The sequence below is a fragment of the Eumetopias jubatus genome, unplaced genomic scaffold (genome assembly GCF_037043125.1).
Source record: "Eumetopias jubatus isolate StellerSeaLion01/CBP00866 unplaced genomic scaffold, mEumJub1_p1.0 scaffold_3, whole genome shotgun sequence".
NCBI lineage: Eukaryota > Metazoa > Chordata > Mammalia > Carnivora > Otariidae > Eumetopias > Eumetopias jubatus.
In genome coordinates, this window is record NW_028274809.1 from 138196872 (window position 1) to 138268960 (window position 72089).

At 39.4% G+C, this 72089-nt stretch overlaps 1 protein-coding gene and 1 pseudogene across 1 annotated transcript; both read right to left on the minus strand.

Moving 5' to 3' along the window:
• Positions 1-10814: 10814 nt before the first annotated feature.
• On the minus strand, positions 10815-54490 carry LRRC63 (leucine rich repeat containing 63). Its single transcript, XM_028105929.2, is given in 9 exon segments — positions 10815-11058; positions 15658-15897; positions 21104-21187; positions 23976-24112; positions 24349-24447; positions 41325-41482; positions 44513-44581; positions 45061-45744; positions 54406-54490. Coding segments are annotated over 9 exon segments (1800 nt in total).
• On the minus strand, positions 34741-35620 carry LOC114211384 (peflin pseudogene; annotated as a pseudogene).
• Positions 54491-72089: the final 17599 nt, after the last annotated feature.

A 72089-nucleotide genomic window follows, 5' to 3' on the forward strand; every position in this document is an offset into this window, starting at 1 on the left:
GAAGGCAGTAAAGATGGTGTGCCCCAGGAACTCACAGAGAATAGAGAAGAGAGAGCTCTAGTGGTTATGGGATGGAGACCCAGTGACTTGGGCCCTGAGCAAGAGAGAGTGGTCAGAATGGGGAGGAGAGACTGTCAGGGGAGTGAGAGGAAGGTCCGGAGGTGTAGACTGGTAGGCCTGTGCAAGGTCCCTCGCGTGCACCCAGAAGCCACCTTCAATGGTGTCTTCATCACTGACCACCCAGCCTTCGCCCATATGGAGACCACTATCCCCTCCATCTCCGAGCTGCATGCAGGAGAAAGCTGGCTGCCCCTGCCCCTGTGCCTTGCCAGCTGCCGGACTAACAGGGGCGACCCCTAGCAGTGACACAGGCTTGCTTCTGTCCCTGTGCAGACACCTCCCCACAACTTCCCAGGATACCTGGAAACCCAAAAGGAGCGTCAGGGGAGCTCTCTGTCCTGTGCTTGGGCAGGAGTCCTGCCAGACTGAGGAAGATCTAGACCCTCAGGCTGAGATAGTGCTTAATGGCATCCCTGTTACCTTTATAAAATAATATTATTTTCCTAGTTCTTTTAAGCTTGTTTGTCTTTGCATAGGAAATACTATCCACTCAGTGTCCACTGAGAACTACTAACAGCTGTAATTCTACTTGCTCAGTCAAAGGCCGGGGGCGGAGGGGGGGGGTCAGGCAAGGAGCTAGATCTAATAGTCATGATAACAAACACCCTCTATTTTCCTAATGGAATGAAGGCAGTTGGAATCCAAATACAGGGACATTTGAGGGCTCCTTGAGCTTCACCAAAAGGAATAGAGTAGATCATTTTGGCATATTGCCAAATAGAAGGGGACATGAAATTGGAAAGTTCCAGTTAAGGCGATTCTTTCTATGATGTATGATGTTACAAAGAAATGCCCTTGTTTTAAGGACTGTCTATTATGCTTTCTGGGCCAAGAGAATCCTCGGTTAAGGTCAATTGGAAATCTGGTGTCCGAGCAGATATTTCCCAATTAGATAATGACTTCTTGTAAACTGTCTCTGTATCTGTCCTAGGCCTTATGGAGACTATTGATCTGGTTGTTGAGCCAAATTTTGCATTACTATAAATGACTTGGGTAATTCTTACTTTTTAGTGCCTCACTTTTCAAATTGAAAGTGTATGACAGAAGCAAGAGTGACTCAGGGATCAATCAAATGAGATTAATGTGCATCTCTTTTTAGTACAAAAATGTATACAACCCCTAAGCTATGTGAAACTGAGCTACAAAAAAGTAAAGGAAGATCATCAAGCTGTTATTTCTGCAGTTCTAAGTAAGCCCATTGTTCTCACCAAACTTTAAAAAATTATAAGTGCCTTGGCTGAGTTCCTGAGGAATATGCCCATTTCCCCCATAAAAGATCAACCTAAGAGAAATCTAGTCATAATCCTATTCTGCACATATCCGTGGCTTCTGCAGAATTTCTAAACATCAGCTTTCTGTATTTGAAACATATTGAAAATGTAACTGGTTCAGATTTTCACAGTGATGAAACATCCAGCAAGTTGCCGTGGAAATGTTGAGGAGGGTCAGACATTTCAAACTTGATGTGACACTTTGAGGACGCTGACCCCTCTTCTTCTCATGCTCCAGGTGTCAGGAAACATCCTTTCCAATTTTCAGGAGCAGCTAGGATAGAAATTCTCTCCAAAGGGACAGGTAGTTCCAGTGCCCTGGACTTGAGCATTGCCTATGGCCACGAGGGACCGAGGGGCCGGATGGTGAAGCTGGTGTGGCTGCTTTTCTGAGCAAGGAGACCTGGCGAAGGGTGGAGGCAGCTGGGGGCGGCATGGAGTAACTTGACCCTTTCTTTCCTGGGCCCTTTATAACCCCTTCCAAGGACTGGTTCTTTCCTGCCTCTGCATGAAATCTCTGGTAGATGCTGGAAGTCCTTCCTGCCCTTTTGGGTCAGAAGAGCTTTGCAGCAGAAGTAGTTGATTTCTTCTTTGCCCATAGGGCATATAGACCAGTGTCTGATGAGGTTGAGTGTCTAACTCTTGGTTTTGGGGTCCTTAGATGAAGCCCACATCGGGCTCCGCACTCCATTAGGAGTCTGCTTAAGACTCTCCCTCCTTCTCCCTCCTGCCCCTCCCCCCTCTAAAATAAAGAAATAGATCTTAAAAAAAAAGAAGCTAAGAGCATCTTGAAAGAAAAAGAAATGAGCTAAAAACACGTTACTCTAGTAGAGGGAATATATGAGTCTTTCCTAAGGCAGTTGATTGGAGTGTATTACAAGCTGTATTTGTTAAGATTAAGTTTGGCTGGAGATAACATAAAAGCCCAAAATATTGGTGGTTGGTGGCTAAAACAAGATAGAAATTGGGTTCTTTTCATGTACAAGGTGGGCATACAGGTCTGATATTGTGGCTTATGGTGTCATGAAGGACCTAGGCTCCTACTCTCTATTTTCAAGGTCACCTCATGGCCCAGAATGGCTACTGGAACTCCAGCTCTCCTGTCTGCATTCTAGCCTGGAGGAAAGGGGAGAGATCAAAGGGTAAAAAGGGTCTTCTCTCAAATCAACCTGTTCCCTTTAACCAGCCTTCCTGGTATCCTCCCATTGCTTTCACTGACACTGCATTGCCCTACGTTAGTGACTGGATCTAGCTTCAAGGGAGCCTGGGAAACATAGTATTTTTATACTGGGAGGCAGTTGTGTCTAGTTAAAAAAGCAGGATTCTATTCCAAAGGAGGAAAAGGAAAAAGGAAATGTGGTGGGTAATCCATCTTCCATGACACACAGGTAATAACTAAAAACACGATGGCTTTAAAAATCCCTCCTTTCCTTTGGTATATGAAAGTGCTTGGCAGGTTATAAAATATTTAGACAATGTAATCTGCTTTACAATGAATAGTATGTAAGAGTCTGAAGTGATGCCAAGACATTTCACCATTTGATGAGAGATTAAGTGAGCAAATTAGGAGTATTCAAATCCTAGTGTCTTTTTCTCCTGATAAATAACTTAGGGCGCCTGGGTGGCTCAGTCAGTTAAGCGACTGCCTTTGGCTCAGGTCATGATCCTGGAGTCCCTGGATGGAGTCCCACATCGGGCTCCCCGCTCAGCGGGGAGTCTGCTTCTCCCTCCGACCCTCCCCCCTCCCATGTGCTCTCTCTCTCTCTCTCTCTCATTCTCGCTCTCTCAAATAAATAAAAATAAAAATCTTTAAAAAACTAACTTAAAGATTGTGAGCAAATATCTGAATTAGTTTTTAAATGAGAATATATAGTCTGGCATCTCATCTGAGTCTGACAATAGATCAGAATATTTAAAATTGTGAAGTCATTTATGCAAGATATTATGAGAGTCACTTTCTGTTTTGTGAAGAATTTATTCAAATGAATAAATATATAGAAAGTCCCTGCCATGTGCCAGGCACCATGCCAGAAAATACCTTAAAAACCAGCAAAAGGGAAAATAACATACCCTATTTTTTAAAAAGAAAAAAAGGGACAATTTATTAGAATGCAAATTCCATGAGGACAGGAACTTTTGTCTGTTTCATTCACTGCTATTGTTGGAGTGTCTAGGACAGTATCTGGCATACAATAAGAACTCAAAAAATATTTGTGAACTGAATGAATGAATAAATAAATCAATAAATAAATGACTAAATTCATCCGAGAAAATATTGACCTGCCACTTACTCTAAAACAAACAAACAAAAACAAAAACTATCTTGGAAAAAAAACCCACAAATCAACTCAAAAGTATGTATATGTCTGTTTTTATAAAAGAGGTATATTTCTGGGGAGCAGAATATTAAATTATATTTAGAGCTGACTATTTATTTTTAAAGATTTTATTTATTTGAGAGAGAGAGGGAGAGCACAAGTGGAGGCATGGAGTAGCATGGGGCGGGGTGGGGTGGAGGCAGAGGGAGAAGCAGGCTTCCCACTGAGCAGGGAGCCCAACTCCTGGCTCCATCCCAGGACCCTGAGATCATGACCTGAGCCGAAGGCAGACGCTTAACCAACTGAGCTACACAGGCGCCCCTAGAGCTCACAATTTAGAGGTGTCATATAAAGATTTATTTTATGAAACAAAGAATCATTTTACAAAGAGAATAATCACCCTTGTTTTGTTGGACAGAAGTGACATTTGTCTAAAGTAGCTTCAATTCCACTTTAGTGTCCAGAAGAGAACAGAATATGAATTAAAACCAATATGCAGTTTTGAAACATCATATCGGGTCTATAGAACTGTTTTGTTTTGTTTTGTTTTGTTTTTGTATGACACAGTTATAGGCTTGGTGAACTGAGTGAAGTTAAGATTTTTTTCAGACTTCTTCCTCCCATGAAACAGAAATCAAGGGAATCATTCCAGGGGCTCCCCTTCTCCTTCATTCCCAACATCCTTTCTGCCAATTTTACATTCTAAATATTTCTGGAAAATTTTCCTCCCTACTACTACTGTCAGGCCTGGTGGGAAACCCAGCACCTTCTCTGAATTTTCCGATCTATTTAAAATACACATTTGATCATGTTATTCTTCCGTTAAAATCTTCAATGACTCCTTAGCAGCTAATGACATTTCTTAGCGCATCATGTGAGAGCCTCATGACCCACCCTGTTTATTTCTCTAGCCTTAAGCCTCGTCTCCCAAAATTCTCTGCTGTAAACTTTACAACATTAACCCTGTTCACTTGGCTTGACAAATATTCCCTCAGGAAATCTTCCTTGAATCTCTATAATTGACTCTGTGATACTTCACCGTGCTCCTACCATGCTGGGCACACCTCTATCAAAGAACATTCCACATGATACTTTATCCAAAGAGCCTATATTTCATGGCTCCTGGCATCTAGTAGGTGCTCAATAAATCACTGGTGACTAGAACTCCATTGGGGAAAAAAAAAAGATCTCCAGGGAACACTAGTTTGAAAGTTTTATTCAAATAATGCTAATGTGATTATTATTTTTCTTTCTTCCACTACAAAACAAAGCTTCTTCAGGTCTCCCCAGAGGTATGCAGCAGAAGGGCCCTTTGGCTTCCCACACATATGTCCTCCAACTACCATTTTCTGATCAAACATATAGCATTTCTTATTGGTGAAAAACAGGAATTCCTGATATGTTAGAAAAGAGTGGCTAGATCGTCAAATGGGTTGGCATTCTTGATTTGTGCAGTTATGGATTTCTGAGATTAATTGTCTCTGGAACATTTGCGTTGTTTTCTAGCCAAAGGAATGCTATTTAAAGATTAGAAGTGCTTAACTAAGCACAACTTGGGGAAAATAGAAAAAAAGAATCAATTTTTGCCATTAATCTCTACATCCTCCCCCTCCCTTAAATGCAACACAAACAACAAATAAAAAAAAAAATTCAGAGATCTTCAATTGACATTCAATCCATTGGAAATGTCTTTCTGCTGATAATTTAAAAATAGAAGAAATTGGAGAAATCTGTGTTTAAAATCTATATAAAAAGACAAACCATAACACCCTTGAAGGCAGCCATCATGGTATAGGAGAAGGGAGAATTGGGTTGAGTCTGGGAAAATACACATTCTGACATTAAAGATATGAGCTATCCTTTTCAGAGCACCTGCTCTGGGCCAAGTCCTGCACTAGGTACCTTGTTAGTCAGTCCTGTAATGCACCGAGGAGCCTCAGCCACGTCACTCCTTCTCTGCTTTCCTTGACCTTATTGGAAGTAAGGACCCTGAGTCTGGGAGTTTGGTAGGGATGGAGAATTACCAAAGAGTGGTTGGCCTATAAAGGGCCCAGTCACCACTTTGAAACAGGACACTCCTTCGGCTTCCTGAGCAATCAACTCTGGGGCCTCAGGCCCTTGACCCCGCGGAGCCTGCAGGAGGTGCAGGCCCCAAGTGGTACAACCTGGAAGGCTCACTGCAGCTGCACCAGCCTGGGCTGGAGAATGCTCTTAGCTGCCTTGGTTGAGGACCGGTGCTTCCCCATTTCCACCTCTGGTATCTCTGGCAGACAGTGACACCGTGGAATCCTTCAAATTGTCACGGTGTGTTGCTGGAAGGGCGGTTTATGGGAGACAGACTTGCTAAGCTTAACAATATAAGACAAAAACATAAGGGAATAGATTAATTTTGACCAACATCTGCCCATTTTCCCTAAACCCCAGCCCCCGGTAACCACTATTCTACTCCCTAATTCTGTGACTTCGACTTTTTTAGACCCTGCATATATGAGAGATCAGACAGTATTTTCCATTCAGTGTCTGGCTTATTTCACTTAGCATAACATCCTCCAGGCTCATCCATGATTTTGCAACCTAAAATTTAAAATCTTCATGTCAAAAAACTCCCCACTTTGAATAAAAATTAAAGGCCGGTAGTAAATGGAGAAAAAAAAACTTTCACCATACATGACAGAAGGTTAATATTCTCAACGTATACAAAGCATTACAAACCAACAAGATGAACATATCAATAGAAACATCAGAAAAAGATGTAAAGAAAAAAATCACAAAAGATGATAGACTCATAACTATTTAGCATGGAACCCAAATCAACTTTATTAGTAATAAAAGAAAGTAAATTAATCGTATACGTTTTCTGTTACTTTTCTATACAGGAAAAAAAAAAAAGCAATGAATATAGTTAATTAGTTAACTAAAATCAATGACGTTGTGGGTTTGGGGAAAAGGGCATCTGACACACTGCTGGGGAAAAGCTAAACTGATATGAGGGTAACAATTTCATCCTAAGAATAAAAAGCTTAAACCTCTGCCAAAGTCTGTCTAGCAATCTTAGTGTCAGAAATTTTTATTAAAACCAAACCAAAAACAAATCTAGATTTTGGCAAAGGTTTAGCTTTAGTTTTTATTATATTTGTTAAATCCTGTTGTTGTTTACAATAGATAAACACTGAAGATAGTTTATTGAACAAGAGAATTTTAGATAGTCAAGTTAAGGCACTCCCATGATGACTTAACAATATTGGATATAAATAACCTCAAAAAATGTTTGCAATATATGATCAAGGTAAGAAAGATGGAAAGAAAATTTCACCATTACATGATCCCATTAAAAATGAAAATATTTTTATGTTTGTTAGAATAATGCATAATTAAACTGCAATTCAAACAAACAAGTGGAAACAGTCACGGAGTAGAAAGTACAAGGCCTTATTCCCAGCCCCCAGATTCTGATTCCCAGAGGTAACCACAAACCCATTGTTTATCATGGGTATATCATCCGTACCGCTTCTCCAGCCCTCTTCTATGTATGCACGGATATATGCTCACACACGCACTTGCTGTTATAGGATGATTTAGGATTATCTTGAGTATTTACAGGCAAACTACTTCAGTGATCCCTGGTCCTCCTTCATGTGTCAATTGAATTAAGCACTCTCTACATCAGGAATGAAAACAGGGAAAAACAGAGGCCCAGAGAAAACAATGAAAGGAGGGAGGGTAGGGGAATGGAAGAAGAAATGGAAGGCAAGGCAAGTGAAGGAAAGCAGAGGGACCAGCACCTGCTTATTGAGGTGTTTTGGACAAGGATAATGAACACCTAGAGAGAGAAACATTCACCTGTCTCTGTTCTCCTGCCTCTGGTGCTCATGGAGTTCTGGATGTCCAGTGGCTTACACTGATCAATTTTTGAATGTTAAGCTCATCCTGGGATAACATTCCTGGATTATTTTTATAGGATGAGATCTCAAGGATGACAGTTTATGGCTGAGACTAAATGAGAAGACAATAAAGTGCATTACACCAAAACCTGCATCTTTTCTTTCTCTGACATCTTGGTGTGTCTTCTGACCTCTGGAGACCAGAGAATCTGAATGTTAGTGAGTGACAGAATCATCTGGAGAGAGTGATTGTGAAGATTCCTGGATACCATCCCCAGAAATTCTGATCTAGTACGTTTGGGGTGGATCTGAGATTCTGCATTTCCAAGAAGCTTACAAATGAAGTTAATATTGCTGCTATAGAAAATGATGCAAAACATTTCTTTTAAAAACCTACTAGAGTAAGGAAGTTTCTTCTATATACAGGTCTGTGCTTCTATGGGCTTAAAATTTCCCTAGAGGCAAACATAAGAAGCTGGTAGCAATGTTTGCCTCTGAGAAGAACTGGCATCTGGAGGAAATTAATATGAAATAGACTTACTTTTCACTCTGTCCGAAATTTTATTTGAACTGGGTACAATATGTTAGTATTACCTATTCAAAAGTGAATACAGGAAATATATATTCCCCCCAACCCCCACTTAAATATAAATGCACATGCCTTTTGACCCAGCAACTTCGCCTTTAAGGATTTATCCCACAAATATATTTAAACGTGCAAATGACGAGGTTATTCATTGCAACAGTTTTTTTCATAGCAAGAGGTTATGAAAAGTTGGAAGTTCATTTGTACTGAACTGGTAAAATAAAGTACATATGTTTCTTGGTTGCATATTATTCCTAATATGCAATCATAAAAAATATTATAGGGTAATAATGGACTGATGTGGAACCACCTCTGTGACATCATATTAAATGCAAAGGTCTAGAAAGGAGTGTATCTATTTGTTAATATTGTATAAATAGTAGGAAAGAAATATATTTACTTATTAGCTTACAGATATATAAAATATCCTGGAAGAATACAAAAGACTTGATATCACTGATTGCCTTTGAGACGGGAAATAGATGGCAGAGCATTGGGCTTAAAGAATTTTTAAGGTCTACTGTAACCTTTTGAATTTTGAATTATGTGATTATATTATCTAATAAATATTTTGCTAAAAATACTTGGAAATATTTTTCCACATCAGGGAAAACAGAACTATCTAATTTTTTAAATGGCTGAATGATATTACTTGTTGGATTTACCATATTTAACCAACTCTCTACTGATGGAAACGTAGAATGTTTCCAATTTTTCACTATTACAAACATCCTTGGGTATATTTTTGTACACAAAGGCAAGTATTCTTCAGCAATAAATTCTTATAATGATTATGATGTAAATATATGTATATTTAATTTTGTCACAACTATTTAAAGATTTAGTTCATCTTTTTGTTATTTTTTTTAAGATTTTATTTATATATCAGAGAAAGAGCGAGAGAGTGTGCTTGCGTATGAGGTGGGATGAGAAGCAGAGGCAGAGGGAGATGCAGGCTCCCCTGCTGAGCAAGGAGCGCAATGCAGGACTCCATCCCAAGACCCTGGGATCATGACCTGAGCCAAAGGCAGACATGTAACCAAATGTCAAGATGGCTATCTCTGGTTTTCACTGAGTGGCATTACAAGGGGAACTTTGTTTTCTTCTTAGGTTTAGTTCTATTTTCAAATGTTTGTGTAATAAGTATGTCTTAGATCACTTAGATTCAAGGTTTACACTAACCATGAGGAAATAATGAGATTGGGCTCTAAATGTATTTTGTATTTGTTCAAATGTCTAGGTATATTCATTTTCTGCAGCATCTCTAAGATATTGTAATTTCCCTTGAAACCTGTTCTTTCTTCCCTATCTCAATTTATTTTATTCCCGATCTCAATATGACATCACCTTGTTACTCAAAGCATTAAATCAACATTTTTTAAATTAAAAAACAAATGTACTTCTTCCTCCAAGAATCATTTCAGGGACAAAGGTGAGTATTAATAGGCTATATGCCACTTGGATTTAATCTTATTTTTTATCTTGTTTTATAGTATGGATATATTACATTTTAATACATGTATTTGTTATTATGCTATAAATATCCCCTTCTGGATTACATGTGTGATATGGTAGTTACTTCTGTATAAATAATTTCATTCTTTTGCTGGTGAATATGGTGTATACCTCTCAAGCAATGTTTTATTTCTGCTTAAAATCAAACTGCATCTCAAAGAGAAGAATACAAGTATTCTAATTTATTGAAATCAGTAACCAGAAAAAATATTTGCCTGGTTTATTTTATCTTTGATTTAAATATTACTAAATGAAACACACACACCTGGCATAATGTGTATTTTCTGATATTCTCTAAAGATAAGATACCTGTATAAATTTCAATCATTTGTTTTTATCAAGTTTTGTCATTCGCAATGACATTTTGGATTTAAGTGCACATAAAAAATACGCCAAATATGAAACAATTCTATGCCGCTCTAAAATTTCATTGTTTGTATATCAAAATGCTTTTACCTTTCTCTTACCAAACACAAATTCTTAAAGCCTCAAGTCCTACTGTATTCGTATGTTGCTTTGCAATGTAATTTTGTAAGTTTTACTTTATTTTCTTGCCAGGCTCTCATTGAAGGCTCATTGAATGCTGGCACTGGTCTATGGAATCAGGCTTTGTAAGATGAAGGTCAGGATAACTGAGAGATTGTACCAGTTTTCTAAGAGCCTGGGTAATGAATTCAAACAACTAAATATAGGACTGGAATGAATCTTTTATTCCCTAAAACAATCCACAATTGAGACGGTTGGCACTGGATGGATTTCCATAGAAATTCACAAAGAGAACTTGACTTTGAACCCATCTGAGCCCATCTGAGACACAAACCCCACTGATGACTTTGAAATGCTATCACATCACTTGGAATGGATGCACCAAAATGCAAGTTTTAAGATAAATCCTTTTTTGCAAAATTTTCCATCATTGCTCATTTTACAGCAAACATGCTCTAAAAGAAATTTTCTAGATTTTTGCTGAAATCCAAAGACCTTTACTAATCCTTCTGAAGTAATCATTCTGCAACAATTCCCTAACAGTCACAGACTTTCATAAGGAGCTGGGATTACAAAGAGGAGTCACAGAAGAAAGAAACTGCACTCTCGAAGAAATCCATTACTATAGACATAAACTCTAATTGCTTTTAAAGTGGGACTCCTAAATCATTGCATGACTTACCAAGTCAGAATTTAGAGTTACTTTTTTACTAGGAATGCTCTCTGAAATAAAACTGCTTTCCTTTACTTTTCTATAGCAGGAAGAAGAACAGACAAGAAACAAAACAGGAAGGTGTGTTGCTCCAAAAATGTCACAGGACTGGATGACTCGAAAACCTTCACCAAACTTGGGACCCTGACACCATTCACATCTAGATGCACTGCAATGAAAGACACATCAAGTCAATATTTAGGAAATCTCTACTGAAGAAAAGACATTGTGCTTGATGCTATGTGAGACTCACAGTAGTATAAAATATGGCCTTTGTCATTTTTGATCTTACCATCTAATTGAGCTAAAACATACACAAGTAAAAATTAAATGCTAAAAAATAAAGTAGATAAATGTATATATAGCAATTCTAGTTTTCTAAAACAAAAAAGTATAGATGCATAGCAAGAAACACTCTAAGCATAGATTCCAAGTAGAAAATAGTAATTATTCTTGGCCAATGTGATCACAAGAAATTTTATATACCTTTATAATCTTTTTCTGCATTTTCCAAATTTTCTATAATAAATATGCATTATTTTTATAATTCAAAATAAATATATTGTTTTTTAAATAAAGAGACTATATTGTAGCCTCATAGAGGATTAGTGTCTGTATATATTTTTAAATGCTCCCAAATCAGTTAAAAAAAAAAAAAGACATCAACCCCTTAGTCCATTGACATTAGCACGTGAACAGACTATTCACAGAAGAAGAAACTTGAATGTCTAGAAAACATTGAGAAGTGGAGCTTGCCAATCTTATTAGTAATCAGAGAAGCCAGATACCATTTCATAATCATCAGATGGGCAAAATGGAAAAGTCTGACCGTACGAAGTTTGGTGAGGATAAGAACCACCAGGGACACTCATACTTTCTTGGTGGTGTAGAAATTGGTATAATTTACCAATTTTAGATTTAAAAAATAAAAATTTAATATAAAAAATGTATACATGTTAAATTCTATGTATAAAATCTCAAAAGAGAGATTTAGCAAAATGTCTTGGACACCTTTTTATTGCAATACATTTTGTTTCACTTCATATTAATAGCATCATAATATTCCATAATATGGATACACCATGATATATTTTACCACTTTTTAATTGATGCACATTGAGGCTGCAGTTATCATCCTTATATCTAACTTTGTGTTCACTTTTAACTATTTCTATGAGACAGATTCTGAAGATTTACATTTCTATTTCAAGGGGTAAATAGGATACTGTCCAATTGCCTTCCACAAAGCTTTCACCAATTTACAGCACTACTACTGGTATATGATAATCCAGTTTTGGGGTATCCAACGGCAGCATTTATGTCAATCTTTTTAATCTTAATAAAACAGGTAAACAAAAAATCTGTTGCTATTTGGTATCACAGTTCCTTGATTATTAGTAAGATTTAACACACGTCATGTTTATCGGCTATCTGTGTCATCATCCATGAATTGCATATTCCTAACATTTATACACTTTTTATTGGTTATATCTTTTCTTTGATTTGAAGGAGACATATATATATGTGTCAACAGCTATACCCATTGCAATATCTTCTTAGTGGCTCGTCTCTTAATTTCATTGACAGTGTCATATTACATGGAATGATTCTACTTTTGTCAAATAATGAAACTTGGCTCTACTGTTTATATATATATTTTAAAGATTTTATTTATTTACCTATTTATTTGACAGAGAGAGGGAGCACAAGCAGGGGGAGCAGCAGAGGGAGAGGGAGAAGCAGGCTCCCCGCTGAGCAGGGATCCTGATTCAGGGCTCGAACCCAGGTCCCTGGAATCATGACCTGAGCTGAAGGCAGATGCTTAACCGACTGAGCCACCCAGGAGCCCCTAGTGTTTATATTTTTTGTTTTGCTTAAAGTATCTTTCCCTGTCATGAAGTCATACAGATTAGTCTCCTATACTTGCTTGTAAAGGCTTTAAAGTTTTGCTTTTCATATTTAAATCATTAATCCAACTGGAAATGATTTTATATGTAATAGTGACAAACAGCAGGAATCTAACTGTACATTTTTCCCCTATAGGTGACCAAAGATCTCAGTGTCATTTATTGAAAAGTCTCTCCTTTCCCTACTGATCCACAGTGCTATTTTGTCGGATACCAAGTTTCCACATATGCATGAGAATGTAACTAGACTATGAGTTCCCTCCCACTGGTTAATTTGTCTTTCCTTGCATGTAATACCACCTGTATTACTTTCTCTCACTTGATAATAAGTCTTTATATCTGGTCAGCAAGTCCCTCAAATGTTAGGCTTCTTTCTCAGGCTTATCTTGGCCATTTTGGAGTCTCTGCTTTTCCATACATTTTATAATCAGCTTACCAAGTTTTTCAGAAGACTCTGTTGAGGTTTTGACCAGAACTACATTGAATATACAGCTCTTTTTGGGGAGAACTGATATATTTTGGCATTGAATCTTATTATACCTGAATATGTATTTTTCTCATTTAATTCAAACTTCTTTACCTTTTTGTCAAGCTTTAAGTTTTCTCTCCATAAATACAGAATATATTTCTTTCTGCTATTACAAAAAGTATCATTTAAATATCACGATTAAATATCACACATTAAATATCTCTTTTTTTTTGAGAGAGAGAGAGTGTGTGCACATATACGAGCATGTGGGGGAGAGGCAAAGGGAGAGGAAGAGAGAGAATCTTAGGCAGACTCCCTGCTGAGCACAGATTCCCAATGTGGGGCTGGGTTTCACAACCCTGAGATCATGACCTGAGCCGAAACCAGGAGTCAGACGCTTAACTGACTGAGCCACGCAGGCGCCCCATATCTCTCATTTTTTGATGTCTGGTTTTAGTTAGACCTTCTTTTTAACACCACACCATAGGCATTGTTGTTACTATTTCATAGATCATAGAGATCATGTTTGTTTATCCACATATTTCTAATATATTTTCCTTCCATTTCTTCTTACATCCCAGGACCTGCTCCTGGAGTCCTGATGCACCGCCTTTACAAATTCCTTTAGTGAAAATCTAGGGCGAGTGAATTATCTGCTTTCTTTTTTCTGAAATGACATTCTTCCTCCCTTGTTCTTGCAGGTTAGTTGTGCTGGGCAGAATCACAGGTCTTCAGTTACCGTCCCACGGTTTCTGGCAGCGGGCTTGTTATTCTTTGTAAGTGGCTTTTTTGTCCCTAGATGATTTTAAGTCTTTGCCCTTGTCTGTGGTGTCCTTCAGTTTTACCACCAGGTGGTAAATAACAGCTTGTGTAGAGCTTTCAGCATCTGAATTCACATCTTCCATTACTTCTGAGAATTTACAGAATTCTCAGGGAATATACGTCTATGTGAGAGTATGTATCTCTTTACCTCCTGTCTGCAGAGACACAAGACTGTCTTCAGTTCCCTCTGCATGTGTGTATAATTGTCTGTTTAATCCATGCACCAAGTTAATTTCAACTGTTAACACTTACTTTCTTGAATTGAATTTCATTTAAAATTTCTTGTTCATATTTGCCCGGCCATATTCGATAGTCTTTTATTTCTTAACCACTTTTGAAATTAAAATTATATTTTATTACTTTAAACACATAAAATAGGTATTTCATGTTCTGTAAAATTCTAATATCTTAGATCCTTGGAGATGTGTACCTGTTGATTGGTTTTGCTGACTTTTACTCTTGGTGGCTTATTTCCTCATGTATTTGGAAATTTCTTTAAATTGTGAGATAATATTCATTTGAACTTAATTTCCTGGAATCTCCAAAGTCTAAATTGAGGATGTGTCTTTTGAAAACATTTGTTTAACTGGAAAAAAGGTATTCACTGCTTGAGGACACTTAGCCCATTCTTGGGTACAGATTTGAGGAATGTCAGGTTCAGCTTTCCCTACTTTGTGTGAATTCAAATCATTTTGTCCCATATCTGTTTACCACTCACTAGTTAGGTTTTCCTTCTTTATACAACTTTTTGGCCTTCGAGATTTTTCTTAGTTTTTCATGTGCATTCGAATCTCATGAGCACTGACATCTCATTGCATTAAAATTGAAAACTTCGGGTCCTGGTCCCTTTTTTATTGGTAGATTATTAATCACCTTTTTCAATTTCTTTGATGATTACTAGTCTGTTTAGGCTTCCTGCCTTTTATGGAGTCAACATTGGTAATTTATATACTCCTGGGAAATTTACTTAGGCATACGGCAAATATTTGTTAAATTAGTAATATAAGCACTGATGAGTATAAAAATAGTTTTATACCATCTGAAGGAAATATGAGATAAGCTGAGTGGACTCCTAATACATGGGGCTTGAAAACCCTGGTCCTGAGATTAGGGAATGATTCTCATGCTGGCCATTAATCCCTGAGGAGGAGAAATTGCTCTAAATAAAGCTGCTCTCTTCTTGGTCCCTAGGAAGTTAGAATATAAAGCATCTCCCTGCATAGTATGCCTGGGACTAAAGAACGCTTTTTTGGAAGAAACCACTTCTAGTCCTTAGTAATTCATAGCAAAGATTAATATCACAATGGTATAGATGTTGCCAGCTATGCCTCAGCAACTTGTAACTCACACTGGAATGAAGTAGTGACTTGAGAATATTGGTAAACGGGCTGAATTTAGACTATATTATTACGTTGGAAGAGCCAGAAGGAGAAATTTAAAGAATTCTATGTATGTTCAAGGCTGTGGTGTGGGTATGTTAATAGTAAAACTGTCACCTGGCCTCTAATGAATAACATATTAAATGCTTAAAAAGTGTATTTTCATTAAAAGGGCTTTAGAATTTGCTCACCATTTTAGTAGCTTTTGAATTTCCACTGGGATCACATCATAATATTCATGTAGATTATTTTTTAAAAAGAAAAAAGAAGTAATCTGAGTAAGAGACGGTGGGCTATTCAAAGAATTCTCTTTCCAAAAAGCAGGATGCGTGAAAGTATTCTCAAACAGGATTTTTTTCAGGTTAAGCTTCAAAATTGCAGATGGAAAAGTCATCAGTTCATTCCCATCAACATTCAGTTTTTCAAGTAATCTGCAAATAAGGGAAACCAAATTTAAAAGGTATTTATGCAATTTATAATACCGAAGTAAATTTTTTTCCCAGTGTTCCTGCAAATTGGCATCAAACATAGTAGCAATAAAATACAAGTATTTAAGTATTTCCTTAGAATCAGAGAATTATAAAGCAAATGAAACAGTTTATTATTATACAGATGAGTGCATTTCTGTGACTAGTAGAGTTACAGCATGTACTCTGGGTCTTTGCAACATGTCATTATGAAAAAAGAAAAAATATAGTATAGTATAATGATACAAAGAATGAATCTATTTTCATAGACAAATTGAACGCCGGCACATATTTTTTTCCTTCAAGCCTAATCAAAACAGTGAAATTAACACTATCAAAATGTATCATGTGCTATGTTGCAACTTTGATTTTTCATCACCTGAATCCTCTTGGTTTTTACTGTGTCAGTTGCTTCTGATAATAGTGATTCCTTTGTTCAAAGAGAACCAACATTACTGATTTTCTCATTTTATACTACTTGTGTCTATGGTGTTTTGTTTGTTTGTTTGTCTGTTTTTACAGTCACTCATCTCCTTTCTACTTAGTGCTGAGGACAGGCAGAAAAGTATCTGTTTATGAGGGACACATAAATACAAATCAAAGGCTAGCCCGACTTGTCAAAGGTGCTAGGAGTGAAGTGGATGACATGAGGGCTGGAGGCCATAGGTTGCTGGGAACTCTAGATTCTCATGTGCAGTGTAGTTTCTTCCTCACACAATTTAAATTCTTTGGTTCTGACTCCTGCTGACAATACTAAAACACGGTCAAGAAGGGATTTGAAACAATGAGGCTAGGAAGATGGCACCTCAGCTGTCTTCATCCCTCAGCCACAGACTGACTACTGCACTTGTCAGTTTGGAAAAAGTGAGCAAGATCCCAGGCTTTACTTTGGTCCCAAAGGAGAGAGATGGCATGGCCACTTTCCTCCCTCAACACCAAACACAAGCCTAAGGGCCAGCAGCAGAGAGCCCAGTGGAAAACCAGAATAAGTGTTATGGACTCTAGGGAGATGCCAGTGAGGGTCCCCAAATGCCTTGGGGGAGGCTGCCCCCGCCGGAGTCGCTTTATCTTAGAGGCTTCAGCAGTCTGGGCTCATCTTTCCTCTCGATGAGTTCTGTGGAGTTTGATAGGCTAAACAATCTTTAAAGCTGGAAGAGCTCCACACTGAGACAGCCTTAGCAGCTGAGCATCCTAGGGAGCAGAGAAACTTCCTCCTGTCACACCACTGACACTCTCTGAACGGTGCTCGAAGACTGCCTTTGGTCCTGAGCAGAAGACAGTGTAGCCAGAAGAGAAAAACTGACAAACACACAGAACAGTGCTCCTGGGGCAATCACACTCTGTGGAGGCAGAGAAGTTGGGGTGGGGAGCAGGAGAAACACTTAATAAAATTCACTTAATAACACACACACACACACACACACACACACACACACACACACACACACACCTTTCTTGAACCCAAATACATGATTTGTAAAACTAAAGAATTAAGTGGATGAGCTGAAGAACATGGTCTTCATACAGATTAGAGGCAAAGACAAAGAAGAAATAACTCAAACAGAGGGCGCCTGGGTGGCTCAGTCATTAAGTGTCTGCCTTCAGCTCAGGTCATGATCCCAGGGTCCTGGGATCGAGCCCCGCATCGGGCTCCCTGCTCAGCAGGAAGCCTGCTTCTCCCCCTCCCACTCTCCCTGCTTGTGTTCCCTCTCTCGCTATGTCTCTGTCAAATAAATAAATAAAATCTTTAAAAACTCAAAAAAAAAAAAGAAATAACTCAAACAGAGCAAAAACATAAAGAAAAAGTACAAGAAAAAAACCATATAGATGCCACGGAAGATAGGTCCAACAGCCCTAACATATAAATAATAGGTGTTTCCGGAAGAGAAAATAGATGGAGAAGCGGTGATGGTAAACATATTTCCTTGACTAAAAACAAAAAAGTTTAAGCTGGTGATTAAAAGAGTTCCTTGAATTCCCTGAAAGACAGATGTGATATTGTAACTTACAAGAAATATATATTTGGACTTCGTCCACAGTTCCCGGATCACAGCTCCCAAAACCCTTGAAATTTCCTGAGCAGTAAGAGCAAGGGGAGCATCTTTTGTTATGTTTTGTCTCTTGTTCTCAGTTCTTGAATTCACTTCAGAGCCATAAAGGTGAAATGGATGTCTTATTTTCATAACAAGCTCCTTTCCACCATAACTGGGTTTCTGTTAATGAGGTGACTTGGGGAAAGCACCTAAAGATGAGGCTGGTTTTCAGGGAACCGTTCCAACCATGAACAGCCATGACTTCCAGGGAGGGCAGAGGGTCCAGAGGTTAAATCAATCGCCAATGGCCACTGGTTTAATTAATCATGCCTATGTAATGAAATCTCCACAAAAAAAAAAAAAGAGAGAGAGAGAGAGAGAGAGAGATGGGTCAGAGACTTTCCAGGTTGATGAATCAGAACACTTCAATATGCCAGTGGGTCAGGTCCTAAACTTCATGAGGACAGAAGCTCCTTTATTTGGGATTTTGCTTGATGTATCTCTTCATCTGGCTGTTGATTTGTATCCTCTAATATATATCCTTTATAATAAACAGGTAACCCAGGGAGTCAACAGATTTCCTGACTTCTATGAGCCAGTCTAGCAAATTAATGGAACCCGAAGAGGGAGTCATGGGAACCTCCAACCTGTAGCTGGTTGGTAAGAAGCACAGGTCTCTACCTGTAGCTGAAGTGGGGGGTGGGGGGATGGGCTGCCTTATGGAACTGAGCCCTCAATCGGTGAAATCTGATGCCATCTCCAGGTGGATAGTGTCAGAATTGAGTTGAATTGTAGGACACCCAGCACATGTCCTAGAATTGCTTATTGGTGTGGGGAACATCAGTTTCCCTTAGCCCTGGTAGAATTAGGTGCAGAACAGTTTTAACAGGTTAAAAAAAAAAAGACACACTCTTAAGCATAATCCAATAAAATTCCTGAAGACCCAGGATTATGAGAAAATCATAATATTTCCAGATAAAAGTAAGAACCACTTAAAAGGAAGAAGAAATCAAACCGGCATCAGGCACCTTGTGTACAACACTGGAATCTGGGGGAGGCTGGGGTGCTGGGGACCTCTCATGGAAGGGGCTGCAGTGCACAACCACCCACCTACTGGAGCCACCAATTATCTGTTAGGATTAAAGATTCAGAGGAAAAAATGGCCCACAAACTCCATCTGAGGAAAGTAAATAAGAGAAAACTCTAAATAGACAATGAATCAAAGGAGGTATCTCCAGGTTCCAGATGAGACGAAAGAAGGGCAGTAAGCTATGGGTCTTGAAATACATAGAGAAATATAAATGGAGAATGACTGCAAATGCTCATGAGACCTCAGCACTAAATAAACATTCTTTAAATAAAAAGAGATGTAATGAAGAGAAAAATACTAATGAGAATATGAAACCGAAGTTTCTACACCATCTCAGCAACACCTAGAATCAAATAAGGCGTAAGTGAATTTGGAGGAAAAGCAGGAAGATAAAAGAATTCTCAAGGTCTCAACTATCGGTGGAAGGCAGCAGAGGGGGATGGACCATCATAGAGGGGGAAGTAGCTTTTATCTTGATTTTATAAAATATTAAAGAAAAATGTGTTTGTGTGTTTGGAGGGAAAAAAAGATAGCCATTAATAGCCTGGGAAAGTACAGAAGAGTTCCAAAATTAATGAGGGAGGAAAAAAAGAGAACAAATAGCATCCTGAAAAAAAATCACACACACACACACACACACACACACAGACACACACACACACAGACACACACACACACAGACACACACACAGAAGGCAAATAGGAAAAGAAAAAAGTAAATAAATAATAAATACACAGTAAAATGGAAGGAAAAAAATTGAATATATCAGCTATCAACCATAACAAATGTGAGCAGGTTGAATTCTCCTGTTAAAATATAAAGATTGTCACATGGGTATTTAAATAATTGGTACAAATATTAGAAAAGCAGAGAGAAAAATATCTCGCTTTACTGAAGATAAGACTATGCTCCTAGAAAACCAAAGAAAATCTAGTAAAACTGAACCAGAATGAAGATAATTTTGGTTATATAGCTTGATTTTAAATTCATGTAAGGAAGGACATAGCTTTTCTCTATTCTGTACTGGCAATAGCTAGAAATAAAAATTAGAGAAAATGTTACATTCATGGTAGCAACACGATTATAGAATACTTAGAGAAGGTTAGTAATAAAGATAAAGGATTTATGTGAAATGAGTCATAAATTTTTAAAAAGATTTTATTTATTTTAGAGAGAGAGAGCGTGGGGAGGGAGAGAGGGAGGGAGAGGGAGAGGGAAAGAATCTCAAGCAGGCTCTGTGCAGAGCCTGATGCGGGTCTGGTGGTGGGGCTCAATCTCACAACCCTGAAATCATGACCTGAGCTGAAACCAAGAGTTGGCCCCTCAGCCAACGGAGCCACCCAGGTACCGCAAATCATAAATTCTTATGAAGGACATAAAACAAGATCTGAACAAATGAAAAAATATACTATGTTTTAGGATGAAAAGATTTATTAACATCAGAAATGTAAATTCTTCAAAATTTATATGTAAACTCAAGACAATTCCAATCAAAACCTCAGTTTTGTGTTTATGTTTTTTTGTGGTGGAGGGGCTTCGAATTATATTAAATGATCTAAAGAGAAAAGTTAAAATAATATTATTGAAAAATAATCTCCCTACTAATTATTAAAAATTATTCTAAAGTCATAATCAAAATAGTATGGTACTGACCTAGGAGGACATAGATGAACTTCAGAGACTTTTTAAAAATCAATGTGAGAAAGAATCAGAGCTTCGTATTAGGCTTACACTGTATATATGTATTTCCTTACCCCAAATAAATAAAACTGATAAGAACTAGAGGTGTACACACAGAAAAATGGACAAAATGAAGCAAGTCATTCTATTAAGAAGCCATCGGTACAGCTTTTAAATAATTACTGAAAATGTTACGTCTTAAAAATGCCAATCATTCAAATTATGTTTTTGTAAATGTGATGTTTTCATATATTATATTTTGTGGCTATGAAATATATGGAAGAACTCAATTTTCTCCAACACAGCCATCACTAAATATATCCTTACAGGGCATATGACTTTGTGTACTTACGACTTCCAAAATACCTGAGTTTCTGGATTTCATTTGGAATGGAAACAATACTATTGTAAGAAATATCAAGTTCCTCAAGATGGGACAAAAAAAATAACCTTAGATAGAAAGAGAAAATGAAATTAAAAATGATTACATGTTTGTCATTACGAGGTATGAATAAAGAATTAAATACTTGAGCAAACAGAAGTATAGAGAAACTACATTTTTCTACGATCTTGAAATTTATGGACTTTTTTTCATTGTAGGTGGTTTAATGACAACCAAAGTTCCTAAAAGGATTCATCTATCCTTTAAGACTGCTTTGAAATGTTTGGAGTGGATAAAGCCCCATACAGATAAAGCCACCTGAGAAATTTCTAACACATTTAGAGATAGTCTTTTCTTGGTTGCTGTATTAGTTTCCTAGGGCTGACCTAACAAATGACCACAAAGCCAGGTGGCTCAGAGCAACGGACACATTCTCTCACAGTTCTGGAGGCGGGAAGTCCGAAGTCAAGATGTTAGCGGAGTGGGTTCTTTCTGGAGGCTGTGAGGGCCTTCCAGTTAGGCTTTGGGATGGAAAAAGACAAGAAACAGAAAAGAAAGGGGAAAACAAAACAAAACAAAACAAAACAAGGATAGGAGAGAGACACATCCTGGTGATGTCATTACCCCTTAAATGAACAAAATATCTCAAATATTTCATGAACAAATGCTATCTCAAAGCTTTGGGAAAAAGAAAAAACCTTTTGGATTTTTGAAATGATCTATTGTCTTTATTTTACAAGAAAACTAAATAGGCAAATCACAGACCTTTTCGTGGTTACAAAACTTCCAACATTTAATCTGAGAGAGTTGATTATACATTTCCATAGTATAATCAAGGGCATAACTGTAACTGTAGAGGGCCTACCTGTAAGGGACATAGCTAGGATGAGAACCCAGTTCTTTGTGCCTAAGGAATCCGGGCTTTCCTATCTGCATTTGCTTTATACTCTATGCCCCAAGCAGGTCAAAGCAAAAATAGTAGCAACAAAAATTTAGGCCTTGGTGAATTTGTGCTGTCGGTCTCCCCTTGATATGCATACATAACCTATGTTATTTAATAAAAAAATATACTGTTTTAGGGGTGCCTGGGTGGCTCAGTTGGTTGAGCGTCTGCCTCTGATTCAGGGCGTGGTCTCAGGGTTCTGGGGTCGAGCCCCGCATCGGGCTCCCTGCTCAACGGGGAGCCTGCTTCTCCCTCTCCCTCTGCCACTCCCCCTGCCTGTGCTCTCTCTCTGTCAAGTAAATAAATAAAATCTTAAATATATATATATGTATATATATATATACTGATTTATTTTAGAAACACTAATATTTTTGAGAAATAGCTCCTTAAAACTTTTTGAGTATAACCAATAGTTAACCAATAGTTCAAACTAATTTGCTTAATCTCTAAATAGTGAACAATGTTGACCCTGTAGTTATGAACAAGTCGTAGTTGCTTTAGGAATTTTTACATTTTGTTTAAATGACAATTACGGTTATTAAAGTTTATAATTACAATTTTATAGATTATTAAATATAAATTTTATTTAGATGCACATATACGTATATATAAGTGTCTCTATATGCACATATATATGTATTTGTGTGTGTGTGCATATATGTGTATATATACATGCAGGGTTACGTGTGTGTGTGTATATATACACAAATATATATATACACACACAGAAATAATTATAGATATGTGTGTACACACAGATTAGTATATGTACGTATATTACTTAGCTCTGTTCCCAGGGAGTGTCTAGAAGCAATGTCGTCCCAATAGCATTGGGACACCTAGTACCCAGATTTCAGTTTTAAATACCATCTTCCAATAAAAAGGAAGCAGGGTTTGCTTAGAGAAATAGCTGCTTCTAGTATCAAGGCAGGGAAAATACAATTTACATTACTGTTGAAAAATATAGATGATTTAAAAGAAATAAAATACACACAATGCAATATTCTTACTTTCAGTGTTGATTTCTTATACATATTATGTGTGATGTGAAATGCATATATATATATTTATTTATACAGACATGGCATAACTTCTACATGCTTTTTTGTTCTTTTAAATGACTGAATAGTTTTACAGTTTATGAATGTAGAATTTGTTGGATTGATAAATATAAACAATGCTGGGTGAACAACTTTATAAGTGAATTTTGATGCATTTCCTTAATTACTATGAGAATCTTCTTTACAAAATGTTGTTCAACTATTTAAGAGTCCCTGTCCCTTTGCCCTTAACCCACATTCAATTTGTTAAACTCTAACCTGAAAGATGTATCTTGTTTTGCATTTGGCTAAGGTTTTGGTTTAGGAATTAAAAATAATTACCAGTCCATATGTCTGGAAAAATTCCATCTCTTTTAAAACCAAATATCAACATTCCTATTAAAGGATGTTATGTATCATACTGGTTAATTTCTTGATTTATAGATTAGGAAATTGAGACCAAGAAGGTTAAGTGACTCTCCAGACAAAAGAGATCATTATCAATTTTGAAGATAAAAGTCTAGATTTCCTAATTCCACATGCAGTGTCCTTTCCATATATATAAAGGCTGTCAAGGGATCAGTGCAAGTTTCTCACTTGAGCCTCCTTCTGTGATTTGTGTTCATTTAATCCATACTCAAATAATGAATCTCTAGATGAGCATTCACTAGCCCCGCATTAGTTGCCATCTATGTAGCTGCTAGGATTACTTTTTAACACAATGATAAGAAGCAAATCAGCTAATCGGAAGAGAATGGGAATCATTCAATGGCTAAAAAAGTTGCTAGCCCGTTTTCAAAAGGGAAATTGATCTCTTTCTAAATTATAAGCTCTTTGTTTTCTGTGCTCATAATCTCAGGCTATGGACCTTACCCAGGTGGAAGAGTAGTAATCAAATTAAAGGCAATGCTGAAAACTCTAAGGAGCTTAAGTTGTTGAATTTCAGAAGAGATTTCTTTGATAGGATTATTTCTCAGTAATAGTATTTGTAAATTTTTAAGACAAAGTATCTGAGGAACAGCAAAGAGAAACAAACATGAGTAGAATGATAAAGTACCACAGATCTCTATTTGGTACATTTTATAAACCATTTGAACTAATGCAGTAGAATCAGCAAAGGAACATTGATCAGCTGTATCATCTATCTCTTTTTTTACTCTTTTCCAGGGTATCATAAGTGTCTATTTTTTATAATTATTATTAATAAGAAATTAGTGCAATATTCACATGATAAAAATGGACTCACTTCTGTGGGAAAGTAACTGATGTCATTAAAGGATAAGTTAAGATATATCAATTGGGAAGCCAAAATCATTAAGTCTGGACATTTCGTGATAAAAAAGCCCTAAAAGAAAGTGACAAGAGATAAGAGGTTAGTTAACAATGCACAAAATATTTTATACAAAAGTAAAAAAAAAATGAGCACATAACTGAGTGACAGTGCTTGACACAATACACTAGCAAACCTATACTCACCTTCCATTCATTTATGTTACTCTGCCATAATAATAATTCCTTAAATATGGAAAGGATAGAAACAAAATAGAAACACTGCTAAGTATTCATGTATATAATAAGTTTAGTGTTAGATGTGTGACAGGAATTATTTTGATTAACCACAAGCAAACATTTATGGAATGTCCCTTGCATGCTGAAATGTAAGTAAATATATTTTATATTTAATTATCTCTTTTATCTTATTTTTTTCATGTTTCTACTTCTATTTCTGTTATCTTTATATTAATCTAATATCTATCTAAAACTTCTTGCTTAAATATGCCGATTCTGATTGAGGAGAATTATGCCCTGATATGAACTAAATGTTTGCACTGCCCACAAACCTTTATGTTGAAGCCCCACACCCCAATGTGATGGCATCTAGAGGTGAGGCCTTTGTGAGGTAATTAGGGTTAGATGAAGTCTTAAGAGTGGAGCGCTTATAATGGGATTAGTGCCCTTATAAGAAGAGGAGGGGACCAGAGCTCTTTCTTTCCACCAGGTGAGGATACAGGAAGAAAGTAGGTGTGAGTAAGAGACCTCTAAGCAGGAAACAAATCAGCTGACACCCACCTCTGCCAGAACTGTGAGAAATTAATGGTATTTTGTCAGAGCAGTCAGAACTGATTAAGACCTGTCTGGTGCCCCCAGTATCTTTAATATTCCAGGAAAACTGAAACATTTGTTTCTTAAGGGTCATAGGATCAGTAGTGGTCAAGTGAATGGACCAAGGCCCTCCACTGTTGGAGAATCAGACAGACCTTGGCTTGCAGAGAAGGGGGACATAGTTGCAGGAGCATTAGGCTATGCCGCCTACCATATAAGAACGAAAGGCTCATGGCTAAAGAACCGTGAAGTTGATAGTACTGGTTTCAAGACTGACCTTTTATTAAAGTATTACTGTTTCTAAATGTGTATGTAGACAAAGGTAGGCATTCTTTTTTCCTATCATAAACACTTCTCTGCAGAACTAGTGCTGCACTTACATAGTAGAAATGTGTCTGTCATAGTCTCTATTCTTTCCACTTAGTGCACTCAGGGAGCTAGCGCCTTTACATTTCCTTCTGCCTGCAAAGTTCTTTCCTCATCTCGTCCCATGAACTATACAGTCTCACCTCATCAGTGGCCTACATAGAGTCAACCTATGACAAATAGCAACCTCTCAAACCAGCGCTCCAGTGATGATTGCCTGTCCCGTCACTTGCTTTATTTTTCTTCATAGTTCTTATAATCACAGGACAGACTGTGTACAAATATATGTATGGTCTCACCCCACTAAGGTATAATAAGCTCCATGAAATAGGTATTCTCTTCTGTTTTGCACACTGCTATATAGTAAGATACATAGTTTCCATTGGCACATGGTGGGTTCTTAATAAATATTGGCTGAATGAGTATCCAGAACCTTGATGTTGCCTCATGTAATCCCAGGGACCTTCACTAGGAGGCTGGCCCACCACAGGTACCCCGGATCTCTCTTTTACCATCCCATCATAAAACCTGTTTGCTGTGGTTATCATGTAAAGGCTGTGTAGAACTAAGCACTAAGAGGAGTGTGGTCCAAGATGGCAGAGGAGTAGGAGACCTAAATTTCATCTGGTCCCAGGAATTCAGCTAGATAGCTATCAAACCACTCTGAATACCTACAAACTCAAGAGGAGATTGAAGAAAAGAATAGCAGCAACTCTCTGAACAGAAAAGCGACCACTTACTGGAAGGTAGGACGTGCGGAGAAGTGAATCCGAGGCGATATTCGGGAGGATAGACGGCGGGGGAGGGGGCCTCCTTGGGCCACTTCTGGCAAGTGCTAGAGCCGCGGAGCACAAAATCGGAACTTTTAGAAGTCGGCTCCTCTGAGGGACGTCGTTCCGGTGGCTAAGCGGGGGGTGGAACCCTCGCGGACAGTGTGGACTCAGGACCCTCGGGGTCACAGAAAGACCGGGGGTGCCTGAGTGCGGCAGAGCTCCCAGGTATCGGAGCGGGGAAGCCAGCTGCAGAGACGGAGCCAAGGCGCGGGCTCTCAGCTTGGGGTTGCCATAAACTGTGATCTGCGGCCCAGTCAGGCCACTGCTCCTCCAGCAGGGACCCAACAAGCGGCAGATCCGGGGAGACTCCCCTTTCTCCCCCGGGAGGAGCGGTGCGGGAGCGCACCGCAGGGCTCTGCTGGGTTTGGAGACTCCACACGGGGTCGGGTGCCAGAGGCCGGGTGAGCACGGAGTGCAGCTGGAGACCGGGGAGACAGGAGTGACTTACTGCCTTTCTCTGGGGGAGCACTGAGGAGTGGGGCCCTGAGTTCTCGGCTCCTCTGGGATGGAGATTGGGAGGCTGCCATTTTCACTCTCGTCCTCCAAAGCTGTACGGAAAGCTTGCAGGGAACAAAAGCTCCTGAGAGCAAACCCGAGCAGCTTGCTTAGCCCGGGCCAGAAAGGGCAGGGCAATTCCGCCTCCGGCAAAGACATTTGGGAACCACGGCAACAGGCCCCTCCCCCAGAAGATCAGCACAAACAGCCAGCCAAGACCAAGTTTACCGATCAATGAAAACAGAACTCCAGGGCTAGGGGAATACTGCACATAGAATTCATGGCTTTTTCCCCCATGATTCTTTTTTTTTTAATTATTTTTTAAAAAAGACTTTTATTTATTTGAGAGAAGGTATAGGGGGAGGGAGAGAGAGAGGGAGAAGCAGATTCTCCGCTGAGCAGGGAGCCCGATGTGGGGCTGGATCCCAGGACCCTGAGATCAGGACCTGAGCCAAAGGCAGACAGACGCTTCAGGATTGAGCCACCTAGGCACCCCAGCTTTCTTGTTTCTTTATTCTTTCAACTTTAATTTTAAAAATTTTCTTTATCTTTTTCTTTTTGAATTTTTCTTCTTTCTTTTTTCAACCAACTTCTTATTTTATCAATTCCTTTTTCAAAATCTTTTTTAGTTTTCATTTTTACAGTCATATTCTATCCCTTCATTGTATTTAACGTTATTTTGTGTGTGTATATATGTTTTTCTTTCTTTAAAATTTTGGGATGCAGTTTCTTCTAACTGACCAAAATACACCCCAAATCTAGTGTATGGCTCTGTTCTATTCAACAGCCTGATCATATATATATTTTTTTCATTCCCCCCTGGTTTTAGGTCTCTTCTGATTGTTTAGTGTGTATTTCTCTGGGGTTGTTGTTACCATTTTAGCATTTTGTTCTCGTTCGTCTGTTCTTCTCTGGACAAATTGACAAAATGGAAAAACTCACCTAAAAAAAAAAAGAATAAGAGGCAGTACCAACTTCCAGTGACCTAGTCAATATGGAGATTAGTAAGATGTCTGAACTAGAGTTCAGAAAAATGATTATAAAGATACTAGCTAGGCTTGAAAAAAACCATAGAAGATACTAGAGAATCCCTTTCTGGAGAAATAAAATCTAACCAAGTCAAAATCAAAAAGGCTATTAATGAGGTGCAATAAAAAATGGAGGCTCTAGGGGCGCCTGGGTGGCTCAGATGGTTAAGCGTCTGCCTTCAGCTCAGGTCATGCTCTCCGGGTCCTGGGATCAAGCCCCACATTGGGCTCCCTGCTCAGCGGAAGCCTGCTTCTCCCTCTCCCTCTGCCTGCTGCTTACCCTCCTTGTACACTCTCTCCCTCTCCCACTGTGTCTCTCTCTATCAAATGAATAAAATCTTAAAAATAAATTAATTAATTAAATAAATAAATAAAATCTCTTTTTTTTTTTTTAAAGGAGGCTCTAACTCCTAGGATAAATGAGGCAGAAGAGAGAATTAGTGATATAGAAGACCAAATGACAGAGAATAAAGAAGCTGAAAAAGAGATAAACAACTGGATCATGAGGGGAAAATTCGAGAGATAAGTGATACCATAAAGTGAAACAATATTAGAATAATTGGGGATCCCAGAAGAAGAAGAGAGAGAGGGGCAGAAGGTATATTTGAGCAAATTATAGCAGAGAACTTCCCTAATTTGGGGAAGGAAACAGGCATCAAAATCCAGAAGGCACAGAGAGCCCCCCTCAAAATCAATAAAAATAGCTCAACACCCCAACATCTACTAGTAAAACTCACAAATCTCAGAGACAAAGAGAAAATCCTGAAAGCAGCTCAGGACAAGAGGTCTGTAACCTACAATGGTAGAAACGTTAGATTGGCAGCTGACCTATCCACAGAGACCTGGCAGGCTAGAAAGGACTGGCATGATATATTCAGGTACTAAATGAAAAAAATATGCAGCCAAGAATACTTTATCCAGCTAGGCTCTCATTGAAAATAGATAAAAAGCTTCCAAGACAAACAGAAACTAAAAGAATTTGTGATCACCAAACCAGCCCTATAAGAAATATTGAAAGCGTTCCTCTAAGCAAAGAGAGAACCCAAAAGTAACATAGAACAGAAAGGAACAGAGACCATATACAGTAACAGTCATCTTACAGGCAATGCAATGGCACTAAATTCATATCTTTCAATAGTTACCCTGAACGTAAATGGGCTAAATGCCCCAATCAAAAGACACAGGGTATCGGATTGGATAAAAAAGCAGGACGCATCTATATGCTGTCTGCAAGAGACTCATTTTAGACCCAAAGACACCTCCAGACCTAAAGTGAGGGGGTGGAAAACCATTTACAATGCTAATGGACATCAAAAGAAAGCTGGGGTGGCCATCCTTATATCAGACAAATTAGATTTTAAACCAACAACTATAATAAGAGATGAGGAAGGACACTAGATATCATACTTAAAGGGCCTATCCAACAAGAAGATCTAACAATTTTAAATATTTATGCTCCTAACATGGGAGCAGCCAATTATATAAGCCAATTAATAACAAAATCAAGGGGCGCCTGGGTGGCTCAGTTGGTTAAGCGACAGCCTTCGGCTCAGGTCATGATCCTGGAGTCCCGGGATCGAGTCCCACATCGGGCTCCCTGCTCAGCGGGGAGTCCGCTTCCCACTCTGACCCTCCCCCCTCTCATGCTCTCTCTCTATCTCATTCTCTCTCTCAAATAAATAAAATCTAAAAAAAAAAAAATAACAAAATCAAACACGTCAACAATAATACAGTAATAGTAGGGGACTTTAACACCCCCCTCACTGAAATTGACAGATCATTTAAGCAAAAGATCAACAAGGAAATAAGGGCTTTAAATGACACACTGGACCAGATGGACTTCATAGATATATTCAGAACATTCCATCCCAAAACTACAGAATACACATTCTTCTCTAGGGCACATGGAATATTCTCCAGGATAGATCACATCCTGGGTCACAAATCAGGTCTCAACCACAAGATTGGGATCATTCCCTGCATATTTTCGGACCACAGTGCTTTGAAATTTGAACTCAATCACAAGAGGAAAGTTGGAAAGAACTCAAATACATGGAGGTTAAAGAGCACCTTACTAAAGAATGAATGGGTCAACCAGGAAATTAAAAAAGAATTAAAAAAAAAATTCATGGAAACAAATGAAAATGAAAATACAACTGTTCAGAATCTTTGGGATGCAGCAAAGGCAGTCCTAAAAGGGAAGTATAAAGCAATAGAAGCCTTTCTCCAGAAACAAGAAAGTTCTCAAATAAACAACCTAACCCTACACCTAAAGGAGCTGGAGAAAGAACGGCAAATAAAGCCTAAACCCAGCAGGAGAAGAGAAATAATAATCAGAGCAGAAATCAATTAAATATAAACCAAAAAAACAGTAGAACAGATCAATGAAACTAGGAGCTGTTTCTTTGAAAGAATTAATAAGATTGAGAAGCCCCTGGCCAGACTTATCAAAAAGAAAAGAGAAAGAACCCAAATAAAATGATGAATGAAAGAGGAGAGATCACAACCAACGCGGAATAAATACAAACAATTATAAAAACATATTATGAGCAACTATATGCCAACAAATTAGACAATGTGGAAGAAATTGATGCATTCCTAGAGACATATAAACTACCAAAACTGAACCAGGAAGAAATTGAAAACCTGAACAGACCCATAACCAGCAAGGAAATTAAAGCAATAATCAAAAATCTCCCAACAAACAAGAGCCCAGGCCAGATGGCTTCCCAGGGGAATTCTACCAGACATTTAAAGAAGAATTAATACCTGGGTGCCTGGGTGGCTCAGTTGGTTAAGTGAATGCCTTCGACTCAGGTCATGATCCTGAAGTCCCAGGATTGGGTCCCGCATCAGGCTCCCTGATCAGCAGGGAGTCTGCTTCTCCCTCTGGCCCTCTTCCCTCTCGTGCTCTCTATCTCTCATTCTCTCTCTCTCAAATAAATAAATAAAATTTTTTTTAAAAAAAGAATTAATACCTATTCTGAAACTGTTCCAAAAAATAGAAATGGAAGGAAAACTTCCAAACTCATTTTATGAGGCCAGCATTACCTTGATCCCAAAACCAGACAAAGACCCCACCAAAAAGGAGAATTACAGACCAATATCCCTGATGAACATGGATGGAAAAATTCTCACCAAAATACTAGCCAATAGGATCCAACAGTGTATTAAAAGGATTATTCACCACAACCAAGTGGGATTTATTCCTGGGCTGCAAGTTCAGTTCAACATCCACAAATCAACCAATGTGATACACTACATTAATAAAAGAAAGGATAAGATCCATATGATCCTCTCAGCAGATGCAGAAAAAGCATTTGACAAAGTACAACATCCTTTCTTGATTAAAACTCTTAACAGTGTAGAGACAGAGAGTACATACCTAGGTATCATAAAAGCCATCTATGATAAACCCACAGCGAATATCATTCTTAATGGGGAAAAACTGAGAGCTTTTCCCCTAAGGTCAGGAACACGGCAGGGATGTCCACTATCACCACTGCTATTCAACATAGTTCTAGAAGTCCTAGCCTCAGCAGTCAGACAACAAAAAGAAATAAAAGGCATCTGAATCGGCAAAGAAGAAGTCAAACCCTCACTCTTTGCAGATGATATGATACTTTATGTAGAAAATCCAAACGACTCCACCCCAAAACTGCTAGAACTCATACAGGAATTCAATAAAGTGGCAGGATATAAAATCAGTGCACAGAAATCAGGGGCATTCCTATACACCAACAACAAGACAGAAGAAAGAGAAATGAAGGAGTCGATCCCATTTACAATTGCACCCAAAACCATAAGATACCTAGGAATAAATCTAACCAAAGAGGCAAAGAATCTGTACTCAGAAAACTATAGAATACTCATGAAAGAAATTGAGGAAGACATAAAGAAATGGAAAAAGTTTCCATGCTCATGGACTGGAAGAACAAATATTGTTAAAATGTCTATGCTACCTAGAGCAATCTACACATTTAATGCAATCCCTATCAACATATCATCAACTTTTTTCACAGAAATGGAACAAATAATCCTAAAATATATATGGAACCAGAAAAGACCCCGAATAGCCAGAGGAATGTTGAAAAAGAAAAGCAAAGCTGGTGGCATCACAATTCCGGACTTCAAGATTTATTACAAAGCTGTAATCATCAAGACAGTATGGTACTGGCACAGACATAGACATATAGATCAATGGAATAGAATAGAGAACTTAGAAATTGACCCTCAACTCTATGGTCAACTAATTTTTGACAAAGCAGGAAAGAATATCCAATGGAAAAAAGGCAGTCTCTTCAACAGTGTTGGGAAAATTGGACAGTCACATGCAGAAGAATGAAACTGGACCATTTCCTTACACCATACACAAAAATAGACTCAAAATGGCTGAAAGACCTAAATGTGAGACAGGAATCCATCAAAATCCTTGAGGAGAACACAGGCAGCAACCTCTTCGACCTCAGCTTCAGCAACTTCTTCCTAGACACATTGCCAAAGGGAGGGAAGCAAGGGCAAAAATGAACTCTTGGGACTTCATCAAGATAGAAAGCTTTTGCACAGCAAAGGACATAGTCAATGAAACCAAAAGACAACCAACAGAATGGGAGATGATATTTGCAAATGACCTATCAGTTAAAGGGCTAGGATCCAAAATCTATAAAGAACTTATCAAACTCAACACCCAAGGAACAAATAATCCAATCAAGAAATGGGCAGAAGACATGAACAGACATTTCTGCAAGGAAGAGATCCAAATGGCCAACAGACACATGAAAAAATGCTCCACATCACTCAGCATCAGGGAAATATAAATCAAAACCACAATGAGATATCACCTCACAACAGTCAGAATGGCTAAAATTAACAAGTCAGGGAACGACAGATGTTGGCAAGGATGCGGAGAAAGGGGAACCCTCTTACACCGTTGGTGGGAATGCATGCTGGTGTAGCCACTCTGGAAAACAGTATGGAGGTTCCTCAAAAAGTTGAAAATAGAGCTACCATATGGCCCAACAATTGCACTACAAGGTATTTACCCCAAAGATACAAATGTAGTGATCTGAAGGGGCAACTGCACCCCAATGCTTATAGCAGCAATGTCCACAATAGCCAAACTATGGAAAGAGCCCAGATGTCCATCAACAGATGAATGGATAAAGAAGATGTGGTGTATATGTACACAATGGAATATTATGCAGCCATCAAAAAAGTGAAATCTTGCCATTTGCAATGACACGGATGGAACTAGAGGGTATTATGCTAAGCAAAATAAGTCAATCAGAGAAACAATTATCATATGATCTCACTGATGTGTGGAATTTGAGAAATAAGGCAGAGGATCATAGGGGAAGAGATGAAAAAATGAAACAAGATAAGACCAGAGAGGGAGACAAACCCTAAGAGACTCTTAATCTCAGAAAACAAACTGAGGGTTGCTGGAGTGGAGGGGGGTGGGGGGATGGGGTGGCTGGGTGATGGAAATTGGGGAGGGTATGTGCTATGGTGAGGGCTGTGAATTGTGTAAGGCTGATGAATCACAGACCTGTACCCCTGAAACAAATAATACATTATATGTTAATAATAAAAAAATAAAGTAACATAAAATTAAATTTAAAAAGAAAAGGAAAAAACTAATCACTAAGAATATGGAGTCCTTCCCAATCTCTCTCTTTTTTTAAAAAAGATTTTATTTATTCATTCAAGACACAGAGATAGAGAGAGAGAGCACGAGCAGGGGGAGAGGCAGAGGGAGAAGCAGGCTCCCTGCTGAGCCAGGAGCCGGATGTGTGGCTCAATCCCAGGACCCTGGGATCACGACCCGAGCCGAAGGCAGACACTTAACCATCCGAGCCACCTAGGCGACCCCTTCCTAATTTCTTGAACTGCTCTAGCAACCTTAAATACTTATATCTTGGGTCTGTATTAGATTAATTGGTATACTTGTTTTGTGTAAATTTTTGTTCATATAAAGTCTGCTTCTTTTTTTTTTCCCTCAGAGTTTTGTCCTTTTATTGAAGCTTACAGTTTCACTGAACTTTTGGCCCCGAAAGAAAAACACACACACACACACACACACACACACACACAAATAAAAAAAGAGCATTGGCAGTGGGAGGTGGCAACTGTCCCCTGGGGATTAAAGCCAAGCAGAGAATGGCAGGCAAGGGAGGGGTCCAAGCTGCAGAGGGGGAGCCTAGCCAAGGATGCCCAGAGAGCAGCCTGTCCGAGCTCCCTGAGCAGGGACGGCACCCAGGCAGCGAGAAGTCAATGCGCGCAGATTTGGGGCATGGGGCTGGTGGAACCCAAGCCACTTGGTCCCTCAGACAAACCTCTCTCATGCTTGGTTAGCTTCCACTTTGGAGAAACTGGGTTCATCGGACAAGACGGTATGGGTGAGGGGGCTCAGGTGCTAATGGCAAGAGGCAGATGAACACTCACCGCTGGTGTCAGGGCGCAGAAGGGACAGCCAAAGGCTGGAGCCCAGCTGACTGATGCTACTCACTCCACAGCAGTGACTGACATCTCCTGCTCCTGGTGCAAGGCTGGGCCATTCAAATGCTCAGGGCTCTAAGGACATTCAACTTCCAGGCCTCTCTTAGGTCAGGCCACTACCTGTGTGGCCTCAGCCCAGGTCCCCATGATTTGGTCACGGGGAGACTCCCAGCCCTCTTCGGAAACAGCGCTGCATCAGGCAAGGGAAAATCTTTTTCTAGGAGGGGCAGGAAAAAAGGAGAGGCCTACAGGCCTCTCCCACTCTCAGGAGCCAGGAAAGGTCCCTGGTACACTCCGTTCTCCAGAGGGGCCGGCTCAGAGCATGCGAGAAGCTGTCATGGTGACAAAGTCCTCGAAGCTGAGTCAAATGTTGCCCTGCATGGCTGTGTCCTTCTCCCGGAAGGCCTCCGTCAGCACCTGTAGCTGGGTGCACACCTGGATGAAGCGGTCTAGCTGCATGGCGGGGTTGGTGGAGCGCGGGCAATAGTGGGAGACCAGGAGCTGGGTGAACAGGGGGCTCAGGTTGTAGCCCATCTGGGACAGAGCTTGCTGCAGCTCCGTGTAGCTGATGGAGCCGGAGCGGTTCCGGTCATACTGCTGGAAGAGGTTCTTCCACTGCTGGATGAACTTCCACAGGGCTGAGAAACCACAGACGTCAATGCGGCCTGACTTCGTCTTGTCAAACAGGTTTATCATCATGAGACATGTCTCGTCGTTGAAAGAGGACCAGTTGGAGTTGACCAGAGCCTGCTTCAGCTCCTTGATGGAGATGTAGCCACTGTGATCGGCATCCACTGACTGGAACCAGGAGTAAGCCTCAGGATCCACATTGGGAGGAACGCCACCTGGAGGAGGTCCCTGTCCATAAGGCTCAGGATGCTGGGCGCCGTAGGAATTTGGAGGTGGCTGACCATAGGGGCCCCCTGGGGCCGCTCCACCATATAGTCCTCCTGGAGTTCCAGAGGGGAGTCCCCCAGGGTTGGCGTGTCCATAGGGTCCCCCATCAGCTGGTAGTCAGTCCATAAGGCCTCCAGGGGCAGGACCCCCCTCCATAACAGCCACCGGGGGGTACCCCACTGCCATGCTGCCCTCCACCATGGGGGGGTCCAGGGTAGTAGCTGCCCGGAGGGGCTCCGGGCGCTTGTCCTCCAGCTCCTGGGCAGCCCTGCCCGTACGGGTAGCTGGCCATGGCAACTCGACGTCACCTAAAGTCTGCTTCTTTTAATAAGGCCCTGAACTAGATCAGGAATTATGACATTTAATTCTTTTATATCACCCCCCACAAAGTTCAGGATTCTACTCTGGAGTCAAATATTTTTTAAAATAATATTAATGGCTGTGGAAATAAAGTTTTTCTTCACTAGCTCCACCCAACTCTTTATAAGCTACATTCTTTCTCCATTTAAATCAAGAATTAGCAAACTACACTCTGCCACCTGTTTTTCTAAGTAAAGTTTTAATGGAACATAGCCATGCTCATAAGTTTTAAGTATTATATATAGCTGCTTTTGCACTACAGAACAGAGTTGAGTAGTGACAGAGACCATGCAACCCTCAAAGACTAAGATTTTACTATCCAGCCCTCTACAGAAAAACTCACCAACCTCTGATTTAAAGTAATTCATTCCTGGAGCATCTAGATGGCTCAGTTGGTTAAGCATCCTACTCTTGATCTCAGCTCAGGTCTTGATCTCAGGGTTGTGAGTTAAAGTCCCATGTAATGAATGAAAGAACGAACGAACGCATAAATGAATGAATAAAGTAATTCACTTCAAAGGGCAACTGGCTGGCTCAGTCAATAGAGTATGTGACTCTTGGTCTCGGAGTTGTAAGTTTGAGACCCACGTTGTGTGTAGAGATTACTTAAAAATAAAATCTTTAAAAAAAAATAAAGTAGTTCCCTTCAAAACCAGATAATCTGATTATTCACTTCTCCTAATGGTTAACAACCATATTTCAAACCAACCTTCTCACTAAAACCAAAAAGGTCAACAAACACAACACAATAAATGCTTGGAGAATTACCAAGGTAGCTAGGACTTAATAAGCCAAACTTCTAGAAGGAAGAGACTCTCAGGGTGGTAGGCAGAACACTAATTTTCTCCCTAAGTCATTTGCCTAATCACAAGCTGTGGACAAGAAGTTGAGAAGAATGCTAGCCAGTCTAATAGGGCTACAGAGATAAAAATTGGAATTCATGGCTTACCAAGGGCAAGAGGCCTCAGACTTGGTATGAAAGGGCTGAAAGGCCACAGCCCTAAGAGAAAAAGTTAACCGGAAAGCTCTGTAAAGACTGAAGCTTGGTTAAAATAAAGCACTTTTGAGGCTTCTGGTCCAAGATGGTGACATAGAAAGATCCTGAACTCACTTTTCCATTCACTCACCCCATCTACACCTATTTATAGAGCAATTCCTCCTGAAGAAAAACTGAGGGCTGACTGAATGGCTTCTGCACAACAAAAGATAGACCATGCAGAGAACATCAAAAGCGATGGAGACACGGTAAGGCAGGGAACCCCCACCCCCCACGCTGCCTCTGGAACTGCAGTGGGGAGGGATGGTAGTGAGGGACCAGGAGCAGATCAATCTACCAAGGCACAGAGAAAAAGCCATGGTTTAAAAGAGCAACTAGAATATAAAAGACACAGCCCTAGAACTCTGCCAAATGGTGGGGGAGCTGCTGGAACTCTTTCTGTGTCAGAGGGACTGGTGAACACATTTAATATTTCCTCTCCACCTTGATAGAGCAGACAGGAGCAGGATCTGGGCACCATAGTGAGTCTGCTTGTCTCAGGGAGCCCTGAGCCCCTAGCCCACACCAGCCCTAACCACCCCACTAAGGTAGCCCCAAGATGGTACACACCAGGACATTCCTAGTCAATACTCACTACAGCTCCAGCCATCAAGGCAAGGTGACACAGGTGCAAAACACCCCAGAACACTCCAGGTCTGCACCACTTTAGCTCCAGATGGCTTGTCAGGGCAGCCCTAGTGAAGAGTGCTCTGGGACTTCCTGGCTCATGCCCACTATGGCCCCAGCAGCCCTACCAGGGTATTCCCTGTGCAAAACATCCCAAGGAACCCCCAGCCTACCCCCTGCCTCAGCTCCAGCCACCCCACTAGCACCCCCTGCACAGAGCACCCCAGTATACCCTGGTCTGTGCCCCATCTCCATTCCAGCCACCCTACCAGAGTGACCCTGTGCTGAGCATGATAGGACCACTTGGCTTGCACCCACTTCAGTTTCAGCTGTCCTGTCAGAGGACCCTCTATACAAAGAATCCTAGGACCACCTCAGCCCATGCCCACTTCAGCTCCAGCTGTCCCACCAGGGTAGCCCCAGCTCAGAGCGCTCTGGGATCCCCCATACCAGCCACAGCACGTGACAGGAAATGTTGAAAGGACACAGAAACCAACTTGAATGGGCTTTTACTAAGGAAATCTGGGACAACTTCAGAATAAAAATAAATAACGGTGTAACAGATTATACTCATGACATGAAACAATGATGTAAATTAATAAATAATTGAACATTTGATGAGAAATAAGATTATTTGCATAATTTTTACACATTAAGTACAAAGGGGAAAAGAGTAACAGTGGAGAAGCTCTGAGGATACCACTTTAAACAAGTAATCTAAGTAAACCCTGTTAGTAATGGGATAAATTGAAATCATGCACCACGTGATATGATAGAATTAAAAAAAACTTTTGCGATATTAATGCCAAAGGTGAATGACCTATATCTAATCATTGGAAAATATAAGACAAATACACAATAATGCACATTTTTCAAAATAACTTGCCTGTGATTTTTAAGCTTCGAAGTCATGAAAGTCAAAGAAAGCTGGAAACACCAGCTTGAAAGAAACTGAAACAACTGTATTCAACATGTGACCCTGGATTAGATCCCTCTGTGATAAAGAACATTATGGTGTAAATCTAGCAACCATGCTAAATTTACTTAATTAGTAGGATTTTTTTGAGATTCCTTAAGATTTTCTACATAAGCAATCATGTTGTATGCCAATGAAGATAGATTTACTTCTTCCTTTCCAATATACCTTATCTAATGTAAGTGGCTAGAATCATCACTACAATGTAGAATAAAAGTGAAATAAAAAATTGTCTTGCTTTGCTCCTAATCTTAGGGAGAAAGTATTCAATCCTTAACTGATTATGTATGATGCTGGTTCCCAAGTTTTCATAGATACCCTTTATTTAATTATGAAAGGTTTCCTTTAATCCTAGTTTACTTAGAGGTATATTTGTTTTCTTTCATCTTTTTAAAAAAATATTTTATTTATTTATTTGAGAGAGAAAGAGAGAGAAAGAGCACAAGCTGGGGTGAGGGGCAAAGGGAGAGGGAGAAGCAGGCTCCTTGCTGAGCTGGGAACCCCGAAAGGAAGCTCCATCCCAGGACCCCAGTATCATGACCTGAGTCAAAGGAGATGCTTAAGGGACTGAGCCACTGGGTGCCCCTTTCTTTCATCTTAAATGGGTGTTGAATGTTGTCAAGTTTTTTAATTTATTGAGATGATATTGTTGAGAATAACACTGGTTTCCAAATATTAAAACAACTTTAAATTGCTTGTGAAAGCCTCATTTAGTCATGATACATTATCCTTCATTTTTAATTTTTGATATTGCTGAATTTGATTTGCTAATATTTTGTCGAGAATTTTTACACTTAATTTATGAAAAATAGTGATCTATAATTTTCCTTTCTTATAATATCCTTGTCTGGCTTTTGTGTGGGAGTTTAATAGACATCATAAAATGAGTTCATGTGAACTGGTGTTATTTTCCTTAAATGTTTGATAGACTCACCAAGGAAGTTCCTATGCGCCTAGAACTTTCTTTGTGTGAAGGGGCTCTTAATTAAAATTTTAATTAGATTTTGTTACAGGCACAAAACTGTATTGGTGTTCTATTTCTTGTTGTGCCTGTTTCAGCAAGTTGTGTTTTCCAAGGAATTTTTCCATTTCATCACAGCCGTGGCACTTACTGGGAAAATGTTATTCTGAGTGTTTTGTTATCTTCTATTTTAATGTCTGTGAGACATGTGGTGATTTCCCCTTTTTTTATTTTGAATTTGGTATTTAGAGTTTTCTTCCTTTTTTCCTTCACCAATCATATTATGGATTTAGAAATTTTATTAATCCTTTTAAAGAACTAAGTCTTGGTCAAATGCCTCTTCTACATCAATTAAGATGATTATGTTTTCTCCCTTTATGCATTAATGTATATCGATTGATTTTCTTTTCTTTTTTTTTTAAAGATTTTATTTATTTATTTGAGAGAGAGAGAGAGAGAGAAACAGCATGAGAGGGGAGAGGGTCAGAGGGAGAAGCAGGCTCCCCGCCGAGCTGGGAGCCCAATGCGGGACTCGATCCCAGGATTCTGGGATCATGACCTGAGCTGAAGGCAGTCGCTCAACCAACTGAGCCAGCCAGGCACCCTCGATTGATTTTCTTATGTTGAATCATCCTTTTATTTCAAGAATAAATGTCACTTTGTTATTATATATAATCCTTTTAATTTTTTGATTCAGTTTGCTAGTATTTTGCTAAGGATTTTTATCTATTTTCATAAGGGGTGTTGTTCTGTGGTTTTCTTTGGTGTCTTTTGTTCCTTTGGCATCTAGGTTATACTGACAGCATAGAATGTGTTAGAGATTGTGATATTCTAATTCAAAAGAATCTGTATTTGGTCACTCAGATGACCAAAATATATCTCTCATATATATTTGGTCTTCATTCAAAGTTCCTGGCTCACAGTTCCCCAAATTCTTGAAATTTCTGGAGACATAAGAGCAATGGGATCATCTTTTGTTCTATGTGATCACTTGTCCTCAGTTCCTGAAATCACTTCAGAGCCATAAAGGTGAAATGCATAACAAGTCCCTTTCCACTACAACTGTGTTTATGTTAATGAGGTGACTTTTGGAAAGCACTGAAGGATGGAAGCTGGTTTCCAGGGACACCAACTATGTGATTAGAGGGTTGGCACTTTCTGCCTCACCAACTCCCCCCTCCTCCAGAGAGGGGAGAGGGGTTGGATATTGAGTTCAATCACCAAAGTCCAAGGGCTTAACCAATTATGCCTATGTAATAAAGCCTTCATAAAAACCAAGAGGACAGGGTTTGGAGAGTGTCCAGGTTGGTAAATACATGGAGATTTGGGGAGAGTTATGCCTGAAGAGGGCATGGAAGCTCCATATCCTTTTTCCATACCTTGTCCTATGTATCTCTACATCTGACTGTTGACTCATATCCTTTAATTCCTTTAATATCTTTTGTAATAAACCAGTTATCTAGTAAGTAAATGGGATTCGTGAGTTCTCAGAGCTACTCTAGCCAGTTAATTGAACCCAGGGAGAGGATTATGGGAACGTCTAATTTATAGGCAGTGGTCAGAAGTGCAAGTAACAACCTGGGCTTGTGATTGGCATTCTGAGCTGGAAGGCATTCTTGAGGGACTGAACATTTTACCTACGGAATCTGGTGTTAGCTCTAGGTAGTGGCAGAATTGAGTTGAACTGTAGGACACCCAACTGGTGTCTGAGAATTGCTTGATGGTGTGGGGAAACTATTCCCCCCACCATGGTGGAACTGGGTTCAGAATACTATTAGAGGTATTTTCTTATCATGCTAGATAATGAAAAAACACTATAATGAAAAACATCCAGTTGCTTTGGATCTTAATATTTTAAGAAACTAGAATGAAGGCAAACTAGGACATAGGTTTAGAGATAAATCTTAATGTGTTCCTGGAAAATCTCTATTGCAACAGGAAAGATCCCTTCAATAACATGGAAACTGACCTAAATTAAGAAACCTAAAGCAAAAAGAATTGATAATACAAAAAGAAGTTGCCATTAAAAAGATCTAGCATACCTTAAGATTAAGTGCATTTCTTCCATATATTTGACAGTTTACTATGGCAAGGTTGGTCACGGCTATTATTGTTTCATATCGTGTTGCATTAATAGTCTTAAGACCTCCACCACGAATGAGACGTGCCTGTGATTCCTCTGGTTTTCTAGATTTGATACCTAAGTAAACAAAAGAAAACATGAGACTCAACTGTGTTAGCACTTAGAATGAAAGTTAAAAAGTATTTATGTTATCATAACGGTGAGTCATAATAAATAGGTTACCTGTGTAAATCCTCTGGAAGAGATTCCTCATAACCTTCACCCACCCAATCTCAGCTGGTTGCTAAACAGGGTGGGGTGTGTGTGTGTGTGTGTGTGTGTTTCAAATATTAGTACAATCGTCTTTCAAAAAGAAAACCACATGCTTATAGATTTCTATCTAGATAAGTTAAATTCCATCAATCTCAGTCTTTTTGTGTTATATGTAAAAATATTTTTAAAAATTTTATTAATTTACATAAGCAAGTTCTTGCTTCATAAAACTAATAAAGGACATCATATGATCATAAGTCAGAGAGAGATCACCTCCCAAGGAGCAACCTTGCTTTTTCTCCTAATACCATCTTGATGCATATTTCAAGTGCCTTTTGTAACTCAGCTTCCTTCCCTCAGTTTGAAGACCCCACACAAGAAAAGAACAAAATCCGAACAACTCAGAAGTTAGCCAAACAGAGATCATCTAAATTTACTTTATCATGATCCTTGTGGGTTTCACCTTCCATCAAAAATGTCCTCTCCAAGTATACACCCAAGTGCAGCAGGAAAATATTTTGAAATTTTGTAACATAAATTTTATATTCACAGCCATTCTTGCTGCATTATTTGCAGCATGATATTTTACAGTCTCAGTAATTCTTATGCCATTGCTTCAACGGAAGGATATAATGCATCCTAGACCAGAGAAAACAATGTTCAGCTTCTAGTTTCTAAAATAGGCCCTCTGTGCCCATTTCAGATCAATAGATGTAAAAGTTAACTGCAGCAGAAAGACGTGTGATATGATAGAGAGAGTCCTTGTCTTGGGAGAGTGGAGCAAGAAGGAAAGGAAAGTGACTTAAGACCTAAGGCTGTGGCCTGCTCCCAGCTCACCTATCCTCATGGAGTAAGCCCAAGCAGTTGGTTTTTGAGTGGAAATGAAGGAGACGGAGGTGGAGAAGTAAGTACAAATTCCCTGATGGATCTCCGAAGGATCTGAAGACCCTTAAACTCACCTGAAATTTTTCAAAGAGGGAACCACCAGAGTGGGACAAACCGAATAAATCAGAAGTAGCAGCATGACTTGTTTCAGTTTATGATGCGGAAGAGACTGAGAAGTTAATTTATGTCACAGATAATGGTACAGAACTACCATTCTGTAGTGGTAGGGAGGGACAGTGAGCTCAGAGAGTCCAACGGTTGCTATATTGTTAACTATAGTTAACAATACTGTCCTGTATATTTGAAATCTTAAAAATTCTCATAACAAGAAAAATGTGGGGTAATAGATATTAATTTATTGTGGTAATCATTTCACAATAAGTAAACCAGAAAAAAAGAGTTCTATAGTTGGAGTGTTCTATGTTTAATCACTAATTGAATCATTAATTTGTTAGATAATTTTTTCTATTCTAGAATTTTATTTGACTCTTGTTTTTAAAAACAAAATTCCTGGTTCTCTAGTAAAATTCTCCAATTTGTTCTTTATTTTCTTAAACATAGTGGTCACAGTTATTTTAAAATCCTCATTTGAAAACTTCAGTATCTGATTCTATGGCTCTGTTTCTACTGTTTCTTTCTACTGATTTTCAGACATTTTATCCGGTTTTTAGGATGCCTTGTGATTTTTTAAATTTAATGCTGGACATGGTGGATGAGAATTTTTAAAGGATCAGGATAACGTTATGTCTCTCCAGCAAGTGTTAAATTTTCTTTGATTAGGCAAAGAGTATCACTTTGATTCATTAAAGATTGGTTTTGAGTTTGTTAGGTATAATCTGTTTTAGTTTTGTGCCTTTTTCTAAAACATCATCCTTATTTCTAATGCATGGGTCCTCTGGATCTTCAACTAAAAGCCCAGTGTATTTACAAGGCCCCTACATTTTGGCAGAACTTTAATTCCAATAACTGTCTTCCATGCCACTATGAAAATATATGTTCATTCTTTAGCATCTCAGCTGATAGTTTCTGTTGTGTTTCATAGCAGAAAATATCAGCTGATACATACCAGTTTTATCCTGCATATGCACAGATTAGAAATCAGCAGATATGTATGCAGACATTTGGACTCACTTTTCTCCTCTCTGAGATTTTGCATCTCAAGCCCCAGCTATATTGACAGCCCTGAGGTCTGATGGCTATCTCCTCAACTCAGTTAATACTACCCCTTTCTACTTGTGCTCTCTTCTTTAACACCACAAATGACCTCAGGCAAAAGCCAAGATAGATGTAGAGCTGACTTATGAGCTTCCCTTATTGCAAAGATTGTAGCCGCTCATGTCAGGCCTATAATGGTTACTCTCCAATACCTTCAGTAGCTATTTTATATATTTTGGGCAGCTGTAATAGTTGATTTTGGTGGGAGGGTTTGTCCAATACAAGCCACTCAATTGTAGACAGACCAAAAGTCTTCAAGTTATTTAAAAATCTGTATCTGATAATTCTAACACCTGGATCTCCTGTGAGCATGTTTCTACTGCTTACTTTTTTTATAGTTCTCATTCATTTTGTCTCTTTCTTTGTGTGCCTCACAATTATGAAATGTTTACTATTCACTGTATTTGTGAAATTATTTGTAGAAATAATGTGAGTCTAGGATGATGTAATTTTCTTTAAAGATAATTTTTCATTTGTTTCTGCTTGGTAGCTAAAGTCAAAGCACTTAGAATAGTGCCTGGCACTTGGAGAGTAGTTACTTTTCATTATTTCATGTTTATCTGCCTCACCCAGAATAAGGATACTTGAGCTTTTATGTTCCCAACATCAGTACAAAGTTTGGTTTATAGTCAATATTTAAAAAAAATAGTTACTGACTAAATGGCCTAAAGAGCTGAAAATGAGGTGAGACATACATGTGAATCACACACACATACACCAACACACAAAATCATGAATACTTTTATAGAGAGATAAACTTATATGCAGTTTTTAAAAGAATGATATAGCATTTACCTTCAGGCAGGTTTGGCATGCTTTGCCTTGGAGTACTTTCTACATTTTCGGATTCTGTTATATGAGTTTCTAGAAAAAAGAAAAAAATGAACCAACTTTTGGATTCTTGTGAAAATTCATGTTAAGGGTGTTATGATTTCATTATAATTATTCATCTTTTAATGAATTTGTATTATTCATGGAAATGTGTCCATGAAGGCATCCATCAGCGTTGGCATTCTGCTTCTAAAGTTCATCTAGATTACCTTCTGAATGATTGTTCATTCTCACTGCTCTTTTATATTGACTTTTCTGATCCTTTGAACTCCCTCATCTGGTTCCCACTACCCACTACCACCATTTGGGTAGAGCACCCAGTTTGACCATGGAAGACCTTCAAGGTCAGTACCTCTGTTATTGCATTCTGGCTCATATATTGAATATATAGGCAAAAAGTGATCCCATCATCCAAAGCTGCAAACCCAAGGGATAACTACCCTTTGCATGCCTTCTCTCCCCTTTGCTCTACTTGATCCCATTATTACAAACCATGTTCAGAATGGATTTACCTAACAAAGACTGTCTTCGAGGTTTTCTTGGCAAAACTGGTGTTGGTATGGACATGAAGCCTGGAAAATGAGTAATACTTAGTACCATGGCAGTATTTTGTTTTAAGTGTTTAGCCCATCGTCTTTCTGCTTTAGCACGCCTAAATCCTGGAACAGGGCTTGGCATTGTTGCGTGTGGACCTATCAGAGATTGCCTAAAACTATAGGTAGATAAAGGTAGATACTCAGAGTGAACTTCCTCGGGTTTGGGAGGAATAGCTAGGGAAGTGGTACTTGGAAGTCTGGAGAACTCTGAGGAGAGAAACAGAATGTCTTTGAACATGTCACCAAAATAAAAATTTTTTATTTTTGATGCTCTGTCTTTTGATTTTCTTGACCTTTTCATTTGTCTTGTTTCTTTCCCAAAAACTCGACTTGAGGCTGAATGACAGGTTGGAAAAAATATGGAACCAGTAGCAGTCTCTGGAATGTGCCAATAGACATTCTTAAAAGTTTTTCTGGGTATTGAATTAGTAGTCACTCTTTCTTGTACATAATGATCAAGAAAAAGATTTTGGATTTTGACAAGGGTTTGTGGTTGATTTCTTGAAACAACATCAGGAAAACTAGTTTTCTTTCTTTCAACTGAAGTGGTTTCATCTTGAATGAACTTCACATGTTTTGGCTCAGTTTTACCAGTCTTGGCTAAACCAGGAAAAAAAAAAAGCACAATTAGTTTATGTTTATCAAGGTATCAGGGACAAAACTATTAATGCGTTAGCATTCATAGCTTTTTTTTATTTCCTCACGCCTCTTTCACCTTCTGAAAATTTCTGTATATGCTTGCTCAGCTATCAGGACTTTTGTTTAGCTGACTGGGGTAAAGTTTGATCAACTGGAGAAGGGGAAAGACTAAATTGTATTTGGTTTAGAAAGGGTAGGGATCAACTCCTGGAAGAACAGAATTGATAGAAGAGTAGGACATAAAGGGAGTTTTTTTGAGCAGTTACTACTAAAACTGTAAATATGGATGGGCAAAATGATTTTGATGAAGTTTTGTTATTTATCACTTATCATTATCTCTTCTTCATTTGAAACTTCTTCGAGCAAAGACATTTCTTTTCAATGCCAAATGGGCAGACCAATGTCTGAACATGATAACATCCTGATATCGGCTACAAGGTACTACAGGTTCAGTTATGTTATAATGGTAAATGTTCTTTTCTCTCTTCGGTGCAGAAAATGCACTGGGCCTGCATTCTTCAGTACCTCACTACACCAAATATACTTTCTCTCTCCTATGTGACTGAATGTTAAATGACTTTTCTTCCATTGTCTCAGTTGAGTACAATAAATGATGAGGACCTCTGCCTTCTAAGGAAGAGAAAACAGACTCATTAAGGCAAGGCTTGCAAAGAGATGGCCAAAACAAATCCAACTCTCACCCATCTGTTATCTATATATAAGAGATGGCTAGAGACTGCCCTGAGTTCGGAGAGAGGAATTGTTCTGAATAGAGCTATTGGGGTGGTATGTGTTTTCCCTACCTTCCCCTCCCCGTGGTGGGTGGGAGAGGATGATTTCCCTCCCACCTCAAACCATGTGAGGGAAATTCTCAGAGAACCATTTATAGAGAAGAGGAGCGTATGCCACAAGGAGAATATAACATCTCACCATTCCCCTCGTCATATCCCCCACTAATACTTACAGAGGAGCAAAAAAGTATTAGCCCATCCAGTGCTGTGTTCCAGTTGGAGCAAGGCGAGAGGATCCTTGAAACTCCTTGATCTGTATCTCCTGACATTTCAGGGGGTACAGAGACTGATGCCTGATTCTTGCCTTCATTCCTTAACTCTTCCCCACCCCTAGCCCCACCTATGGAGGAGCGGAAACTATAAGTTGTGGAAAAGAAATAAAGAACAAGCTGGAAGGACTTATCATGCCCCTGTTTCCTTTGACTTGTCTAAAAATTAGCAGACCTAGTCTGAGCTGGGAGAAAGGGCAAGGTTTGATTTCATGCTAGTTAAAAGTAATGATTTAGATTGAAATATTCATTTAATATCTGAAAATGAAACAAGGCTCATAGCTGAAAGTGATGAGAAAAGCCTGGGAAGAGAAATGTGTGCCATGTGAGTTTGAAGGGGCCGGAGGAGGAGGAGAAGAATGTTTGCTTCCTCTTTATATGGAACCAATAAAAAGTAACTCATTCAATAAAATGGTTACACCACCATCTTCACCTTTTTTTCTCTCTCCCATATGAAAACAAACATAGTAACACAAGCAAAATCCTCAACAAACTCCAGAACTCCTTCCAACCACCACCATCTCACCATATTTATCCTTCCCTTCAATGGCAAACTGAAGTAATTTATGCTCAGTTTGATGTCTTTTCTTCTCCTCTCTGTTGTTTGTTGTTTCACTTTATTTAATCTAACTTTCAATTAAACCAATGGACTTTGTTTTTAGAACAGTTTTAGATACAAAAAAAAAAAAAACTTAAGAGGACAGTTCCCATACATTCCCCTCCCCTGCACACAGTTTTATCTATTAGTAACATCTTGCATTAGTGTAGGACATTTATTACAATTGACGAACCAATGTTGACATACAATTAGAGTCAATAGTTTACATTAGGGTTCATTCTCTGTGTTGTACAGTTCCATAGATTTTGACAAATGTGCAATGTCATGCATCTACTATTAAAATAGCATAAAAAATTTCACCACCTTAAAATTCCCCTGTGCTTCACCTATTCAACACTTCTCCTCTCCCTGAACAAACTTCTGGCAACCACTGATTTGTGTGTGTGTGTGTGTGTGTGTGTGCTATTGTTTTGCCTTTTGGATACTTCTGAAAATTCATGTTGAGGGTGGTATGATTTCATTATAGTTATTCATCTTTTAATGAATTTGTATCATTCACAGAAATGTGCCCGTGAAGGCATCCAACAGCATTGGCATTCTGCCTCTAGAGTTCATCTAGATTACCTTCTGAATGATTGACTAGGATACCTAGTCTTCTCCTTTTCTAGTTTCCTAAGGTAAAAACTTAGAGTATTTGTTTTAGATTAATCTTCTTTTCCTAATATATGCATTCAAGGCTATACCTACCCTCTAAGCCCTACTTTTGCTGTATACCACACATTTTGGTAGGTTGTATTTTTCATTTAGTTCAAAACATTTTAAAATACCTCTGTGACTATTTTGACCCCTGTCCTAAGTGTGTTGTTTAATCTCCAAATATTTTGGGATTTCCACATATCCTGCTGTTATTGATTTTTAGTTTAACTCCACTGTGATCTGAGAGCAAACACCTTATAATATCTGTTCTTTTAAAAGTGTGTTTTGTGGCCCAGAATGTGGCCTAGCTTGATAAGAGTCTTATAGGAGTTTGGGAAGAATGTTTTCTGCTGTTGTTAGGTGAAGACAATTGGATCCTGTTGATGGTACTATTTGGTGCCTTACTAATTTTCCACCTGTGGATCTATTAATTACTGATAAGGGGTGTGGAACTCTTAAACTATAACAATGGAGTTATCTATTTCTCCTAACAATTCTAGCAGTTTTTGCCTCAGATATTTTGATTCCCTCTTTGGGGTACATGTCAAAGATTATTATGTTTTCTTAAAGAATCGACCCCTTTATAATTAAGTATTGCCCCTATTTATCCCTAATAATTTTTCTTGTTCTGAATCTGCTCTGTCTGAAATTAATATAGCTACTTCAGCTTTTTTTTTGGTTAGTGTTAGTATGGTATGTCTTTCTCTGCACCTTTACTTTTAACCTGTGTTTTTATATTTAAAGTAAGTTTCTTATAGACAACATAGAGTTGGGTCTTGTTTCTTTATCTGCTATAACAGTTTGTCTTTTAATTGGTATACTTAGACCATTCACTTTTAATGAATTATGGACATTATTGGCTTAATATCTGCCACATTTATAAAGTTTTCTAGTCATCGCTATTGTTTTGCTGCTTCGTCGTCTTCTTTTTTAAATCTTCCCTTCCTTTTCTTCTTTTTCTGGTTTCAATTGAGCATTTTATGATTCAGTTTCTCTCCTTCAGTTTCTCAGTTTCTCTCTTAGCATATCAATTATACCTCTTTTAAAAAAATTTTAAGTGGTTTCCCTGAAGTTTGCGATATACATTTATAATTCATCTAAGTCTACTTTCTTTTATTTTGAATTGGTATATACTTTATTGATTGGTATTAATACTTTAAATTCCAGCTATCTTGATAATCAAAAAAAAAACAAGACAACTTAAGTTTGATGTGCTGCATTTAGAAAGGATATTTAATTTATAATAAAAAGTTTCTTTCATTGTCCTTTCAAAGTCTCCTCCCATTTACTTTTCAAACCATTATGACCTAGAATTTTCCACCTCTACTACCAAAGCTGTTATCACAAAGTTATTGATATCTGGTTGCTAAACCTAATGGAGACAAATTATTACTAACTTTATTTGACCTCTTTTTAGCATTTGATACTTTAATCCACTCTCTTCTCCATGAAATTCACTCTCTCCTTGGCTCTCATGGGAACACCATCATTTCTCCATTAATGCCACCTGGCCATTCATCTTTCTCTAGACAAATCTTTCTTTCTCAATCTACCATTTAGTATTCCCAAAGGTTCTATCATTATCCCTCCTCTCACTTTTAACTAATTTTCCATATACAATAATAATTCTAAGTCTGGGTCTGGAAACCCTAAGCACCTCAAACTTATCATGTCTACACCAAACTCATCAGCAGTTTCTGTTCTCCTTTATCTCATAGAGATACATCTGTTATCTTGTCACACATATGTGCGCGCACACACACACACACACACACACATACACATACACATACTGGAATCTTGGATTTCTCTTGTATTAGCTTCCTCTAGCTGCTGTAACAAATTACCACATACTTGGTGGCTTAAAGCAACAGAAATTTATTCTCTCACACTTCTGGAGGCCAGAAGCCAAAATTATATCACTGAGCCAAAAATCAAGGTGTCAGCTGGGCCATGTTCTCTCTGGACTCTCTTGTAGAGAATCCATTCCTTGCCTCTTCCAGATTCTGGTGGCTGCCAGCACTCCATGGCTTGTGGCCACATCACTCTTATCTTCAAGGCCAGCATCTTCAGATGAGATTGGGCGCATTCAGGGTGGTATGGCCATAGACTAGGCCAGCATCTTCAAATCTCTCTTTGCTCCATCTTCATATCATCTTCTCCTCTATGTGTATAATCTCCCTCTGCCTCTCTCTTATAAAGATACATGTGATTGCATTTTGGGCCCACCTGGATAATCCAAAATAATCTTTCATCACAAGATCCTTAACTTGATTCTATCTGTAACCCCATACAACTTTTTTTTTTTTTTTTTGCCATATAAGATAACATTCACAGGTTCTAGAGATTAGGATGTTGATATCTTTTTATGGGGTTATTTTTCAGTCTACCATACTTCCAGTTCCTCAGTCCTCACATTTAACATATCCAATTAATCACCTCCAGGCTATACCCAAATTACATATGTCAGCTCCAAAGCTTCTAATTCCCTACTTCTTTTCCTTCCCCACTCCACTCCCCTTTCCTTTTCTACCATGAGAATCAACGAAGAAGTGAGCTATTGTTCTGATGGATTCATGTCCCATCTTCATTTGGTTTACAGTGGAGAAAAGGATTGAAAATCAGTGACCTAATCAAGTTCTGCTGTTTCAGAATAGAAAGATAAGACCCACCGACTGAATGACTTCCTAAAGCCATGCATCATATCAGTATTGGAGCTAAGACCAGCATTCAGATCCCTGGACTCCCACTCTAGGGACTTTTGCACTTTCCAGGTTGCTGCAAGTCAGTAAACAATTGCAGGCCAAGCAAGAAGTATTACAGGGAGTGTAACATCTCAAAACTATGCAATGATCTTATAGTTTATGAAGTGCCTTCACACAGGCTCTTGCATTTCAAACTTTTTCTATTGCAGTTAAGTGATATTTTAAAAAAAAACCCAGATTTTCCCTTCTAATTTTCACTGCCATCATCCTAGTTGACATTGATCTAACTTCACCCTTGATTTTCTGACACAGTCTGATAACATTTCCATCACATTATCTGAATCTTATCAGTGATAGCTCAGATTCCTTACTTTGGTGAGTAAAAATCTATGTGAATTGGATCCACTTCACCTAACCTTGTTGGGTAATGCCTCATTAATTTCCAATGGAAACCTTCAGATACTCTAATTATTACCGATGATCACAAAGCCCATACTGCTTATGTGTGATTTCATTTCTTAGGTTGATCACACTGCGCGGAATACCTTCTCTTACAAAAAAACTGAGATCATTTTCTTCTTTCCAAAGTCTACCTTAAACTTTATTCAATCCATCTTTCTTGATAAATATAGCCCACACTTACTGTTCTCATTAATTCGATAAACGTTTGACACATATCATGTACCAGCTGTACACAGTGCTGGGGGTACAATCACACAGCACACACCTTACTAACAGCCAACAGCTCACAATTTAGTATAGAAACTAGACCGGTAAACAGTCGCACCAGAGGGGGGCGCCTGGGTGGCTCAGTGGGTTAAGCGTCTGCCTTTGGCTCAGGTCATGATCCCAGAGTCCTGGGATGGAGTCCCACATCGGGGTCCCAGCCTGCTTTTCCCTCTCCCTCTGCCCCCTGCCCCCCGCTTGTGTGTGCTCTCTCTCAAATAAAATCTAAAAAAACCAACAAAACAAAACAAAACAAAACAGTTACACCAGAGAATGTATGTGCTTGGTAGGGGTAAATGTGGAATACTAATGGAGCATAAAGGAAAGTACTCTGACTGGGCGGAGGGAGAAGAGGTGCTTAGGGAAATCCTCTCAGTGAAGATGCTATCATCTTTTCAATTCTATACTTCCCTAGTTTTTGATACGTTTCCCCATGATTTCTTTTCTTTTTTTATCTAATATATTAAATTTCTACTTTTCCAGAAGACTCTCCTCTGTCATCAGAAACGACACAGTTCTCCTCTATAAAACATATTTCATTCCACTTTTACTAATTCCTCAAGTCCTAGTTCAAGCCCCATTCCAGCCCCAGTGCTCTCTCGTATCTATGAACTACCGTCTGTACCATTAATTGGACATAAATTCTCTGCTGCCTTATACTGTTATTTAAGGTTCTGATTTTATGTGTAACTCATCTTTAGAACTTGATTAAAGGTCTTAAAATGTCCTGAAAGGCAAGCACCAGGTCATTCAGGTTATTAATTCCCTATAGTATCTAGAATCGTAGGCAAATTATGGATATTTATTTCAGGGTTTTATTTCAGTGTTTGAATATTCATTTTTATAAACTGTACTTGAGTCGTTTTAAGTATTAATGAATTCACTCAACAAATATTTTGAACACCTACTAAATGCAAAGTACTTTACCAAGAGCCTTTGGAAACATGGGATTAATAACAGTCGAGGTCACAGAACCTCTGAGGTGCCAAAAAGCAGGAGAGCTCCCCCACCTCCCTGACAAAAAAAGAATTACTCAGTCCTGTACTTGTGGATAAACTTCAACTAAAAGATGAATGAAAAAACTACAACAGAAGAACTGGTAGTGAGCAGTAAATCCACATAACTGTGTCAGCATTATTGTTATAGAACAGGTTGTAAATGTAGAAATATAGAACACAAAAGAAATGTAGAAAGGATATAACAAAAGTTGAAAGGGAAAGTGGAATAGGAAATTGGAGGTTGTATGGCATGTTGATTTATATATCTTTAATAGCCATGAATCAAAGGTAATAATTTGACATTGTAAATCAAGTTACAGACTACACATACTTTCACAGTATAAATGTTGACACTAAAATAAGGAAATACATTATAAAATAATGACTACATCAACTAAAATTACAATGAAAACAATCAACTCAACCACTTGATTTTAGATTTTCCCCTGAAAAGGGGAAAAAAGTGGAAATATGCTAATTTTATCATTGCTACAAGTAAGGAGTCAATAGATACCACATATGGAAATTAAGGATTAAGGGTATTATATAAAGTGATAGTTATTCAAGAGGCTCATCTTCACTTCATAGCACTTATCACAGGATAATTTTACATTTACTTATATGATTATTTCATCCAACCAGGGGGTAACCAATGAAGAGGATGGACAGGATCTCTTTTGCTCACTATTGCACCCCCGATTCCTAGCACTGTGCTCAGAAGTTTGGTTGATTCTTGTTATTCCTTACAGTTCTTTTCTATAAAAATCTCAGTGAACACTGAATTATCCAACACCGAGTCGTTGCTTCTAGGAAAAATACAGGGTTAGGTTCCTCTAGGCCTCTGGTCTCAACATTATCAGCAACCAATCAATACACAATCTTGTATTATATGTGTTTCTATTTATTTATTTATATATTTTTTAAAGATTTTATTTATTTATTCATGAGAGACAGAGGGAGAGAGAGAGGGAGAGAGAGAGAGAGAGAGAGAAGCAGAGGGAGAAGCAGGCTCCCACGGAGCAGGGAGCCCGATGCAGGACTCCATCCCAGGAGCCTGGGATCATGACCTGAGCTGAAGGCAGACGCTTAACCATCTGAGCCACCCAGGCGCCCAAGTGTTTCTATTTAAAGACACTTTAATATATATTGTTGATTCATTAATATTGAACAAACAGCCAACAGCACTGCAACTCATACTTGAAGGAAGCTTAGCCAATACATATGTTTTTCTCTATAACGCACATCACAGCCTTTTTGTGCTCAGGAACACAAGACAGCACTGGAACACTATGCCTGGGGGCTATTTTAGACAGCAAAATCACCAACAAAAAGCACAAAAAAATTTAAAAACATGGCACTGAGAAAAGACTGAAAACAGACTGAGCAAGGGGCCGTTGTTTACAGTATAAGAGCTGAAACAAGAAGGCAGAGCATATCCCTTGCTGGACGTCAGCTGCGAATGCGTGTTTTCAATGCCCTGCTCATACTCATCCACTGATGACCAAGAGTCACCATATATGCTACTCTCCTGCATACAGTGTCACCTATTATAAAAGGAGAAAGAGTTCTCTCTTTGGCTCTGAAGTGTTCTTCATGATATATCATTGAGTTAAAAAGACAAACTACAGCACAGGGTACTGCCTTGGGGGTTAGAAATAATTTTAGCAGTTAGGTAAATTTGCACCTATAGAATCCACAAACAATGAGGATCAACTGTAATTGTAGAATTGAATTGGATGTTATCATCTCACAACAAACATTTGTAAGTTACTGCTTATTAGTGAGTGTTTTTCACTATTGTGATTCTGAACTGTGCAGGTTGAGCAATTTCTATGAAAAATAAATAAACTTAATAACATATCTGATTAACACACATACCTGTATGGACTTTCTTCTTACTTAAAGGCAGCTTAGGGAATTTTGGAGGTAAAGGTCTTCGAAGTAGTTGTGGGTGGTTTTGCATTTTAATTAACAATAAGCATGTTTTTCATAGCTCTTGGTTAAATGAGAATTGAAAACGTTTTGAATATGTTTGAATTGTTGCTGAAAAATCATTTGTTAGAATCTAGATTACATCTTGGTGAAAATCATTCTGTGCTAATATTGTACTTATTGTACTGAGTCCAAGCAGAATTCCTATAAAAGAGAGGATAAGAAATAAAATTCTTTAAAACTGCTAGAAAGAATCTAGATAAAATTTAGATTTATAATTAACACAGAATTTTAAAATACATATACTATTACCAATCAGGATCATTCTAAAATTTCCCATGTTAGCAAAAATGTTCAGTCTGCCAAGTTAGATCATCTAGTTAATACTGATTTTCCAGAACAGTAGAAATAACATTCATTTTTCTTTTCTCTACCTACAAAATGTTATCACTTTACATATTTGGAAAAAGATTTGGTCAAAAAGATAAGAAATCCCTCCATGATAGCCTCTTAAGACCCACCATATCTAAGTATTCACAAGTAAGCTGTTTTCTTTCAGTAACAGTGACTTGTTATAAATTGCAACCACTACTAGTTGGGTTATACTATTTAATCAAAAAATAAGATGGTCTTCAATCTAATTAGATTTTCCAGGATCTCTGTTCCAATTAGTACTATTTAGAAATGATGCCAGAAGATGGACCCCCAAAACATGCGCTTAGTTCTCAGGGCCACATCAAAGTGCCTGACACATCACTATTCCGTTGACACTCCAGAAGGGAATGCTTTGGAGCTGCATAAATGGGCCGTTTTAGCCTCCAAAGATAACTTTGCACACAAGCGCTCAAGGTATGATCCCTGTTAGTACGTCCACTTGATGCTGGTAATTTTCCTTCCGTATTATCGGAGAAGATCGGTTGGACTCCTATACTACCCTCAAAGGCAATCAATCAGCTGCTTCTAAAAATAACTGGCTTTTCCCCTTGGCCTCGGAATTTAGGCAGCGAGGTAAAGGTCAAGGGAGGTGGTGGGTCTTCCCGCGGAAAGCACGTAGGTTATCCTGGTCCCCTGGCAAGGCGCGGCCAGAGGCCACGGAGACCGGCCCTAGCAACCGGAAGCCGATAATGCCGCCCAGCCCGCTGGCCTCTCAGGCGCTAGAGGGGAGGGCGGGGCCGGGCGGGGCGCGTGCCCGAGGAACCCCGCGAAGCCGGCCCCGCCCCACGGCTCGGCGCGCGCAGAGCCCACGGGCCTTTCTCCGCCGCGGTGTCCTGCTGCCGGGAGGCTGCGCGCGGTGGGGGCTGGAGGAGAAGTCCGCTCCATGTGCAGCTGCTGTACGGAACCCCGTGGTGACAATCGTTATTACTATTTTCATTCTTAATGACAATGACCACTATTATTTATTTACTTTTCTTGATTACACGACGTATCTGAGGGTCTGGGCTGGCAGTCTTTAATGCTGCACTTGGGCGCAGCCGGGTCCCGTTGCTGATTTTGTAGTACCCCCGAAAAGCGAACATTCTGTTTTCTTTCTCTTCCTTTAATGCAAACTGTTTTGTCTTTCTGATCCTTTCAAGTTTCTGGACGAAGAGAAACTGAGTAGGAATAGGGACATGAAGAGTCCAAGCTGGCTTTAAAAGAACCCTTTTCTCACTGTTAACAGTGATTTGTTTTGATTATCGTAGGATGGCTTGTCTCCTCTGTCATACATCGTCTGTGTTTGCATGTATGTGCATGTTTCTCTGAAGATTTGCGGGGGAAAGAGTGCGAGAGAGAATTCATCAGTAGGTGTGCAAATCCCAACTCAGAAAGTAAACCAGATGGAGCTTCCTCCCAGTCTCTGTCTCTTTTTTTTTTTTAAGTACAAGTGTAGGAACTTCAGTAACAGGTGTTGGAAGATGAAAGACTTCTGTATAAACCTGCATAGCTTTGGGGGGTCTTTTAAGATTTACTCCCTAACCAAGTCTTCCTCTTTTCTCCTTAGGAGCAAGCATATATTTTATTTTATTTTTTAAAGATTTTATTTATTTGACAGAAAGAGACACAGCGAGAGAAGGAACACAAGCAGGGGGAGTGGGAGAGGGAGAAGCAGGCTTCCCGCGGGGAGTAGGGAGCCTGATGCGGGGCTCGATCCCGTAACCTGAGCCGAAGGCAGACGCTTAAAGACTGAGCCACCCAGGTACCCCCAAGCATGTATTTTAAAACAGTCAATGAAAAAAGTAGAAAAGTAAAAAAAGTAATTCATCAGACTCTGAGAAATATGCAGCTTGTTTTTCTTTAGAGTATTATTAGCACGTGGCTTCTTTTTCCTTGTAGAATTCCTGGGTCCCAGTGAGACTGTGGCGGCTGCCATGCATTTATTCCACTTTTGCCTATGTCTACTCCATAGACTGATTAGCCTCTCAGAAAGACAAGAAAGTTGACAGCAATAGGCAGATCTGATTGCTAGGTTTTGTCTCAAGTAATATTTGTTGTGCATATTTTGTAAGTGTGAAAAATGTTTGTTTTTAGGCATAAAAATGTGTATTTCTCATACTTAATCTGTGTTCCTATATTTAAATTGAGTCATGTTCCTATGTTCTTAAAAGTTGTTGGAACCATGAGAACTACTGAGAGACAGTTTTACTGACCAGTGCTTGGCTTTAAAATTTGTGCTTAGTGTGGCATGGTCACAATCAAGGCAATGTGCTTATCAGTAATTTTTTTAAAAAATGCTTTGTCACATGTGGAATCAGGCACTAGGCTTCATTCCCTGCAGATTTCTTCTAGCAAGTACCAGGCAGAACCTCAGGCTGTTTAATATGGAAATGATGTACAAATGCAGGCTGGATTTAGAAAGCACAAATCACATTCAATTTGGATTATTTTACTATTTTATATTACTTATTTAAATTTTTTTTTACTTTTTTTGAAAATGTTACTACCTCATTTTTTTTCCTTTAAAAAAAAAAAGCGTGTCTCCTTAAGGACTATAGCTCCGTTTTTTATTTTAAGGGTCTATTTTACCTGTTGTACAGTATGGTCAGCTTATGTATTTGTCCCATTAGCTTTGCAGTTTGGCAGAACCATGTGATGAAGCTTATGAAATTGAACCACAACACTTTGGCTCTTTTAGCAGATTGTATTAAGGAAGGCAGAGTAATGGTGAGCCAAGGTTATATATGTCCTGTGTTTTTGTGCTTTTTTAAAAAAACTGTTGCTAAAATGAGATAAAAGCTTATTCAAAAGCAACCTTAGGACCGGAAGGTAATGCTATTGACTTTCCTAATGCCTGGGGAATACCTGGGGAATCTCAGATTTGCCTGTTGGTGAAAGGACACAGCTCTGAAGGAAAGGTGTAGAAATTGTTGCTAGAAATCTTTACTATTTTCCATGTACCTCTCTCCTCTTTCCTTTTAAACATAATAGGTTTACTGAACAGTTTCATCAGTGATTTAATCTAACATTTTACCGTATAGAAATAACTGCAGTAATTTGTATTTTTATGCTCATATTAGTCTTTTAGAAGTTCTTTTTAAAAAATGAAGTTATTTTTGAGTGCACATTAGTTAAACTGTTGAGTCCCCACAGTAACCCAGGGCACCACAGTGCTTTTGAGAAAGAGGTATTTTCTTGGTCTGAATTTATCTATTCAATTATGTATACAGTACTGGGAAATGTCTTCACTCTTCACCAGTCACAGTGGCTTAAATTTATACATTTCATGTGTTTTCATTATGCTACATAGAGAACAGTTTTATATTTTCTTAAATGGTAATAAAGATATTTTGAAGCTGCTTTTCTTTTTACCTCTCATATCTGAAAACTTCATTTCTGTTCTTAATTATTTTAATTATTTCTGGCCAGTTATTTAGTTATTTCTTTTTGTCTTTCAGGATGATAGTTATTTCCTTACCTTTGAAGTAGAGACTGATTCTGAGATTCCTTTAAAGAAAAAAAAATCATTACTAAGGAAATGATTTAAAAATTGTTAATAAGAAAATATCATGCAACCTGCATCATAGAATTAAAAAAAAAAAAATATCCTAGGGCGCCTGGGTGGCTCAGTTGGTTGAGCGACTGCCTTTGGCTCAGATCATGATCCTGGAGTCCCGGGATCGAGTCCCGCATCGGGCTCCCTGCTCAGTGGGGGGTCGGCTTCTCCCTCTGACCCTCTTCCCTCTCGTGCTCTCATTCTCTCTCTCAAATAAATAAATAAAAACTTTAAAAAAAATATCCTAAACATAATGAAAGGACAGTGTCTGTTTTTAAAAGTATATTCATGAATTCACTCATTCATTCCAGAATGATTTATTGGAAACCTACTATGCATAAGATACTTTGTAGGTGCTAAACTTCAAGCTTTATTAAAATAACTTATAATGATTTGTTTGAGAATTTATAATTTTAGACATTGAAATGAAATTTTAAATCATTTTCAGAGGCTTTACTTATCTGTAACTACTTGAGGTTTTCTAAAATTTTTAACTTTTATTATGTTGTTTGGGTAGGATAACATTATTTATTTACACTACCCCAAATACTTGGAAACAGTTGTGTATTTCCTTTGCTTCAGTGATGGTTTTAGACTGTTCCTCTGCACCCAGCAGATATTAGATATCTATGTATATTGTGTGACTTGTGTCCTTCACCAAAAAAAAGGTAAAAAATATTTGTTTCCTTAATGTTAGGTTGACTAAGCAACCCTGCCTTTGGTGCTGTGAATGATGAAATGTCAATGTTGATTACTTACTCTGTGGAAGGCACTGTTCTTAGCTTTGATTTTGTTTTATCTTACTCCACAATTATCATGCTAATTGAACATTCTAGTATCTGCATCAAATTTCAATCAAAGGCTGCATAACATAGCTCACTCAGCTCAGCAGGGTTCAGATCCCTGGCTGCTCTTTCTTAGCTCTCTGCCCTTGGATGAGCTGCTGAACCTCTCTAAGCCCCTTTGGTTTCCTCACCTGTGAACTTGGGGTAAAATGGGACCTAACGCAGGATATTGTCAGGATTTAAAGCAATAATCTGTGTCAAGGACTCAGTTTTGTGCTGCATACAGTGAGTCCTCATTAGATGCTAATTGCTAGAAAACAAACGGTCCAGGTGTCCTGTCTGCATTGTCCCTGCTTTATGTGATAATAGTTGATGATAGGTGAATCCTGGGCATTTATCCATAAAATATCACACCTGGTTTGCTACCGTCTCGGGCATGGCAGAGAACCTCGCCTGCGGCTCTCGGATTGTAAAACAAATGCGTGCTCTAGACAGGTTCCTCCCTTCTGTCACAGTCCCTGTGGGCTGCAGAGGACCTGTGTGTGGGACAGCTTGTACATGAAAGTGTCCAAGTCAGTGATGTAAGTAAGGAGACCTTGGTTCGTCCTCCATGAGTCTAGTCTGCGAACTGCTGTGAGCATTGATTGCGTTGGACCAAATCCATAGTGAATCTCAACCAGTGACCCAAGGATGAAAGCTGCCTTGTTGTCAACATCCTCAGGGCCAGCTAGCTGGTGAGACTAACAGAGGTGGAAAAGGCAAAGGGGCTGCAATATGACCCTCCTTCGAATGGCTAGAGGGAAAGGTGTTCCAAAAGCACAGAATCCTTCCCAGGTTTTTTCTCATGTGCACCTTCATCTACTGAGTCCTTAGAACCAGCAGGGATTTAGTCCTAAATTTATAAGGAATATGCCCCATCCCCATAAGATGTATGAGCTGCATGCCCTCTGTTTAGTCCTCAAACAAAGACATGTAGTGTTTTTAGAATCAGAGGTGAGTGGAAATGCTTTGTGATGACACTCTTCATTCTAAGACACATAGCAATTTATGACCTTAAACAGTGTGATAACACTCTTCATTCTAAGACACATAGCAATTTACGACCTTGATCAGTAAACACAATGGCTTTGCTCTTCAAACCTATCATTCTGCTTTATGCTCACCACCCTGTCTATGCATATGTATATTTTATTCTTAAGTGTAAGGAGGCTAAGATGGTATGTGGGGACCAGGGTAGGGAAGAGCACAGATTGCCTGGACATGTGACGGGTGCACCATATTCTCTGTGTTGATGAGGAACTTGCTTTTCTTAGACAACAGGTGGACGAGTAGAATGCGGGCCTGCCGTCTCAGCATCGCAGTGGATCTAGCATGCTCTTGACAGCCCTTCAGGATTTACAACAGTCTCAATCCCCCACCCTTATGTTCTGATGTCAGAGACTTTATCAGGGTTGAAATGAGGGAGTTCCTGGACATTGCCTCTCTCCTCACCCTGTCCCAGGAGTGACCTGCCTTGGTGGCATGGAGAAAGTGGCTTCATTTCCTCCGCCAGTTATGCTAGGTGAAGTGATATCCTCCCAGGGAAGGAGATGTGGTGTCCCGCTCCAGTCAGGAGCCATGGGGAAGACAGACTGTGGTTCTTTACTCTTCCCCCCCACTGCAATTCCAAGCAGAACACCTACACTTTTATCTGTTTGGTATATTAATATGACTCTGCTGCCTGGTTAGTACTTGGATGGAAGACTTGCTTTAAAGAAAAAGTTCTGTAACTACAAGAGATTTGCATGCATACCACCAAACAAGATGAGACTTAGTCTATGGTCCTACTTCTCATTGGATGGTACCTTGCTCTGAGCCATGGGAATTTTGCATGCCATTGCTGGTGGGGGTCCCTTCCTTGTGTTCAGGAACCCCACACACCCGTTCACTTACCAACCTACCCAGAATCAGACCCATAAGGAGATACCTCTAGTCGTCACTCCTTTCAGCAGGAGTTAGAGAAACCAGAATGTTCCCTCCTTTCTTGCCCCTCTTCCCAAGCCCAGACTCATGGCATTAAAAGGGATTGCTTCCAGTGGATTTGCCCAACTTGGTGTATAAAACTTTACCCAAGTGATCCTACTTGGGAGGAGAAAAAAGCATCTCATCCTGCACACTCACTCTGGTTATTCTCAGTACATAGTTGTGAGACACTTGGTGTCCCCAGTGAAGGTAAAAGGGAGATGGCACTAATGGGGTCAGTGAGGCGCTAAAGTGATTGACCACAGTGATTGAGAGTGGGTCCATTAATATAACAGTTCTGGCTTGCCACCATTTTCTTGGTAGAGATTATTTAGTTAGGAACCAGAAGGGCTGGTTTTGCTAATCTCCTGTAAAATGAGCTGTGATGAATTAGAGCATTGTGCTTTTTAGACCCACATTTGACGACTAGACTTGGCCCAGAGTGTTTCTTAATACGTATATCTCACTTATTATTTTCAAGGAGAAAAGTCATTTTGAAAATGAAGTGTTTTCCATAAGGTGTAGAAGTTGAGAGCTGCAAATGCTGCAAGGATGCCCTACAGTAGTGGAGGTGTGGATTTTAAGAGCCCAGGATTTTCCATGAGTTATTGACATGAGCTGGCTGGAGGATAAAGGAATCACATAAGAGAAGGGCTCTGGCTCAAATGGAAGGGAGGACTTTACCTCCTGCTTGACCTCCAGACCTCTCCCAAATGACCTCTGTCCTTTTGAAACATCCTCACAAAGACAAACAGGCACCATTCTAGTAAGAACAAGTCAGGGAACCAAAGAACACGCATATGGGCAAAATGGTAGTCCTCAGACGGCCAAGCACCATGTGGCTGGCTCAGCCCTCCACCATCGCTGAGTCCCCGGCTTGCAACACTGCAAAGGTAATGCCTGGCCCTGCCAAGTAAGTCCACCTGGTACAGTGGGACAAGCAGCCCCCCAACCCCAAAAGGGGAGGCATGTGTCTCCCCAGCAAGACACCTCTGACGCTCCACCAGCAGCGCCGACCCCAGGGTGGTGGCTGGGAATGGTAAGGGGGGGGGGGTGGCCTGGAGTGCTCCAGGCATGCCAGGAGGTCCAGATGCAGTGCGCTTAGGCCCCAAGGCTGGAGGAGCCAGGCGGTGGTTCTTCCCCGCCGCCCTCCCCCGCCCTCCCCCGCCATGGGGAGAGCCACTGGGGACACAAAGCCAAGAGGACAGGAGAGTCCACAGTGTCAGGGGACCCAGGCCCAGCAAAGCTGCTGCTGAGGGGCAGAGGGCAGGAGGGACAGGGGGCTGGGGGCGGGAGTCCCAGGGGCAGGGGGGAGAAGGGCGGTCCCATTCCCCAGGAATGTCTGTCTGTCGGCAGCCTGGGCTGAGGGCCCCCGGGAGAGCTGACAGGCACCATATCGGGATGACAGGCACCCGTCTGAAGTACAAGCGACAGACTTTGGATGGGGTCAGGGTGCAGTACAGGAAGTTGGTACCAGAGAGGTCACACAGCCCTAATGAGAGAGAAGATCAAGATCCTGTCTCCTGGCACCTTATATGCCCTTTATAGCAGTTTTATACTGTTTGTTTTTAAACAATGGGTGTGTTTCCTGAGTGTGTGATCATGAAGTTTATATAAGAAATATCATTACTGAGTCACTTCAGGACAGCTCTAGCCTGAATCTCCAATGGAAGATCCGAGAGAGTTGTTGGGATTGTCTGTGTTTTCAATCCAGGAAGTTTCTCAAACTAAACTGGGACTCAGAGAACTATGTCACCTCAGGTGGCTAACTTCTGTGAAGCTCAGTTTCCTCACCTTTAAGGCTCTTTCCATACTCCTGCTCTATGATTCTATTACTAATTTCTACTCACGAGCAATTATTGATCGGTAACCATAAATGTAGCCAAATATTGAATATCCTGACATTTCCCACATAGACCAGTCTTGGAGTAAGAATGTCTTTAAATCTGTTTGATTTTCGGGTACTAGACTGGGTGATTTTATTTGCTCTTAAATAATTATTATCTGTTAAGCTTGGGGGATGTTAACACTGAGTTTGGTATTTCCGCAATTTAATGAACAAAAACGTGTGTGCTTTCTGAATTTTGATCAGCTCCTCCTTCAACTTTCCTATTTTTAATTGAGTGTTTCAATATCAAGGTAATTAATGCTTCTTGGGAAAAAATAATAGAAAAGTATAGAAAGTAATGTCTGCTCCCCAAACCATTACATTTATTATATAACTAATATACAATTAATATATAATGTATAATCAATATATAAAATTTCATATCTATTAATAATTTAAAATATATAATTATATAATTTTTAATTAGAGATTACAGTGTCTATATTATTTGGTAGCTCAGTTTTTTTCATTTATTTTATTTTATCTTAGACATCCTATGGGACCATATTTATAGACCCGTTTTACTCTTTCCAATCCAGCCTTTGATTGTACAGTCTCAGAACCCTGCTTTTTCAATCTGCCCAGGTATTGTTAAGAAACACTGAACTAGAGGTCATGAAACTAGTACATGTTTATTGTAGGAAAATCAATTATACAAATAAATAAAAAAAGAAAAATTTCCTCTAATCCTTTTCATATAGAGATAACTATTGTTAACATTTTGATATATAAAACTAAAAGCATTTTATGTACATACACATATATATGTACACATATATATTTTTTAATTTAAAAATACTGTTTCATTACTATTTTATAACCTTACTGTTTCTTTCAAAAATGTAAGAATTTTTTTTCCATGTGGCATGAGCATTTTATTTTATTTTATTTCAGGTTTTTTAAACAGATTTTATTTACTTATTTGAGATGAGAGATCACAAGCTGGGGGGTGGAGAGGGCAGAGGGAGGAGAGAGGTAAGCAGATTCCCCCGCTGAGTGCAGAGCCAGACATGGGGATCTCAGACCCTGAGATCATCACCTGAGCCAGTCAGATACTCGCCTGACGGAGCCACCCAGGCACCCCTGACATAAGCATTTTAAAGCTTTTTGATAAAATAACCCCCTATTTGTCTTCTAGAAATCCTGATTTAAGTTCCCACCAGCTGTGTGTGTTTATTTCCCTTCATGGGAGCTAACTCATCCTGGGAATTAATCATTTTTTAATCTTATTCTGATAGGTAGAAAATAAATTAATTTGTGTTTGATCATTAACAAGCTTAAACATCTTATTCCTCTGTTTATAATTTATTATAAATGATTTATCCTGGTGTCTTGCCTATTTTTACATTGTAGGGTTTATTGTTCCCTCCTAATGATTTTTAAGGTATCTTTGTGTATTATGGATACCTAAGATACCCAGTTTGCCTACCTTGGCTATTTAAGATGAGGGGTAAAGTGGTTACGGATTTGGGCTCTAAAGCCAAACAGACATGATTTGAGTGCTGGCCTCACCATTTACTAGATGAATGACTTTGGTCAAGTTACTCAACCCTTTAAGCTTTAATATCTACATCTGTAAAATTGGGATGGCACCTATCCCATAAAGAGCTATGAAAATTCAATGAGAATGTCCTTGAAGTGCTTTAACACGGTGCCTGGAGTATTAAAAATGTTCAGTAAATGTCAGCTTTCTATTTTTCTCAATGACAATTCAGAACCTAATAGTAGAAATCAAATGTCACACCATGACCATTATTATTGTAATTGTATGTAACAGTGACTTTGTTGCTAAATTATACTAAAATGGAACTTGTGCTCTTAAAAAATACACACATATATAGGTATTTATGTATCTATACATATATCGTATGAACAGCCATAAAGTTATAGAATACATACATATGTATTTATACATGTATATATGTGTATGTATATATGTGTACATTATATGAACAAAGTTATTTTATACTTGGGCATGTGTAGTTTGTTTAATTGGTTAGAAATCAGTGCTAGGAATTACAGTTTTTATGTGGCTGCCAGTGCTGAGGTGGACAGCCTCCTACCATCCCAAATACATAGAAATGTCAGATAAAATATATAGCTGAGGGGTGCCTGGGTGGCTCAGTCCATTAAGCATCTGCCTTTGACTCAGGATCCCAAAGTCTGGGGATCAAGTCCCGCATCGGGCTCTCTGCTTGGCAGGGAGCCTGCTTCTCCTTTTCCCCCTGACTTGTGCTCTCTCTCTCTCTCTCAAATAAATAAATAAAATCTTTAAAAAAAATGTAGTGGAGATAAACATAAAGGAAAATAAATCCTCGTGTTGGAAAGAAAAAGAACTCAATGGCAGTGAAGTCAGGTCAGAATGAAGCCATGGCAGTCCACAGAGATGTCCCATTTGGACATGGGCTTGTAGAGGGCCAGGCACGGGGATTGTACCACCTACATGGGAAGTGGGGAAGAACTCTCTGGTCTGCAGCGGGCAGAGAACTGAAACAAAATACCCTGCATAGTGTTGAGAGCCTCAAAACCGCGATCCTGTCTCTGAAACTAGAGAATCTGCACCCTGGCCGGGGAAGTAGAGGGGCAAGGGAGCTCTCTGGGACCTCTTATAAGAGCACCAATCTCTTTCATGGGGGCTCCACCCTCATGACCTAATCACCTCCCAAAGGCCCCATCTCCCAGTATCATCACTCTGGGGATTAGGTTTGTACATACAAAATCTGAGGGCACATAGACATTCAGGCTGTGGCAGTTTGACTAGAGAAGAAGCTGGTTAGGGAAGGCTACCAATGAAGGTCCAGATCTCAGGATTCAGAAGCAGTAGAGAGCCCCTGAAAGATTTGGAGCTGGGCGTCTCCAGGATCTGCATCAAGAGATGAATCTGGAATTGACGCCAAGTTACTCCCTTAATTTCCAAGGGCTAGTGAGAAAAGAACCAGCTCCAAATAAATCATGAGTTTGTGCAACATGAAGGCCAAATGATGTCACTGTGGGCTGCAGTAGTTCAAAAGCAAGCGAAGTGAAGAATTGATCTCCTGGAGAACACAGTAGGTAGCATGGGCCAGTGAACAGAATAACCTGCGCCCGCGGGGATCGACACCCTGCTCACAGGGCAGCGAGTGATTTAATTCCAGAAAATCACCGCTCTTCTCATTCAAAGACGTACCTCAATTTTGTCATTTTTGTTTTGAATTTAATTTTTAAGCTAATTTTTTTATTTATAGGTAGGATCTAAGTGCATTAGCAGTTTATACCAAGTTTTATGCTTGCTTATCGTAATGGAAATAGTTAAAGACAACTCTGGAAGTCTGGGATCATTTTTCCAGATATTTATTTATGTTAGAGAAATTCTGGTCTAGTTGACTCCCCTCATTTCACAGTTACAGTTAAAATGTAAAATGAAGCACAGAAAGGTGATTAATAATAACAGTAACTATAATAAAAATCATTTTGTTAAGTATGAATACTAGCACTATCGGTGCGGATGCTGTGTATTGGTCATTATGCTAAGCACTCCCCACGCATCTTTTCATGTATGCCTTGGAACTATGCTAGGAGGTGCGTGCTGTTTACTTTTCTTATTTTGATGAAGAAACAGGCTTACAGGAATTAAGAAACTCATCCAAACTTACAAAGATCATAAACCCAGGAACCAGGTTTGGAATCCAAGCCTTGGTAACTCCAGAGCATGTGCTCCTAACTTCTTTGCTCCAGTGGCTTGATCTGGCCACACAAGTTGAAACTCGGGTAAATTTAAATACCTGATCCCCTGATTTGTGTTGTGTATTTTCTCCCTCACCTCAGGCCTCCATATCTTTGAAAGTAGATAGCTGAAACCACAGAGTAGTTCAAGATCCCACTGTAAGAAAAATGTTTCTGATATAGTAGATGTCATTTTGACATCTACTATATCAGAAGTTCAGAATATTTAGTCATATTTTTAATTTCACGTGAGAAAAACTTTGACTTTTCGTGTTTGCAAGGCCAATGTGATGAGGCAAAGTTGGAGAGGTAGAGGGGCAGCAGATGACTTTTCGTGGAGTCGCTAGAATGTTTTAATTAGATATTTGATACATCTTTTATTTTCCCTATCACCTGTAGCAACACCAGGTGTTCAGGTTTTGGACCAGATATTGGTCCCCTAAGTATTTGTTGGTACTTGTACACTTGTATATAAGTCTAGAGGGACAAAAATTGATTTAAGAAGTATTTCCCAGAAGTACGCACAAGTAATTCCACAAAAGCTACGTATACATTAATCAGTGCCACCAAACTTTAGAATCAGGGCTATTATTCTCCTTTGGAAGTCATCAAACATCCTCTTCTATAATTGCTTGTCTTGATCTACACTGAAAATCTATCGAAGCAGTTAACCTTTCTCTTTGATGATACAGGCAGCTGTTTTAGGTTATACACTTAGCTAAGGTACTCACTTGATAGACCACAATATTAATTTTAAATCAGTTCTCCACCTACTCAGTACCTGCACCAGTGGAGATGAATAGGATGGGAGAAAAAAAACATGCCCTAATGCTTGTATTTTGAATTCACGTTCACCTTATTATTTATTATAAAGGGGAAAAGCACTAGCTTTATGGTAGAGGACCATGGCAGACATCAGGTGCTCCATGATACGATGCACTAAAAAGGACACATCACTTACGTGGCATTACTGCCAAAAATGCATACCTGATTTAATTGTGAGGAGACAGAGAAGCCCAAACTGAGGGACATTCTATGACTAGCTTTTTCTAAAGTGTCCAGGTGTTGAAAGACAGACTGAGGAAATATCCCGGGTTATAGGGGACTAACAAGACATCACAACTAAATGGACTCTGGGATAATGGATTGGGTCCTACTCCAGAAAAAGAACATTAATAAGACAGTGCGCTAAATTTGAAAAAGGTCTGTAGTTTAGTTAGTAGTGGTGTATCAATGCTAATTTCCTGATATTGCCAGTTGTATTGTGGTTATATAAGATGTTAACATTTAAGAAAGTTGGGCAAAGGGCATATGGGAATTCTTTGAACTATTTTTGCACCTTTTTTGTAATTCTGAAATGATTTCAAAATGAAACGTTAAGTAATTAAAAGAAAAAGATTTTTTTAAAGTGTAATCACTAGCCATTAATGTTGCTCAGGCATCATACCAAATGCCCCTCAAGCAGCCTCTCTTCCAAACCCCTAGCCAGCTATTTCATACACTCTCCTTTCTTTACAGCCCTTCCATAGCTTCTTCCCCAAACTCATTCATTGTGGAAAAAGAGGCAGTCGGAAGAACTTGCACAGGCCCACCTTCCAGCACCTGTGACCATCTACTCTGCTTTCTCTCCTGTCTTTGTGGATGAGCTGTCTCTGTTCCTTGACCAGGACAAGCCCCCCGACTTGTTTACTAGAGCTCATTCTTTCTTACCTATTTAAGACATTTGCTCTAGCAAATCTTCTCTCTGTCTCTTGCATGATTTTTTTTTCTCTCTCTCTCCGATGGGTAATTCCCAGAATCATAGAAACTTACTGTTATTTCTCCCATCTTAAAAAAGACACTTGAGGGATGCCTGGGTGGCTCAATCGTTAGGCGTCCGCCTTCGGCTCAGGTCATGATCCCGGGGTCCTGGGATTGAGCCCCGCATTGGGCTTCCTGCTCGGCGGGAAGCCTGCTTCTCCCTCTCCCCCTCCCCTGGCTTGTGTTCCCTCTCTCGCTGTGTCTCTCTTTGTCAAATAAATAAATAAAATCTTAAAAAGATAAAAAAAGACACCTGAGGGGCACCTGGGTGGCTCAGTCGGTTAAGTATCTGACTCTTAGTTTCAGCTCAGGTCATGAGCTCAGGGTCCCGAGATAGGCCCCACATCATGTTCCTCACTCATCATGAGTCTGCTTGTCCCTCTCTCTCTGTGCTCTCTCTCATAAATAAATAAGATCTTAAAAAAAAAAGACACTTGAGCCCACTTCCCCCTTGAACCAGCTTCCATAAAATTTATTTTCTTCCCTTTGAACAAATCTTTTGAAATTTGTTTATAGTTTCTGTTTCCATTGTCTTCCCTCCCATTCTTTTAGGAAAAAGAGTCCAATGGGACTTTGGCCCCGTGTCTCTACCAAACTGTCCTTATGTGATTACCGATGGCCTCCATGTTTCAGTGGGCAGTTCTCTAGCCTTATCTTCTGTGGCCAGCAGCAGCTTTTCAGATTGGTCCCTCTTCCCAACTTGAGATCTAGCTCTACCAGGCCTCCAAGTCATCACAGGCACCTGGTCTATTTCCTGTCTCTCCGAGAGTTCCTTCCTACTACGCTCTGCTGGTCCCTCTTCATTTTCCTAACCTTTTACATTAGAGTGCCTGAAAGCTCAGAGCTTGGACCTCTTCTCTTCCTTATCTATATTTGTTCTCTAGGTGATCTCATCCAATTGTATAGCTTTAAATACCACTGATGACTTCAAATTTAACCCTACAGAGTGGGCTTCCAGATACTATAGGCCACTGCCTACTCAAATCTCCTAATTGGGTCCCTAACAGGCACAACCAGTCTAAAAACTGAGCTTGTGCTATTCTCCACCCTCAAGCCTGCTCTCATCTAGTCTTTCCACATCGGTTAATGCAGACTTCATCCCCCCAATGGCTCCGGCTAAAGGCCTTGAATTCATCCTTGACTCTTCACTTTCTTATATGCTGCAAAGAATCTCTCAGTAAATTCTTTCAGCTCTACTGTCAAAATACACACAGAATCGGGTGACTTCTTGCCGTCTCCACTGCTGTGACCTTAGTCCAAGCCACCCCTGTCTCTCAAAGATTCTTGCAACAGCCTCCCACTGATCTCACTACGCCCAGCTTTCTCTCCTTTGGTTTAATCAGGAGACTTCCTTCCCTGCAATGACTTCTTACACCACTTACAATAAAAGCCAACACCCTGTGCGATCAGGCCCCTCTGACCTCATCTGCTGCTCCTCCACCTCTCCATCTTTGCCTCATCACTTTGGCCTTGCAAACAGCAGGTGCACCTTTCCCTCTGGACTTTTGCACTTGTTCCTCCTGCCTGGAATTTTCTTATCCCAGATTCCGCAGGGCTTACTCCACTTCCACTCCTCACCGTCAGCACCCATTTCTCTCCTGTTTCAACTCAAATGTCGCTTTCTCAGTAAGACCTTGCCTGGTAACCTTCTTTAGAATTTCAATTCCCTATCACCCTTCTCTGCCTAAAGGGCACACACATACCACACACACACACACACACGCACACACATACTTCTGTTCCCCTTCCCTGATATCATTTTTTCTTCCTAAGATTTATCACTATTTAGTGTATTGTATACTTTGTTATCTTGTATATTGTCTGCATCTCCCAGTGAGGATGTAAACTACAACAGGTCAGGAACTTTTGTCTGATTCATGCACAACTGTATCTCCGGTGCCTATGATAGTACCTGGCACATAGTAAATGCTCAATAAATATTTTTGAAAAAAATGAATGAATGGGTGCATGAGTCTGCACCGGACCCTCAAATTTTGGTGCAACAGGCTTTGAACGAATGGAATGTTCCATGCCTTGTGACAACCTTCAGCAGTAATTTGCCATGGTATTCCTCAGATTCCCTGCCTTCTTTGGATTAATGCTAGGCATCCAGTAGTTACCGCACCAAAGATTTTCCCATCATCTCCAGCTAATGATGATGCCAACAATGATGATAACAGGTTAGGCTCATTTCAATACCTTGCATGATTTGTTACCAACCTTTCAGTATCATTTTTACTGTCAAACCATTCATCCCATATGTACAGTAATAGGCATTATTTTCTCACCATTTTTAGGTCTTTCAGTTGTCTCTCTTTTCGCTTCCATTATAACGGTATGCCTCCTCTGTCAGGTGATCTCAATATTCTTGAGTCCTTTGCACCGGTTACACATGAGAGGGTCAATCATGTTTATGACTCTGCCATGGCTTCCTTGTTTCTGCACAAACACAGCAAACCTGCCATAGACCAGAGGCTGTAAGTTAGGGACATGACATTTAATTTTTTTTTTAATTCATGGACAATATTTTAAAAATCAGATGATTTCACATAAAAACCCAGATTTCTGGTTTCTCTTGAGCAGTCTGGTTGGCATTCCTTCTGCTACCACCTGTGGACAAGACTGCTATTTTTCCAGCAGATGTCAGTTTCTGCCACTTATACCCAGCCCACATCACTCCGGTTAAGTACCTGTCTGGCCCCCGGAGCCATTTGGGATTGACTCAAACCACAGGCAGGAAAATGACTTTAGAGATGAAAACAACCCTGTGTGCCCATTAATGCCAGTTGGCACACTTAGTCTGAAGCCTTGTTTTCCTGAACACTTACAAAATGAAAGTTTATAAATTCAGGAGCTTCAGTGAATCTACAACCAACAGCAATTTTGGAGAATTCATGCTTCATTCATTCTGTGACTTTTTTTTTTTAATTATCTTAATTTAAAAATATATTTTTTTGCTTATCTTTCATTTACCTTTCATCTCTCTTGATTTAAACAGGAAAGGACAACGGGAAAGGAGATGGGATGACAAAGGATCCTTCTCCCACCCACCTTCTCATTCCTCTGACTGGAGTTTGTCAAAGACTAGGAGGCCTTTAAAGGCCGAAACCCTCATGGTGTAGACGGCTGACACAACCCACTGGAGAGGTAGCAGGGACCACTCAATGACTCGGGTTAAAATGTGTGACCACTTGGGCATATTTTGTTCCATTTTCTGGCTACTATCTAATTTATTTAAAAGAAGACCTCCATTTGCTGGTTAGCAAGCACTCAGCCTTCATCTGTAAAAAGTTCGTAGCCAAAGGACAACGAGAAAAGTGAGTTAATTGAATGTCACCGAGGTTCAATCCTGTTTACTCTGGATTGGAAGCCAAAAGGCAGGATGCAAATTGTCAGGAGTTAGGCTTTGAACTCTGTCGGGACAGAGAATGTGTCTGTTTTATCCACCGCTATTGTCTCAACGTCTTGTAAAAAGTAGGCTGAA